General features: G+C 43.4%; 2 protein-coding genes across 5 annotated transcripts in view; both read left to right on the top strand.

Annotated features, from left to right (window-relative positions):
• Positions 1-38,642: 38,642 nt before the first annotated feature.
• On the top strand, positions 38,643-68,644 carry NAP1L1 (nucleosome assembly protein 1 like 1). 4 transcript variants are annotated; one of them, XM_035544358.2, is made up of 15 exons: positions 38,643-38,848; positions 50,927-50,959; positions 51,657-51,745; positions 56,169-56,271; positions 59,460-59,601; positions 60,056-60,136; positions 60,386-60,511; positions 60,995-61,066; positions 61,701-61,840; positions 63,608-63,753; positions 63,837-63,856; positions 64,536-64,658; positions 65,702-65,734; positions 66,081-66,131; positions 67,908-68,644. In XM_035544358.2, exons 2-15 carry the CDS (start codon positions 50,943-50,945, stop codon positions 67,944-67,946), a joined length of 1,182 nt encoding a protein of 393 aa, XP_035400251.1. In that variant the 5' UTR covers positions 38,643-38,848; positions 50,927-50,942; the 3' UTR covers positions 67,947-68,644. The 4 variants fall into 4 exon arrangements, with proteins under 4 accessions (XP_035400251.1, XP_035400248.1, XP_035400252.1 ...); XM_035544355.2 differs by having other exon boundaries at positions 38,674-38,848; positions 60,383-60,511; XM_035544359.2 differs by having other exon boundaries at positions 38,682-38,848; positions 60,383-60,511; positions 67,911-68,644.
• Positions 68,645-70,477: 1,833 nt separating this feature from the next.
• The window catches only part of PHLDA1 (pleckstrin homology like domain family A member 1), an 8,479-nt gene continuing 7,551 nt past the window's right edge, over positions 70,478-71,405 (top strand). The window contains exon 1 of the mRNA XM_035544346.2: positions 70,478-70,496. Coding sequence (XP_035400239.2) covers positions 70,478-70,496 — 19 coding nt within the window. The remainder of the gene's footprint in view (positions 70,497-71,405) is intronic.

Here is a 71,405-nt window from a genome sequence, read left to right as displayed (position 1 = left end):
TTGTACTTGGAATTGCCCCAGCCCAGCTCCAGGACCTTGCACTTGGCCTTGTTGAACCTCATGAGGTTCGCACAGCCCCACCTCTCAGCCTGCCCAGGTCCCTCTGGATGGCATCCCTTCTCTTCTGCGTGTCGACTGCACCACACAGCTTGGTGCCATCAGCAAACTTGCTGGGGGTGCACTCGATCCCACAGTCCATGTCACCAACAAAGAAGATGTTAAATAACCCAATACAATCCCTAAGTAACACCACTCAATTTTACTCAATATCTTTCAAGCCTGGCTAGGTTTCACGTGTTGATTTTTCCTCTCAACCTGTCAGATGCTGAAACCCACAGAGGACTGCAGCCTAGGATTTTGCAGATTCATCCTACCTGAGTTTTTCCCCGCTCTCACGGAAGCTGATGGAAGAGACAAAGGTGCCAGTCTGGCCATTCGTCATCCCTGCTACTGCTGTGTAAGAGAACGTGGTGAGGACTTTCCCTGATCCAAAGGGAGTGCAGGGCTGCAGAGTCAGGCCACCCCGAGCAGATGGGAAGCACTCTCCTTGCAAGGCACCATTTTTTAAAATAAATTCACCTCTTGTCACATGTTCAGTGCCTCTGTACATGATAGATGCCTTTGGTGCAGCCTGAAATGTCTCTTTAAAAGGTGTGGGATCTATCAGCAGCGTGTCAGTTTAATAGGGTTAAAAATAAAAGGACTAAAAATGGGATTTTTTTGAACAGCTGTGGCAGCACGTACAACTCATAATCAGGTTCTTGCCAGTGCTGCCCGTGCTCACATTGCTCTTTCATTGGCAGTGACCATGCAGCAAGCAGCGTGCCCACGTTGACTATTAGCTGGTCCTCTGAGGCAATGTATCATCAATGGCATCAGAGACTTTTCTAAAATTGGTTCAGACTATTAAAGGAAGGGCAGAGACAGGGAGAAGAATGGAAAAGTGACAAGCCAGTGACATGTTCATTCAGCAACTCTTTCTCTACGAATTGTCTGTACAAAAAAGAAAAAGAAAAAAAAAAAGCGTGTTAAGTGAATTTAAAAGGGACTACTGAGAAAAAGAAAAAAAAAAAAGCCGTGTTCATAGTGAAACCATTAATAATGAATCACCCATGGAGATGAACATCCAGCAACTAACTTTCAGGGGAATTAATACCACCCATTGTTACTGGGCTACCTCCAGTCCCAGCCATAACAGGGGTGTGTTCAGCTGATAACCCAGCCACAAGGAGTCTGCAATCCAAGCAGGAAAATCGGGTGGGGATGGAGACATCCACGTCACTATTTGCTCGATCTGTGCTCACTGGCTCCAATGCTGGCAAGATGCTCTGCTCCCCCCATGCCTCCGTCCCAGCATTTACATATCAACATGCAAGCTGAGTTGCCAAATGAGAATCAATAAATATTAACATGAGTGGAATATTTCTAGCCCTTAAGGGTCTGGTCCTGCAGTTTTCATTTACATGAAGGCAGCAGGATTAGTTATGTGTCTGAGGGCTGCGAGAACAGCTCCGTGAGTGCTGTGTTCCCCTTTTGCTGCTGCACACGCAGAAAAACAGGCACTTTGCAATTTCTGCTAAGATCAGCACTGCAAAGACCGTAAATAAATTATCTGAAAGATGGGTCAGTCTGACCAATCTGCTTTGGACAAGGGCTGCAGGAGAATGCAAGGGATAACTGGGAGGATCGTATGAGTATGAAGCAGAAAGGGTAAAGGAAAGAAAGGCTGTGAGGAACTGGCATGGAAAATCTGTGCTGCGCAGGCGAGCGAGCCCATGTGTGTGAGACAGGGAGGCACTGGCACACGCACTCCTGTTCCTTTTTGTCACATCATTTATTATCACTAAGTGCTCTTCAGCATCTGCATCTTAGGTTTGGGGAATCACCTCACAACACCTCCAGCCCATTTAAGTAATGCTTGCTTCCATTGGGAAGGCGTCAAGGAACTGGGCTGTGTGGATGCTGTGCCTCCTGCAGCGACCTGATGGGGACTGTCAGGGCAGGGGGAAGGACTTTGCCCTCAGTTGTCCCCTCACAGCACCATCCGGCTCCAGAAACGTCCCAGAGGTACATCCCTGATGCTGATGCTGCAGGATGGTGTCCCCCAGGAGCCACCTGCCTTGTGGCCCTCACTGGCAAAGTCCTGGCCTTGCTGACACCCCCTGCAATGCTGCTGCAGGGGTGGCAGCTCCTCACCCACCAACACCACCTTCTTCTTCCCTGCTTCTGAGACTACCTCGTACCTGGTCACGGTCAGCCAGCTCTCCTTGTGTGCTCACCCAGCCATGAAGCCCGCTGGTGCAGGCCTGCTCCCAGGATATTCCTCTCATCAGGCACTTGCTCCTCATTTCTCATTACTCTCTGTGCATAGAATGAAAACACCAGCAAAATTAGCTTCCTCAGCATAACATAGCAGACTTGCAGGTTAGGACCAAGATCCCATTGACCCAGAGGCCAGGACCCCCCAGCCACATCTCACACGCCCAGATCACGCAGGAGTGCACAAACTGTGATACCAGAACTCGCCACAGGTCTCATATCTCTTCAGCAGTGGCCCATTTCTGAAGCAAAACCCCCCTTACTAATACACCTGGGATAGAGGTGTATAACATAAGGACAAATTTCTTCTTGATCCCAGCTGACAATTACATTATGGAGATAAAAACACATCAGGCTTCTATAATTATACGACTATGAAGGAACTCAGGAAAACATAGCGGATATTTTATAGACTTGGAAAATGCATTCCTTGGTTGAAATGCTCATTAATAAAGCTTATAGTTTGGTATTAATCACAGGAAATTGGCTAATCTCTGTGCAAGTTTTTATTTAATTACTGAGCATTATGTTTCACAATTTATGTTCTTGGGTGGCTTTTCTGCCCTCGGTGGATCTGAATCACTGTCAACGGCAGGGAAGGAAAACAAGAAAATGGAAGAGTATCTGTGGTGGAGCTCTCCTGCTTCAAAAATGCGAAAAGGTGTAAAACACACTGGGAAAATTGGCAAAGCAGCTTTCACAGAGTGAAGTGGTCTCCACCAGGAGGGAGCTTCCATCCCACAAGCTAATGGAGATGTGTGGACACGAAGCGTGAACAAAAGCCACCCATTTCTGTGAGATATCTCCCCCTGACAGGGAAGGGCTTTGTATTCGACCTCACGTCCTGTCAGTGCAGTCATGAGCTTGCATCTAGGACCTCCTAGCGTACAGGCTAAACCCTGCAATGGGAAATGGGATGGAGTCGACAGGAGTGGATGAATCCCTGCCATTCTCCTGCCAGTCCCAGATTTTCCCCAGAGTGGCTGGCTGTGGGACATAGCTCCCAATGTCTGCACCATGCCATCCTGGAGCAGCCTCCTGCAGCCAGTTAACTGGGGATCTCCCTTCTTGGGTATCGTGCCTGCAAACTCTGCCCTCGGAGTCGGAAGGCAAGCTGAAAAAGCAGCGGCAGCAGATAACTTCTGCAAACTACAGAGCTGGCAAATATGTCGAAAGCATTTTGCTATTGAACTCTCGCTTGAAATCACTGATCCAAATGGGACTTAACTTGTTCCTTATTAAGGGCTAAGGGCAAACTTAATATTTAGGTCTTCATTCACACAAGTTGGATGGACATTATGAGTAACAGCTGTATGCAGCACTCTCCTGCATCATGCATTATTAAAACCCCACAACTGCAGGAACAAAAATGGATGGGGCTCACTCACAGTTCCTATTCCAGCTCCAGGGCAGGAGGAGTGACATCTGCAGCTCCACATCTCAGCACCTCAACATCTCTGCATCTCTGCATCTGCACATCTCCACACCTCCATGCCTCTTCATCTCCTCATCTCAGCATCTCCAAATCTCCGTGTCTCTGCACCTCAGCAGCTCTACCCCAGCCTAAGCTCCCAGTGCCCTGCCCTGGTCCCTTCTGCTCACCTGTCTCCAGAGGTGCCAGCTGAGCCAGAGCTTGCACCCTTGGTGGCACAAACCCACGCTGCCCCTTCTGCCCAAGCCCTCTCAGAAAGGCCCTGCACAGCCATGTGCCCAAACACGATGTGGGAAGGACACGCTGAGCCACGTCCAGCCCTGGGTAAAGCCCATGCAGGTCTCCTTGCTATGGACAAAAGCAGTTCCAATAGGACAGGGTTTGTTCCCCTATCACAGGATTGCAGAATGACTGAGGTTGGAAGGGACCTCTGGAGTTCACCTCGTCCAACCCCCTTGCAGGACCACCAGGACCAAGTCCAGGCAGCTTTTGCAGGTCTCCAAAGAGGGAGACTCCCTTGTATCTCTGCCTCCTGATCCTCTCTTTTCAGAGGAGAAAGAAATCTCCCTTTCTTTTCCTAATCAGCTTCATTACTGACATGCATCAAAGAGAAGAGGCAGTCCTTGCTCTCCCTGCCTTTCTCATCTGGAGCCAGGCTGAGAGAAGCTAACACGGAGCCAGGAGCTCCCCAGCCACAGGTGGTGTTTTTCCTTTCTCAGAGTCCTTCAAGGCAGAAGATAAGGCTGTGGAGCTGCTGGTTGAAGCAGCAGCTCACCAGAAAGCACTTCTCCTTGCGGCCACTGCTCAGGCCTGTAGAGCACAAGCACCCAGAGCACCCCAGAGCAGCATTGCAGGGCAATGCACCGTGGCCAGTTGCAGAGAGCCACCATCCCACAGAGGAGAGCGGGGCACCGCTCCTGCTTGCAGGCTTTGTCCCTGCAATCGGCAAGGAGCTGGGGCTGGAAAACCAGTGCTGCTGAAGGAGTGTACACCATTGGTGTTGGCATGCTTGCAACAAGGCAGGTGGCCAGGAGCATGCCTTGTCAGAAGGTGCGGGTGCAGAACACGGCCATGCCGGGCCTGTCACAGCCTGGCCAAAGCACCCTGCGTTGAGCAGCCATGAAGGAAAACATGCAGCTGGTGCAGCTTTTGTGTGACGTGTGTTTTCGAAGAACGCTAATGTTTGTTGACGTGGAGCTGTTCATGTTCCTGAGGTCAGGACATGCTGGGGTTACGCTGAGCACACAGCAAGACATTTTGCCAGGCAGAAATGGGCCACGGCGTCACTTCGGCAGGATGCCCACCGTGGTGGGGCAGGCAAGGGCAGCTGAGGAGGGGAATTGCTCTGCTCCCCTGGGGTGCCCTCGTGTGCTCTCCATGGGGATGGTGCCCCTGCTGTCCCCTGCCCCCAGCAGGCAGGCTTGGCAGCTCGTGCTGCAAACCAGCGGGCACCCAGGCCCGTGTCAGAGCCCAGACCCAGCCGACCAGGCAGGGCTGAAGGCCACCCTCTGCAGGGAGCAGCTGCTCATGCATGTTTTCCTCGCTCCTGCACAGCAGCTGCAGTTAGCTGCCCACGTGGAGCTCACGAAGAACCCCAAATATGCACAAACAACGTACCGAGTCATTATGAGCAAACCACCCCTGAGACATCAGGGCCGCCCCAAGCCTCAGCTCTGGTGGGGTCACCTTCAGGACCACTTTACCCAGGACGTGGACACCTCGTTGTTCCTCACCATCCTGCTCCTCCACCACCTTCCCCACAGACATCTCCTCCCCTTGCCCTCTTCTCCACCTTCTGCAGCCCCTCGCAGCTGTGCCTGCCTGCCGGTACCAGCAGCATCAGGAACTCCATGCAGGAGGGCCACAGAAGGCCAGAACATCCTGTGTCTCTGCCCAGCCACCAGACAAAAAGGCCTCTTCCACCTCCCTAAGCTATTCTGCACGCACTGTGAGCCTTAGCAACTTATCAGTAACATAGTTCATCTAGGGCCAGTGTAAAATGCATCTGGTTCTTTTCTTAGACTTCTCAATTCCTTATGAAAACTGAAGGAATTAAATTAAAATAAATTGAAAGGCACAGATTCAGTCTTTGTAACATATTTTCCTGTAGTTCCTTTGAACGGACAACCAGATACCTTCAAAAAAGTCCCATCTAGCATTGACAGCGTTCCCATACACCCATAGTAGGGGCTGGGAATGTGGCACCTCAGTCACTCAGAGCTAACCTTTGTGACAATGTTTTGCAGACTCATGTCCCATCATACAAAATTATATTCCTGGTATCACTGCAGCCCAACAGACCTTTCTCTATCAACGGGCCACCTCCTATGGTGCTCCTCTCTTCAAGATGCTGCTGGTGCTACCATTACTGCCCTCAAATGCACCATAGGTAGTATAAAAATTAAAGCATAAAAAGAGTTTCTTGGGAGAGGCCTTGGCTGAAGCCTGTAACTTTGTCTCCTATGGCAAAGCTGTCCACACACATGGATGTGCAGTGCTTTCTCCAGGCAATCCGGGAGCCCATGGATGCAAACAACCCAGGAGAAAGACCAGTGCTTATCATGAGCCATCCAAGATCGTTGTTCGTCTGGTAACTTTCCCTTCAGCAACACACTCTTGGGTGTTTCTCTTTTTCCCTAGCATTCCCCAGTGACTGCCACCCTCGTGGCACCAAAGCATGCACCTTTGTAGCCTGTGCTTCTGGAGGAGAGGGGTGTTGAGGACTGGGGACTTCATCCAGCCCTCAGCCCATGCAAGATGTCCTCAGGCTTCCTCAAATGCTTTTAGTCCCTTGGCATTGCCCGTGGAAGCTCCTTCAGCAGGAACAAAGGCATGGCTGGATGTCTTCTCTCCCCTCTTTTAACCCTCAGGTCACACATAGCACCTGCACGCCTGCTGGCTCTTTGGGGCGGGACGCATCTCACCTTGGGGTTACACAAAATGGTGGAGCAGACCCAGCAGCTTGTGGCTCCCAGGAGGGCTGGTCCTTCTGAAGGAGGCTGTCCTGAGGTCCAGTTCTGCTGACCCCATGCTAACATCTCCTTTGGGGGTCAGATGAATCATGCCCTAGAAATACCTGCGGTGCATGAGATAATTTCCACCCCTCGTTCCTGCACATTCCTGTGTCATCAGAGTAAGGCAAAATGGGTTTTACCTACTTCTGCTGCCCCTGGCTTTCCTTTCTGTACTCATACCACTAATCCTGGCACTTGTCATCCCTCTGTGTGACCTCGTTATTAAAAATGCCTTTTGCTTTTAGGTTGGTACTTCATTTCTCGGGGACACCTCTGGGGCTTATGCCAGTGTGCCCGCAGCTAGGTTGCTCGGTTAGGGTCACTGCCTCTGCACTCAACGTGTCCCTTTGGGGCTCTCTTCAGCGCTGTGGATCCTGTACCACCCCACAGCCCTGTGTGCAAGTTGTCCTCCAGATGCACAGCCTGGACCAGGAGGCTGTTTTTATTTGGCAAATTCCACATTTGTTAAGGTGCCTGCGGGAAACCCCTCGTGCTGTGCCTTGTGCTGCAGGTCACCGGGTGTTTGCCATCACTCCATTGAAAAAAAAAATATCATGAGATAATATCTGGAAGGGCACTGGAGGCAGAAATTGCTCTTGTTGGCTAGAGGAGCTTATTTTGCCATCAGCCAGGTTCTCCTGTGTTAGAGAGATGTGGAGCTAAAAATAAACCCACGGCCCATTAACCTTCGAGTGCCTCACAGCAATTGCCTGGGGAAAAAGGCGGGAGAACTGGGTAGAGCCTGAAACAATAATTAACAGTGAATAGATGCTGGAAGAAAAACACGGATGACGTGGGAATTACAGAAAAAGACTTTTCCCAGAGGGGCTCTGCTCTTCCCCCTCCGGGGCTCACGTGCATCTCCACATCACACACTTGCAGCGGGACCAGTTTCTTCATAGCAGGAGATTCTGGGGGGATGAGCCCTTCTCTGCCATTTGTATTTGCGTGGATAGCGGCCTGTGTTTTGGCTGGCACCTGGGTTTCTGTGCCCCTAGCCTGACAACACACCTGGAACGTAAGGAAACCGGCTGCTTCCCCTGCAGTGGGAATGGGGGAAAATGTCTTCTCTGCCCTGCACACATTTTTTTTGCCCAGTTGCATTCCTTGGGAAGACACAAAGGGCTGTGCATCTTGTGGCTGGGGCAACCCGTGGTGTCCTGGGCTGGACTCAGCTACCGGCCACCTCCTCGTGCACCAGGTTTGGTGCCCTCCCGGCCCTTGTTGGCCCCACAAGGTGCCAGGGTCCCTCCACCCACCCATGCCCAGGCTCCGGGGGAGAAGCCGGGACAAGGGCCACGCTCGGCCGCACAAGGTGCGCAGCTTGCGCTCGTCTCACCCCGTTGCACAACACGGAGGAGGCTGAGAGGCAGTCCTTAGTCCTTCAGCCCACCGTGCCACCTACAAACCGGCAGGCTAGCCCTGCCTCATGATCTCAGCCCCAAACACTGAGTCACGTTTGCGAAGCTCCTGCCCGGGAGGAGCCGCGGCGGTGCGCTGCTGTCATCCGCACCGCGGGGACGGAGGCTGTGCTTGGTGGCCGTCACGCAGCCCGAGTCTCAAATGTGCTGAGCAGAAAGTGGATTTTCTAATTAAAAAATAGCTCTCTGTAAATGGAGAATGATTTACTTTTTTTTTTTCTTCCTAAATCGAAATTTTAATTACATCTGTGTAACTCCAGGCAATTTTCAAGCAACTGGGGAGTTCTTGTTCACTGTTTCTTGGAGCATTCAGGACTCAGCATCTCTCTCTTTTAAATGCGTCTGGCTTCTAGTGAAAAATAATTCATGGCTACAATCATTTGATTAAATGGTGCTCCAGAGGATTTACCTGCAGCACTACTGAAAGAGGTGCCTTGTAAGATCAAATTTCCTACAAATCCCATGGCGGTTTCCACATTCTTCTAACAACCGGAGTGCCAGTACTACAGTAAAGCAAACAGAAAAGTCTGTGCTTGTTTCTGTCAGCATTTTAAAAGCGCAGCTAATTTTTCCGATTTCTCTCTCGGAAGAGAGGAGCACCCCCTGGAACACTGCAGCCCTCCCAGGGTGACGCCAGCTTTGCTCTTTGCCCATGCCACCGAGGGGGCGTTTTTCAACCCCGACAGAAAGACAGCGACCTTCTATTCTCCGTAGCTCGGTGGCTCTTCCCAGAAAAACAAACCCGGTGTGCCCTCTCGGCATTTCCCCTGCAGCACGCCCAGGTGACACGGAGGCCATCAGGAGGCAGCCAGGCCGGCCGCCCCCCCAGTGCCCCTCAGCTTTGCCTTGACCCAGCAGGGCACAACCTCCTCCTTGTATGCTGCAGCACAGAGCTTTCATGTCTCAAATGAAATCGTTGAGGATGATTCTTGGTTTGGGTTTACCTTGGGTTTGCCTGCTTTCCTTTGCCTTTATTTCACTATGAGTATTTATTTTTACCGACCTGAAGCTCTAAGAGCACCAAACAAGCCACATACCCAGACTGAAATGCAGGAATCCTTGCCTCTGCTTGCAAAAAGGTTCCTATTTCCATTCATGTTGCTGGAAGTAGTTAGTTGCTAAGAATTAAAAGACATGAGATGAGTTTTGAGATTCACTCTTCAGGGCATAACACCCCTTCATTTAACAGCAGCATGGAAGAAGCTTTACCCGGAGGAAGCTGCCCAGCAGTAGCAGCATCCAGGTTTCCTGTACTTCCCTGGAAGCAGCTGGGCTAGGCAGAGAACACTGCTCTCAAGGGTACGCCAATCCCAGCCCGTATTGCTCAACCTCTGTTCCTTGCTAATATCTGGCGTTTTATACTCTGCCTTCTGTGTTTTTCCCTTTTTACGTCAAAGCAGGCGTGTAAGGTAGGTGCTGCACTCTGCCAGGGCTTTCACTCTTGCTCTTTTCCGTCCATAGAATCACAGAATCACCTAGGTTGGAAGAGACCTCCAAGATCACCGAGTCCAACCTCTGACCTAACACTAACAAGTCCTCCACTAAACCATATCGCTAAGCTCTACATCTAAACGTCTCTTAAAGACCTCCAGGGATGGTGACTCAACCACTTCCCTGGGCAGCCCATTCCAGTGCCTAACAACCCTTTCAGTAAACAAGTTCTTCCTAATATCCAGCCTAAAATATCCAACCCATGTTTCACCCCAAATCTCAAGCCATTAAGAAGATCCTTCCAGTCAGGTTAGCTCTGTGCCACAGCAAGCAGCAGCCGCCTGGCAGTAACACTGAGGCAGATCCTGGGAAAACCCAACCTCAGCCTGGCTTCCACTAAGCACACGGCTGGGATTTCAGGATGGGGGAAGGCAGGGGCACTGCTTGCCAGTGGGAACGCTGCTGCAGGCGAGTTGGTGAGCCCGATTGCTGCCATCTCACAGAAATCACCACCGGCACACGGTAAAACACCACCCACAGCAGTGCCACTGCAGCTGCGTCAGAGCAGGGCAGCGCGGGAAGCAGTGTGAGGGCTCTGCCGGCTTCAGCACCACATGACATTAATTATTTACGTCTTTCTGGGGCTTCTGCAGGTAATCTTAGAAATACTTCTGCAGTGAATATTTGTTAAATTATGCATGGTGTTTACTTTCATTCTTCTGCAGCTCTGACGTCTTTCATGAATATGAAAAGCAGGGATCCAGACAGCAGCCTTTCTTCTGATGGCAAAAGTTTTGCAGAGCGATCGGCCTGATTGCACAAACCTCTGCTCATGCTGGAACAGCTGTTTACTTCAGCAGGACTTCTTCAGCGACTGGGGTTTGCCCACACAAATAGGGAACTGCCTGCTCTGATGGGAGGTAAGGGAAACCAGGCACTGTAGCAGACGACAGGGTGACCCCAGCACGAGAAGCACGAGGTCTGTGCTGCCCCACAGGTACTGTGCACACCTGAACCACCACCTACATCAAGCAACCATCCAACTAAATTAGTGGTGAAACCTTAAAGTGATGGCAAGGCTCAGGGGGAAACAGGGCTGGGTGTCAAAGATGGTGAGGCTGATGAAGAGACCGTGATGCTTCAGCACTGCTTTGCTAGTTTAGGGACAAAGCTGGCATTTCAGCCCTGGCAAATGAAGGGGCATGGTCACGGCCAGAAATGAGAAATTTGCCACACACACTCTCTTCTCCTGTTTTCCAAAAAAAAATAAAAAATAAATAAAGTGGGTTTCTCTTGATAGTACAGGCACATCTTTGGTCCCTGGCCCTGGTCCTCAATAGACAGGCTGGTTGTTCCCAATTTTGCTTGTTCTGGGGAATTTGCCTGGAGGTGAAAACCTGCTTTCCAATGCCCCAACAGGCAACGTCGCGTCAGGACTGCTCCTTCCATCAAAATCGGACCTTTAATCCTTTACAAGAGATGGATGGAACAGCAACTGAATTTGCTGTAGCCAGCATAAATCCAAGACTAGCATTAGAAAAATCTGACTTTCCCTCAGTTGTTGCCATACTGGCATGAAGGCTGTGTCAGTCAAAATGAGATGCAAAATCTGAGACTGGGATTCTCACAAAGTCAGCACCAGCTTGCTTAATTTGGTCAAAGATAGAAATCCCTTAATTATTATATCATTTCTGAAAATTCTCAGTTTTCTAAAAATAAGCGTACGACTGACCCCAAAATTAAAAGTACTGTTGCTTCCAGCAAGAGTACTTAAATGAGTACAGCTGATACTTGCAGTTTATAGATTAAAACACTGCAGATTCACCCTCCAAGCCCATTAAGGGACACTGAACAAAATATAAAGTAAATAATACCTCCCAAAAAGTAAATACAATTTTTTAAATACTTCTGTACATTAAATGCTGACAGTTATGCATGCAGAGGAATGTGCTTGCCTAGCAAAACTTCTCTGCAGCCAGCGGGGCTGCATTTGCAGGGCTGAGCCGCGGGCTGCAGGGTGGGAGTCTCCTGAGCAGGTGTCGGTGTCTGGCGATGGAGTGAAATGGGCTCTTCCAGGGCACACTACGGCTCATCCCAAAGCAGCTGTCTGAAATAGATGAGGCAGCCTGCAGCTCCCAAAATACCTGCTCCTTTTCAGCTGCAGGACGGGCTGTGATGTAGGTTTTGGGCGGATGTCCCTGCAGGCAGGAGGTGGCTCGTCAGCCCAGTGCCTTGCTGCAGCCGCAGCCGTGCCAGGACCACCACCCTGGAGGCAGTGCTCAGTCTCGGTGTATTGATAGCCTGCAGTGTTTATGATGTTAATAATTCAGAGCTTCAAGCTATTATAGTACCTTGAGATAGCCATTGTCCCCTCAAACCGTAGTTTAAAAGTATTCTTGTCCTTAAATGGCCGCTAGCAAGGCAAATTATGCCTTGTCACACTGAAAGGATCATATTATGAATCATTCTTTCTAAAAACTAAATCCATATAAAAGAACTCAGGATTATGTAGCAGGATTATTCTGGTAAAATTCGATGTTTTGTTGTACATATTAATGCATCAAGCAGGTATTTTCCTAAAGAAATCTTCTTGTGTTACAGTACTACAGAAAGGTACTGGAACCTGGATTACCAATACCGTGCTGACCACCTTAATATGTTGAGATCATCATTTACCATTCAGACACCATAGCAACACCGAATGCAAATATATTTACTAATATTCTTATAAACGGAGATAAAGGCTTTGCACATTCCAGCTGTGAATGTGCTGGGAGAAGAAACAGGGACTCCATCTGCTATTGTGTTTGTTCAGTTGGCTGAATAAACCAAGTGACAATTTAAAGGAATATTTCATTAAAGAAAAGGGCTTTTGTTTTTTGAAAAAAAAAAACCACCAAGTTATTGGTCAGCTTCTTGTGCTCCCTTTAGAGCTGCTGCTGGGCAGGATAATTGTATCGATCTCTGCCTTTTCGCTGTAGTTGCTTTGTCCAAGTGTATTAATTGCCAACATCAACCACACGTTGCAGGATCCCCGTCTGGTCCCTGCGGTGTCTCACCTGCCCTGCCAGCTCTGGCTGTCCCCTGGCCACCGCACACCCATCGGCTGCAGCTCCGCGAGGAGAGGTATGCTCACAGCTCTCCTGTTTGCTGTTTTATGGCCTCCTGCCCACGGTGCTGGGCTAAAGGCATTGCCACGACAAGATACCTTATAAAACCTTATGACCCTCCGGAGTGAGGGGAAGGGAGTGAAGTTTGGCTCCGCCGGGGAGGTGGCAGGAGGCTGCACTTGCAGTGTTTCCCAGTGGCCTCTGTCAGGAGCTGGGGGTTTCTTGTGCTAGGGAAACATTAGAGGAATCCGGAAGGGAAGTTAGCTGCTGGCAAGGAAAAATTGGCACAAGGAAACGAGACTCAGCAAGGAAAAGAAGAAATGTGTGCTACCGGGGCCCATTCCTCTTCTCCTTCCCAACAGCCTTGTGCCAGGTTAACCCTCATCGTCTCCAATGAGTCATGTACAAGGGTGTAAAGGAGCTCGCAAGTAGGTTCTTGCTTCTGTCTGTTCCAAGCCAAGTATTTGCATTACAAAGCAAACACTCTGTTCTGTGATTTGAGCTCTAGCTGAGTGCTTCCTAAAAGCAATTTAAGAACCAAATTCACGAAGCATCCAACGGGCACTGGCGGTACCCAGGAGGCAATGATGTTCAAACATGTAAAGGCAAGATAGCTGCTTCTTTGTTCAACTGCAGGGATGGAATTATAAGTTCAGGAAATCTGTCTTGGCAAAAAAATCAAGAATTAATCCTAACACATCCCCTCCCAACATCAGGAAAAAACTGATTTGTCTTGCAGGCACCAGGAAGGTAATGAAGCATGAAGCTGTCACCCATCGGACCTTTCTTGTTTCTCATTCTCTTCTGTGAGTATACAAGCCTGATTAGGGGGAAGGAAAATTATTGCTTGCAGATTTCCCCTATCCTTTGGAAAGCTGCATCCGGCTGCTCCCCGATTCCATGGGCACTGTTTCCTAAGCAGTGCTAACGGGTGTGTTTCAGAAGCTGCGAGGCAGGAGAGATCCGCAGCCAACATATTTGTGACGCCGCAGAGAGGGCATCTGGAAAGACTGACACAGCTTCAGATGCCAATGACTACCACAGTCTTTTCTTGGCAGGAAGGATGGACAAATGACCTAATAGGTCTTTTTCATCTGGAATATCTATGAACCTGAAAATGGTGCTGAATTGATTTCCTAAAATAGCAACTTCATCACCAGGCTGCCTTTCTTAAACCGGTGCTTCAAACCCCGAGCATTTCCATGCTAACTCAACTCCTTTATTTGTTCCCTGAACTCTTTTGGAATTGCCAGCATTTGAAAAAAAAAAGACCCTGAAGGTGAATGATGACAGAGCTGGAGGTCTGGGGCCCACTGATCAATTTCTGTCTAAGATGATTAAAATATTATCTCGGCTACACGCTGTATATTGCTGTCCTATATTGCTGTTCCTATTATGAGTATAATAACTGACTGACGGATGCCAAAGCAAATTGCTGCAGGCTTTGATCCACATGAAGAAGGCCCTTGTTTACCCATATATAACCAGGGGCTGAGATTTCACTGCTTTCTGAGAAACAGCCTCCTGCACCCCTTCAGCTCTCGGCACAAGGGCTCCTCCTCTCCAAGTGCTCAGGGATGGGATGTGGCACCTTCCTTCCCTCTGTGTTCTCTAGGGCAATATCACCGCATCCTCACGGTACAGAGATGAAATTCGTGTTGTTTCTTGTATTCCACCACACGTGGCCTCAGGTCTGGGAGCTCCTGGCTGGATGAGGCTGGGCTGGTGGCCAGGCCGGGCGGCCTACGGCCCGATGGCGGGCGGGAGCCTGGTGTGTTCTGCACCACGCTCTGCTGCCTCTTGTCTCACCTTGCTCCGCTGGTAACGTGGCGTTTCCCACCTCCTACCAATGTGACACGGGCAGGTCTTTGTGAAGAAGGGCGAGCGGCAGTGAGAAGCAAGGCCTGACAGAGCGACACAACCTCGAAGGACCTCTTCGGCACAGGACCTTTCCGAAAATAGTGCTAAGGCTGCGGTGGGGAAGACCAAACTCTCCATCTTGGTCGCCCATAGCTGTCTCTTGACTCAGAGCCCCGTGGAAGCAGAAGTATGCGCCGTCCTCGGGTTTCAGCTCCCACCCACAGCCTCGCACGCCAGACCCAGCTGCCTTTGGGAACTGTGAGCAGCTGTAGGCAGCGGGGCTTCGTGCTCACAGCACCCAACAAGAAGGCTGCTTCTTTCTCCTGGACTTGAAGCACTGCATGATGTGACCGATGTGTTAGGATGGGCCCACGTGTTCTTTGCGTGGCTCGGCCCAGTTTTTGCTCCAGGGTGGAAAGAGTATACCCTGGCATGGCAGGGAACCAAGGGATCAGGTCGGAGAGCCTGCTCAGCAGCAAGCACAGCTGGGGAGACTGCAGAAGAAGCAAAGCAGCCGCGTTGCCAGAGCAAGGTTTAGATAATTTTATTTGCTTAAGCACTTTTCAGCATTGATGAGGAAATCACACATGCTTCATCTATGGAGAAAAGGCAGTTTATCAAACTATGTTTTTATGCAAACTAATCAATAAATGGTGTTTGGATAGTAACGTTTCTAAATTTCAAAACTGGTAGCATCCCTGCAGTCTGATGTTAGCAGAGCCATTTAAGTGATTTGCAGCCTTGTACTAAGCCCAAAACCCATCTGTTATCCTGTCTGTAATTTAGTCTTGCTCTGAAGATGAAACATCTTTTCAAAATTCATCACGGTTAGTGAAATGGAAATAGCTACATTTCTATTCGGGCTCTTTTAATATTTTTCTTTGGCTTTTTCCCCCATTCTGAGAGCATAATAACCACTAGGAAAAGCTATTTCAACAAACATCCCTTGATTCTCCAGTTTTCAGTTAGGACAGACCTCTGCTGTTCCTTTCCCTTCACCCTGTTGTGATCAGATGAAGCGTATGATTTTAGTATGGTTTTCTAAAAATTTGGGGTTTCTCTTCAGCACTTCTAGCCTTACCCTGGGGGCAGACAATATGGGAATGAATTCTACTGAAAAGTTATTTTTAACTGAGAAAAATAAAATAAAACAACACTGCTTATTCAAGAACCAAAATGACCTTCTATCTGCAGCGGAGAGCAGGTTCCTCCTTTTGCTCTTACTCCTGGGAACATTACAAAATAATAATAGGATGGGGCCTATCGATAGGCCCACATATCTTACCAGCCTGGGTGAAGCTCTGTGTATCCAGCAGGGCTTTGCAGCTAAAAGTGGGCACCGATTTTGCTGGATTGGGGCAGGAAAACATGCCTCCCCTCCTCCTACCTACTTTTCTTTACCTGCTGCTTTCTGGCGGAGCTCTGCAAACCGCCAAGTGCTTGCTTCACCCTCCCAGCAAGCCCTCTCTCCACCACCCGCCGCCTGGTCTCACACCGACCCCTCGCCTCTGCCTACCTCCTCAAGCAGCTGCCTCCTGCGAGTCCCAGCTCTGCATTTCTTTCTCTCCAGTGCAGCCTTGGAGTCTTGATGCCAAGTTTTCGTCAAGGTTGTACAAGCAGTCTGGAGTACAACTGGAAACAGAACTTGATTGTGCTGTCCTCAAGGTCCTGCTTTTATTATTAGACTTTGCTAACTGTTTGGCTACAGTGCTTGAAATGTGAACGCAACGCTAGCTCTGCCTCAGCCGAGACAGTACACAGGCCAAATGGAAATCTACTGATCAAAGCGCCTAGCTACGTCCCCTTGGCTAGGATTTCACCTAGGTGTCTTTTTGAAATACACCTTTTGGTACAGGATCCTTGCCTCGCACACCCTGGGGGAGGTCAGCCCTTGGGTAAGGTCACGGGCACCTTCCATCCCACCAGTTTTGTCGTGTTTCTCAATTTGTATTTGGACAATGCGCAGGAGTATGAAGATAACCTTTTGTCTTCAGCCAGTATCCTTGACCATTGACCCACTGGATTTTAGCGTGGACACCATACACAGGGCAACCCCACACCCAACTAATATCTACATGCAAGTTCACGCATTAAAGAGTGCAGATTTTGTGAAGGATGCCTTTCACAATCTGCCGTCGTGTGTTACAGAAGCGCTCCGTGCGGCCTTTGGCCTGGTGTGGCGGGCGCTGTGCTCCCTGGGCCGGGGCAAGCTGCCCGGGCTTTGCTATGGCCCGCTCAGCTCCATAGCTGTGAAAAGCTTAGAAAGATCTAGGTCAGATTCAAATGCAGAGCACTTTAGCAGACAAAGCACTGTGTGTTGTTTTTTTTTTTTTTCAGGACGTGCTTGTAAAAATGAGACTGAATATGCAGCCAGGAAAAGGCCCAGCCCTGCCCTGAGCACAGCCCCAAGGCCTGGGAAGGGGCAGAGCTCCCACCTGCCCCGCAGTCTGTCCCCCTGGGGCACAGGAGCCCTGGTCCACCCAAAGGCAGCAGGACAGGGGGGACGCAGAGCCCCACGTGCTTTTCCCAGCGCTGCCAATAGCTCGCCTGGTAACCCTGCACCTGCTACCGAACCTCCCTGAGTTTCTTTCCAGTTGGAAGAAATGAGGCTGGTGTTAAAAACCTCCTCACCAGGTCCTTTGCCCACTGCTGGTACTGGACAGTCGCAGATCTGCATTAGCCACGTGCTTGTCTCGAATGTATTGTCTGAACACCTTGTTCCTATGTTTCCTCCCCACTCATGGCCTGCCCTCCTACGTTTCCTCTCCACTCATGGCCTGCCCTCCTAGGCCCTATTTCCTTTCTCTCCAGGATAATCACAAGCACCTGCCACCCACAGTCAGCAGCTTTTGCAGATTATGCAGCTACTGAAAGAGTGTTGGCCTATTTTATTTTATCAATATGAAGATAGAGGCGGCGTTTACTATCTGAGCTGCTGCAATGCCTTCTGAGACATCTGTAGGATGACCTGGCATATCTCGTGTTTTTGTACTCTGCAGAGACAAAAAGGGAAGAGCAAATTCTGGGAAGAAAGGGCACAACATGAACTAAAAGTTAGTTTGCTTGCTATAAACGGTCCAAGTCTTAACCATGTATTAACACAAAGAAAGAAATAACGAGCTTGAGGTGTTTTGCACAATGAAGCTGCATTAGAACCGGGCTCTTTAAAATAGCCCAGATAAAAAGGGGCTGAGACAGTGGTGCATGAGGCTGGTGGTCTGTGGAGGAAATGCTCAAGTGAGGATATATGGATTGGGACCCTGATTTTTCAGCTTGGTTCCGGCTTTTGGAAATACAGACAAGTAACTTAACACCTGGCTGACTCATCTATGCACGGAATGAGTCAAAGCTAAAACACCTATTTATCCAGAAGGACATTTTCTCTTCCCCTGCTCCTCCAGGGGACACGTGGTTAATTCTGTTGGGAACACTTGCAGGTCTGGGTGGGCTCAGACTCATCCCCCTGTGAGCTGAGGGCTGCAGCACTGCATTCAGTGCTGTACCCCAAGTCTAAGAAATGTAAGTTTGCCTGCCAGAAGGCTATGATAGCAGGTAAAGGAGAATTTCAGAATTTTCAGAATTTCAGAATTCAGGTCCATGGGTAAAACGTTCCACATAAAAACATTTTCATAAAAAGGCTTTTAGTTCATAAGTTGTATTCCTTTCTGAGCAGCCCAGATTATTACACTTTGCCTTTCCTATTCGCTTGCTTGCCAGGTTATGTTAGCTGTTAAAAGACCTTGCCTCTAAGGCTTTTTGTGCCCACTTTGCTGCTGCCCAAAACAGAAGTACTCTTGCTTGTTCCTGAAATGTCAAAATGTATTTTTCTCCCATGGGACAGAAGCAATTTCTGAAAAACAGTCATTTAAATTCTTAGCAAAAATGAGCATTGTCATCATACCAACCAACCAGACTGGGATCTTTTATTCCTACTTTTATCTTCATTCTTGCATATTGCATATTTTTATGTAGCATCCACAGGCACAGCCTCAAAATATCAAAATGAAAGTCTAATTTGTAATTAAAGATGGTATTGTGATCATTGCTTTCTCTTAATAGCAGTGTACATTCAATTTTCCTGGAAATTCATTAGTAGTAGAGGAATCTTTTAGCTCATTTTCCTAAAGGATTGTTCCTAACAGTTCATGTTCTAGCCTTCTGTCCAGCCAACCTTCAAAGTCTGTCCAACTTTTAAAAGTTAATCTTACTGGATAGCTGTTAAAAAATCAAATGATCTCTATAAATTCAAATATAACCTCTCTGGAAACAAAAGACAAACAAAACCTCTCTGGAAACAAAAGACTTCTGTTCCTTTTCCCCAAAATAAGAAATCCCCCAAACCTAGCAATCTCTTCTTCAGTGAAACAGAGCAGTGAACAAAATTTCACCAGAAAAACCTTTGCAGAATATCAGACAATAATTTGATGAGCTGATGAGCCATGGTGTTTGGCATCTTGTCTGTTTTCAATTCGTTTGCACTCACTGCCGCAGATTTATATCAGAAACCTGCTCTTGGAACAAGCACTGGAGACACATCGCATGGCAACACCCTGCCAGCTGTGTTATTGTGTTTCACACCATAAACTGCAGAAGTGTAGCAGAACACGGCACCTCTTTAGCGCAGCGAGGATTCCATACGCAGTATGCTATGTAAAAAAGAAACAAACAAACCCCCCAAAGATGGACAATTTCTAAAACAGAGCTGGCTCTTTCTTTTCAGAAATGTTGGAACAGTGTCAAATATCCCAGCCCCACATGTGCAGGCTGATATTCCCGTGTCCCTCGGTGTCTGTTCCTTCACAAGTTGCACAGTGAGCGGTGCATTTTTTTTCATTCTCACCTGCAGATGTCTCAGACTTTATTCTTGTACAAGCGCAGGACAAGAAACGACTGCATTGGTTTAGGCAGTTTTGCCCTTTTGAAATGCAACCTGCTGAAAGGAAAACAAAATTCCGTCTTTTCCATGGCTGTTCTGTAATGACATGGGGTGTCAGCACCTCAGACTTCTGGGCAGAGCAGCGGGGCTCGGTGAGCTCCTGCCGGCCAAGCTGGCAGGAAGCAGTCTAGCCACTGCAACATGGCACTTGGCTCCGATTCATCCGTCCTGCTGAGAAGCACACGCTATATGTTCATGCTTATTATATGCTAAGACATGACAAAAATGAGCAGCTCTGGATGCCTTCTCACTTTGGAAACTCACTGTCGCATCTCAGGCGGCAAAATTCAGGCTCGGGGTGGAGCTTCAGGGTGGATTATAACTTTCCTGCCCTCCTCCCCTTCATGCCTCTTTGGTACTGCTGGGCAGAGGTTTCGCAAGAGGAAGCAGCCCTCACTTAATCCAAGATGCGCTGCGGAAATGTCTGACACGTACAGTGCCCTCTCACCAGTGAACTTTCCCACCAGGTTCCCACGCAGCAGTGGCTCAAAATGCAGCAGCCTTCAGATAAACGGGGACTCTGAGCTTCCAAGGCTGCCAGTCTGGCACTTTTTCTGAGCTCTAAATTCTCCTGAGAATGTAAATGGGGGTGGTGAGGAGGAGAGCTAAATGTAAAACTGGTATCTCTGCTTCCCATCAAAATGCTAAAATTAAACCCTTTTTAGTAAGAATTTCATTCAAGAGTAATTTCAAATATGAGAGACAAGTGCGTTGTTACTAACGGAATTTATCTTTTTTTTTTTTTTTTTTAAATTGGGAGGGAAAATAAAATGGCAAAGAAATTCTAGGATAATATAAATCTCTTTAATTCAAATATAGCATTCCAAATATGCATTTTTTTCGTTCAATCCTCCCCCCCCCCCTTTTTTTTTTACTGTGAGATGTGATTGGGATGCTTCCAGCCAAAGCTTTGGCAAGTTATAAATAAACAGATCAAGGTATTGCAAACATTTTCTCTCTTCTTCAAGACTGTGTGTAGAAAAAAAGTAATCAAAAAGGGAACAGGAACAGAATGATCTCTACAGTTGCTGCAAGGGCTGCCTGCTCCAAGTTGGAGTTGCTGGATTTGTATGTAACACCTGACCTTGGTCATTGAATGAATTAAATGAAGAGAAAAAAAAGAAAAAAAAAAAAAAGCAGGATACAGTTTGCTCGCTTATAATAATTAATAATTTATAGCAACAGCATGCAGTGTGTGATAGTACACTAGGTCAAGAAGAGGCATGTGATGCATGCACATGGTTAAAAGAGATGGGCTCTTACCTGGGAGTTGTCCTGCTGCAGGTGCTTCCACTGGGTCTGGCTCTTGCCTGGATAGGGACAGCAGAACCAAGTGGTTCATCTTCTACTACCTGTCAGAGAGGATTTTTCCCAATTAATAAGTGGGATCAGACGTAGTAAGGCCTACCGAATCTGAGAAACCTCAGCCATTGTAGTCTTGATGAAGGAAAGGTGGAAGAAGGGAAATTTGATCGTTCCCACTACAGAGAAGGAACAAAAGCCCAGAAGGATGCAGAGCATGCAGAATTAAATCTCGACCAGTTGAGTCCTGGCCCACTGCTGAAATATGCACTCAGTCTTCCTCTCTGCAAAAGCTCTGACTGTTTCTCTCAGCTTTAAGACCCCAGGACTAAAATCTGCCAATGCCTTTGTGGTGTGCCTGTGTGTGAACACACATGTGCCACTGAGCAGGAACAAGAGGATAGGAGAAAAAGAGAGCGGGAGACAGAGAAGGAATTTAAAATAAAATATTAATACATGTCATTGTCACCAAAAGTACAGAGTTACAATATCAGCTCTATGCATTCCCTTTTTCCCTGTGATACAGCAGTCTGAAGGAGGATCTCTGAACAAGTAGTTGAGCACCGAGCTCAAGGAGCTTGGTTTCCTATGGACACACTGTAACTGCAGGCACTCACGGAAGATTGTCTCAGAACAGGGTCGTTCACAGGCTCTCTCCCACCTGGGATGTTACCCTACCTGAGCAGAGAGGTGGCTCTTTCTGCGGTCTTGCTCATGCGCCCTGGTGTCTGGCTTACAAAGCTGGCAGGAACTGCGTTATTTTATGTTCTACACTTCACTCTTGATTTAGCTGAAATTCACCAGTGGCTTACAGCAGAGAGTGGGAGGAATGGAGCAGGCAAGAGACAGACTGGTAGGCAGGCAGACGAAAAGTATGAGCTCATCATTATGATTTCCTTCAGAAAAGAAACCAAGTGTGTCTGGATTGTTTCCCTAACATTTGAGATCCTGCAAATGAAGATTTAAAATAATTCACATGAATATCATATCTGAGGAATGGCATAGCGTATTTTCACACAGCCCATTTCTGCTCTCCTGTCACCTGAAAATAATGGTGCCTAAAAGGCACCAAGCAGGAAAAACCTTAACCCAACAAGGCGTATGACTGCAAAACATCCATTCTACCTCCACACTGTTTCTGTGAAAAGTACAATGTGATATGAAACTCACATGAATCTGGGAAATTCACACTTTTCCTTCCTTCCTTCCTCCCTGCTTTGACTTCTCTCTGACTAATCCATTAGAAACTATGAGGGTGAAAGGAATTAAAGGCAAAAATCTTTACTGCTTAGAGTTATTTGTTGCTTCTCAGAGAACTAATGCAACTCATCTTGCTGAAGTTTCCCCCTATAGGAATGGATCACTTTTGCAAACCACTTGCACTGCGGATCCCACACTGGAAGTGCTTTCCCAGGTGGATATGCAGCTGTAAGAAAGGAACACAAACAAAGCCTGGAAGTCCGGGAAATTTCCTTCTACTTAGTTTTCAGAAAGCGTATAGTTGTGGCCAGCTATGCAGTAGAACTGTATTCAATTCCATTACCAGGGAATAAAAGAGAATTGAAGACACATGAGTGAATAGCAAAGGCAGTGTCCTGGGAGAGTTCAAAGGAAGGACCTGCGCAGTGTGATGATATCCTGACTTTAAGGACCAAGCACGCATTGTGTTTCAGTTACTCCAGGTTTTTTTCTTACATTGTTCTATTGCAAATCCTTATTGTTTTTTGTTTTAGTTCAATTATGTTTGTAGGACGATTCTGACTCCTTTATCCTTTCCATGAAAGGATGCTCCTTTGAGCAGAAGCAGGTACCATGTTTTCTTCCTACCACCCCTGTTCCTGTCAGTGGCTATTTAATTCAAATCTGAATTATTTAGGGAATTTAGGAACTTTGCTTTCTAAACACAGCTTAAACCAAATTAAATTAAAAATGCATTCTGAACAGTATCTAAATTCAAAGTGAGGGCTACTCATCTTTCCCTGCTCCCCAAAAAAGCAAAAACCAAGTTCTGTCTTTGCCTTGAGCTCCATCTTCTTGCTGTCTCCCTGATGTGCCTGGGAGGGGATTTACTCCATACCGACACTCCAACTTCCCTGTGGCTTTGGGCTGAGGGAGTTTGCAGGCCATGAATGCCCTCTCCCAAAGAGCCGGGTTGCCTGGGGCAGGAGGTTTTGGGGATGAGAGCATTCCCCTGAGGATGCTGAGCTAGGAATGCAGACAAAACATCTCCAGCCGAGGATCCCTCCTGCCCCAGGAGGAGTAAACACATTGAGCGGCTCACCCCTCAGAGAGTACCTGCTGCAGCAAAGCCCAACAGCTCGAGGGACCTCATATACTAGGTGGTTCTCTACTAACAACATCGGGCCTAGTTTATTTTGGCTCATCAGAAGGTTAACAAGTTTTTGTTGTTGCTGTTGTTTTAATGCCAGCTGTAACCTCTAAGAAGACCAATTTTACTCTACTAAACACAGGATCTGTTCTTCTGCTTATCACCACAATGTTGGGACTAGCTGTAATTCAGCTTGATGGCCCTCCAAAGCTATAAGCCATGGGGTAGTTTTAGAGGGGTTATAAGTTCATGGGGAGGTTTATTTAACAGAAGGAAAGGGAATGTCATCGTCCTCCCCTTTATTTGCAATATCTGTGGAAATTACTAATCCTGAGAGTTTTGCGGCAGGTGTAAAAAGCAAATTGGAGGCGATGGGGGCGTGGAGGGCGGTAATAATTCTCACATTTATTTGATCAGCTCTAGTTCTGTTTCATTCAGATAACATCTGCCTCCAAGTCACTGCACAAATATAAATTCTCCCCTAATCTTTGAATAGAGAATGTGACACATCTTCCCCAACAATTGGAATGGATAACTGTTGGACAGACTTCGGTCCTTTAGAGACATCTCCAGGTTTTTACAGGTCTCTTGTCCTACCTCCTCATACTGTTGGTAGTGCTATTATTGTTACTAAGGAAGAAGAAACAACAACAAAAATAGCAATAATAATAATAATAGTAGTAGTAGTAATAATTAATAATGATGATGACAATACCCGACATCTTGCAGTATCTGGAAAACTAAATTTCAATTTTCTCTTTTTATTTTCACTCATTTTCTTTCCTGGCTTTTCTTCTATTTTTCCCTCATTCAATTCCCATTCACCTTCTTTTCCTAGCACCTTCATGTCTCATTTCACTTCTAACTCAAACACTGGCCATTTAGTTGTGTTGTTGACTGTTGCTTCTCACACAAGAAAGAACAAAGTTTTTGTTCCTCTGGAACCTACAAAAGACCGCTGCTGATCTTTTTTAGGTCCCGTTGCAGAAAAACATGAAATGTCTTATCCCATAAATTTTTAACTTCTTACAAAGATGGGATCTATTTTCTTTGTGAGAGAAATGTAGGCAAAATTGGTCTTGAAGTTGGGTTGGCCTAAAATGCACTCTCTGCTAGGTGTTCCTTAGTCTCCTCTCTTTCACTTCATCGGAATTACCAGGAAGAGGACCTGTTTATCCTCAGGGCAAACCCTCCACGTGAATGTTAGCTATAGCAAGGATGTTAAATCCAAAAAGACAGTCTCAACAGAAATAATGAAGAATGAAGAGTTAAAAAAAAAGAAAGAAAGAAAGAAAGAAAAAGAAAGGGAAAAGACGAAGGAAGAGAAGGAAGAAAGAAAAGATTCGGGGGATTTCATATTTTCTAATGAACTGCTGTTTCACTGGAAAATTCCTGACCAGCTATAACATATGGAAAGACAAGGTCATCCTGACCCAGTATTGTCATCTCCTGTTCTTTGGAGGATTAATATGGATCAGTAATAACTGCAGCAACCAGAACAATTAATAATTGAAAAGGTGCTAATGAGTGCATTGATGAAGTCAGAAGAGAATTTCTTACCCATAGTATTTTTGTCTCTTTTTGATCCTTTTCACACCATGTGTTGAGCAAAAAAATAAAATAAAATAAAAAAGTTTTTCTGCTTGTAAGGCCTCATTAAGGCCCGACCATCCTTTAATTAATGGAATTATGTTTGATGATACTGTGACTGCAGGCACCTGTCTGGCCATTAAAATCCTGCCTGAATTTCCCCAGTCTTCCTGCAACCTGTACTTCTCCTTTGAAGTTCCACAAAGTTCACTGCCCTTAGGGACCTGAGACCATCTGTATTCTGAGCATTACTTTATTCATGAGCTATGCAAGTCATCAGAGAGAGGTGACCACACTTTCACCGTTCACACATTCAGGCTGAGCACTACTACCTGGTCAGGGCCTTTGCAATGCTTGCATGGCACCAGTGAAATCATAAGCAGGCAAAAAATCCTACTCTCTAGGTTCATTTGCTGACTTCATTTTTCATGTAAAGTCAGTCTGAGCTGAAATCGAGACAGTCCTTGCTAGATGCTCAGGCCAATGCTCTGTGGCCTTTCTCTGCTGAAGGCTCTGGGCTAGAGGCTGTCTTAATGAAATGACTGTGCTTAATAGGGGACCTCCTACTTCTCAAATTCATTCTCCAAGAGGACAGAAAAAGCTGCACCGAGACTGTCTGCTGTTGTTTAAGTGCACAATAAGGAATGATAGGGCAAAGGAAGACCAAGACCAAGAAAGTAGTTTCATTTCCCCAGCTGCCTCATCCTTTCCCTTCAGAAAACCCTTATAACATTATTATTTCTACCCAAAATATCTTTAGGGTTTTACTGGAGATACCTTAAAATAGAGTTTGTCCTCTTGTGTGCTTCTCACCACTGTACGTTTAATTTATGGGATCTGCAAAATGCCACGTATTTTTAATGGAACATGTTTTTCGTGGATATTCTGAATATAAAGGGTAGATTAAATGCAAGCTCCAGAGCTCTGAAAAGTGCTCTAAAAGCATGTCATTCTCGTTAAGTTAAGAAAGGGATCCACAGCCTGCAAACCTAAAATTACCATGGCCATTACTAGCTACTTGTCTAGCTGAGGAACTCCTGAAGCACACCAGGCTCCTGTGGAAAGTAGGAGGAGGCAGAAGCAGGAGCACTGCCAGGCTGCAGTTAACGGGGCTTCAAGCAGGAATTTTTATTTCCAACAGGAAGGAAACAATTTGTTAAAATAAGGTATAATACAGGGTTATATATGATGCCTCCTGGTAGACAGAAACGTTGGAGCAGAGCAGCAATTGTGATCTCCTACACATGAAGGCAAAAGCACCAAGACAGCCAATGTGGGAGAGAACAGGGAAGGGCTGTAAGCATGAGGCTGATGGCATGCCATTACTTAGTGAGGAGCAGGGCATTTCTGCTCCAAGTGACCCACTTAATGGTTGTATACTCCCAGCAAACATGACTAATGCAGATGAAGCAGATAAAATACACATGGTCATATTAAGGAAGAAAAAACCCTTCAATTATACTGTTCCATGGCACTAATCCCATTAAACAGAGGCTGCATACGGAAGTGCCACTGATGGAGAAACTGCATACTAACCAGATGAAAAATCAAAGCAGGGAACAATTCCAGGTGTCACTGAAAGATGACGAGCTGTTCGGTTTGGATCTATGCAGAAGTGGATCTAAGGACAAAGGCAAAGATGTGTAACGCTATCCTTTGCTGATGCATGCTCTGCCTCCTGATTGCCCTAAGCCTCTGACAAAGAAAATACAAAGTTCCCTTTAAAAATGATTGCTGTCCCATGCCATGTGTGTACTCATGTCAAAGAGGTCAAAAGTGGGAAAGTGTTACCCTGAGTTCCCAAACTCCTGGGAGCTGGGAGGATTTTTAATCCTCATACAAAGGCTATGAGGGACTTTCAATGCCTGCTGTATTCACAGATTCCCTGGAGTTTATAGACACCCATCCCATCCCTTCAGCCAACCTTGACAGTACTCCACCTAGCCTAAAGCAACAAGTTAACAACATTTTACAGTCCAGGAGCCAGCTCCATTTTTTAATTTTAAATTTATTTTATTTTGCTGAGTAATGTACACAGAAGATCAGGCCCACAGTCATATATCATTGCCTGCACTTCACAAATTTTTCCAGAACACTCTGAAGGAAAAAAAAAAAAAAGATACACAGCGATAAGTAAGCTACTGGGAGTAAAGAACATAGATAATGCAAGTTGTAAGTTAGCTGCAGCCATCGAGCCAAAATTCAGGAGGCCACACACATTTTTATTTCCTTAGAAGCTGTTTCCCAACTTAGTTAAGTCTGAGTCTAAGTAGCCTCCAGTATTTCAACACTTGTGGCATTGTTTAATGACTTTTGGAAGCTTCTGAAGGACTGGGGCTTTCCTCTGGAAGAATTTCTTTTAAATATTATGTGCCCTGCATGCTGCCAAGAATGCATGCTGTGAGGGGGTGGTTGTGTTACCTGACCGTGTTAGCCCATAGCAGCTTTCTCGGTGGCCTGAAACCCTCAGGAGAATATTGTTAATATCCTATGAAGAAGTAAGCACTTCTGTGGGGAGGGGCCTGGCCTCCCCTACAAAATATGACACAGCCAGAAATTAAAAAAAAAAAAAAAAAAAAAAAAAAAAAGGGACTAGAAAAGAGATTAAAATAGAAAATAGTCATTGTTTTCACGGTTTATAAAACCATACAACTTTGCTCAGTGAGCCCGCCAGTCCCTGAAGATGCACTTCATTGCACCTGCCCTCCCCGCCTAGCAGATGTTTTGTGTTCATCTGTAGGACTAAAAATGCATGTAGCAGTAATGAGGCAGTCTGACCTTGACTAACAAATAATGATCACAGTTATTGATTACAGGAACTGAAGGCTAAACCCGTGTTTGCAGCTCGGTGCGGAGCCTGGAAGGAGCTGCAGTGCAGAACCAGGCCGGCCGCCTGGGAGGGGGACTTGAGGAGGCTCTGGGCCACACAGCCGGTGACACAGCAGGCCAGAGGGCAAGGCAAGACCAAAACCAGGGGCCCAGGCCAAAGTCTGGAGGGCCAACAGTCAAAATCGCCCATTTTGATCCCAATCAGGGTGCCGGCAGGGCTGTGGCCAGGCCGGTTATTTGGGAGCAGGAACATGGGCAAAAGGAACTGATCAACACGGCCGGTGCGCTCAGCAGCTAATGAGATCCTGGGAGACTGAAAAGCATCCAGGTGGCTGGCTACCGCCTGCCTGCCTCCTGGGATTCGGGAGGAATGGCTGTAGCTTTGGATATTTTGGGAGTACGAAATAGCAGACTCAGTTTAACGAAGCACGATTCCTCCAGTTCACTGAATGTCAGGAACATACATTTGCAAAGCAGTACTACAGCAACTAATGTTTTACCACTCAGAGTGAACTAGGGCTTTGAGCATTTATAAATATTTGGAGCAGTACTTCCCTGTGAATTTACAACCTATTTACTAATGATTTAATTATTGTAGCACCATAACTCTCATACAAATAATTCCACTTTGATGCTGTAAACTGTTCTGTAATGTGTAAGGTCGTTAAAATACTGCAATATCGATGGCTAAATATCTAATAGGAAACAAGGTAAAAAAAAAAGGTAGTTGGGTAGCATGATAAAATGTAGTAGTTTATAGCATTAAATGCTTGTGTTATTATTTGATAGAATCCAATATATTGATGTACGAAATGCCACTACTTGGATAGTTACAGATAAATTACCAACAATAGGCTAGCCTAGAAGTAAGACTGGTTATGTAGAGAAATCACAAGAGATCCAGAATACAATTTATTTCATAAGTAGATTAATAGATTGGAAACTAACAAAGGTTCTCTAGAATTCTGGAATTTATTAAGGACTTGTCATAAAATTCATTTATATAATCCTGCATTTATAGAGGGCATCTCACTGTTATAGAACAAATTTCATTATGCCTGTCCTTTCCTAAATTGAAGGTAGGAAACATTTTAACTACATCTGTATTGCCAATACTTATAAATTATTTATGTAGAAATTGTATTATTTTTCATTGTGCATTAGCAGTGAATTCATGACTGGCTGATCTGCTATTACAAACTAATCAGAGAATTGGAACTTGGGCCTTTGACACAAAGGGAAAGTTTCTTTCAGAATCTCTTTGGGGATTTGCAGACAGCCACTTTTCACCACTTATTCTGAGTTCCTTGATATTTTACCCACTATTAAATATTCCTCTGGAGCTGGAAAAAAAAAAAAAAAAAGCCATTCCAAAGTGATTTATTTTCAGGAAGTTTAAGTAACACATGCATATTTAGATTAACAAATCTGTGTTCTGTCTTTCCTCTCTGCATAGCACTGTTGGATCAGATACCTATTCACTAGTATGGCATCGTGTTTGGATGAATCCTCCATGCTTTGCTGCGGCTACATAACCAGGTATTCTTAGCTCACTGCAGATTTGCTTACCCCAGGGACACATACTCACTGTAGCAGCTATAGGCTACACCTAGACCTTTCAGGAATCTTGGCCATCCTTCTTGCCTTTCAGACATTTGCAATAATACTAGGGTTTGAGGCTTTCTAGAACAGCAAATTCATGAGAAAAGGTATCATGAGGACAAGGAAGGACCGTTCTACTTCCAGAGTGGCAATAATGCAAAGGAAAGGAGCAACACATCTGATCAGACTTGCATGTCTGCCCATGCCTGGAGTTTTGCAGCTACTGTCATGTCCCAGCAAGTGATTCCAAAGCATCTGAGGGAGAAGGGACGCCGGGGGCCACTGACGGTATCCAGGAGGGCAGCCAGGTGACCCTGGGAGGAGATGTCACCCTTATAGTTCCAAACCCAAGCTGAACAACCACTTGCCATGTATACTGTCTGCGTTTCAGACCCAGACAGCACTGTGGAAAACATGAAGGAAAGACGGCACTCAAAAATAACAAGTGAAATACAAATGCTAGGTGATTTGAAATAACTCTGTTCCAGGTGCTCTGTGGCATCACTTTCCAGGCACAAGCTGTGGCAACTGCAAGCTGTGGCAACTGCAAGCTGCCCCAGCCTGTTTCTGCTGTTTGGCTTCCTTTTCCTCACTTTAGGAGTTCAAAACAGTGCTAGAGAATTTAGGTAGAATCAGTAAATGTACACATTTACACTTGAGCCAGCCTTCTGTGTATTGTCAGTAGACACAAAGAGGCATTTCTTGGGCATGAGCCATCCCACCTTCAAACAGAGAATTAAAATGGGTCAGGCGAACTGCATTGTACCAGAGCTTATCTTTGTCCACTATTAGGACAAGCCCAGGAAGCTGAGACACTGAAGCTGAGAATGTCTGAAGTTAGGTGGAATTAATTCCACCCCTTATTTTTAAAGGCTTTGGTTACTTCGGGTAGCAAATCCCATACCTTTCATCAAACTTTCTCTCCTCTGCTATGCTATCCCATGCAACTGCCCCACTTCTGCCCTGCATCTTTCTCCAGCTAACGGAGCAATACTGGAGGTGTTAAGAATGGCAGATCTGATTACGGTAGTGGAAGACAGAGAAAGATGAAAAGCAAAATCAGCAACATAAGGCAACAAAACAAAATCACACACGCACACAAAAGAATATCCCTAACTCCAAAGTAGTTTCATCAATACCCTCAGCTTTTTAATACTGTGATATTTCATAAGAAAATTGCCAAAATTAGGCTACGGATTTGATATGAAATCCATAGAGGTTATAAGACTAAATGATGTAGAAGCAATCTGTTCTCCTGCAGAACATTAAAATGCCATATTTATAACCAGAACCCGGCATGCCTTTATAAAAAACAACAACAAAATACACACACATGCACACACACACACACACAAAGACCACTAATAAACAGCAGAGAACACAGCCAACTTTCAGTTCCCCAAATATGAAGGCTTTTTTTCCCCATGCAAATCTGCCATGCAAATCACGGAGAACAATTTTGATCTGCCTTCTACATGAACTTTTGGGAATTAACGTGTGAGCACTGTGTATGTTATACATGTTGTGCTACTGTTTCAGGAGTTTTAAATTAGTGGTAATTTTTTCATTGTGCGAAAATTAGCCGAGATATTTTTCATAACTTTTTAATCTTGCCTCCCCGAACATCAAATGTCAACAAAGCTTTTATGTAAATGTCACGGAATAGTTGAATCAGGAAGAGACTTCTGGAGAGGTTCCTCAAAGCTGGAACAGCTAGAAAAGGTTGCTGAGGGCTGTGTCCAATTGGGGTTTAAATATCTCCAGAGACGGAGACTCCACGATCCCTCTGGGCAACCTTTTCCAGGTTGTGATCACCCTCAGAGTGAAGAAGCTTTTTGTATGTTTAAATGGAATTTCCCATATTTCAATTGGTGCCCATTGCCCCTTTTCTGCTCACTGGGTACTATCAAGAAGAGTCTGGTCTGTCTTCTTTACTGTCTCCATTGGGTGTTCATGGCTTTTGCTGTGGTCTCAGGCACCTGCAATTCCTGAAGGCAAATCTTACCTGCGAAAACTGAAGCAAAGAAGATATTGAGTACCTTGGACATTTCTTTGTCATAGGTTCCTAACCCTGTTCACTACTGGTCTCACATTTTCCTTCACCTTCCTTTTTCTGATGAGAGACCTGTAGAAGCACGTTCTGGTGGCCCTTCATGTCCTTTGACAGATTTAACGGTGGGCTCTGGCTTTTCTAGTGCCATCCCTGCATGCTCAGACAGTGTCGCTACGTTCCTCACAGGTACCCCGTCCCTGGTCCCACCTCTTGTTTTACTTCCTTTTTATTGCAGTTTTTTGTCCAGAGCTCCTTGTCTATCCATGCAGACCTCTTGCCACCTTTGCTTGACCTTCTGCAAATCAGGAAGAATGGTTCTTGAGCTTGAAGAAGCTGATCCTTGAAACTCAGTGAACTCTCCCTAACCCTATTCTCTCCAGGTCCATCTCCTATAGGATTCCTCCATGCAGGTCTCTGAGCAGGCCCAAGTCTGCAGCCCTGCAGTCCAGCGTTGTGATCTTGATTTTGCATTCCTCCATCCTCTCAGGACCCTGAACTCCACCATCTCACAGTCACTACAGTGAAGGCTGCCCTCAGCCTTCACACCCCTGAACAGTTCTTCCTTGTTTATAAGTATGAGGTCAAGCAGAGAGCTTCTCATCATCAGCCCTTTGATCATCTATGTCAGGGAGTAATGACTGATGCACTCTATAAATCTCCTGGATTGTTTGTGCCCTGATGTGTTGTCTCTCTAGTAGATATCGTGGTGGTTGAAGTCCCCCTTGAGGACCGGGGACTGCAAATGTGAGGTTTCTTCCTCATCTCATGAAGGTGCCTCATTTACTTCTCCCTCAGGTGGTCTATAGCCAAGACCCATGACACTGCCCCTGTTGGCCTGCCCTGAAGTCCTACCCCACGAACTTCCACCTGGCTCATCAGCTCTCCTTAGGCCGAGCTCCATGCGTTCCCAGTGCTCTCACATGAAGTCCCTCTCCTTCCCCGCCTTGAAGGATACCTGGTCTGTCCTTCCCAATGAGCCTGGATCCACCCATGGCACTCCAGTTGTATGAGCTATCTCACCACGTCTCTGTGATCCCAGCAAGACCACAGCAATGGCAAACGGACCTCTAATTCCTCCTGTTTCCTTGCTATGCTGTGTGTGTTAGCATACCGGCTGTTGAGAGGCACCCAGCTGTGCTGATTTCCCAGGTAAAACTTCCCCCATAAAGATGTCCTCTTGGCGCTTCCCTATTTGCCACGTGTACGCCCTTCAGTGCTGTACTGCTGATTTCCAGATCTCTTGTCCACCTTGGCCCTTTGCTTGCCCACCTGGTCCACCACATCCTCACTCAGCTGTGGGTTGTCATTTCTCTCCTGCATCATTTCTAGTTTCAGGCTGTCTTTGCCAGGTTGGCCAGCCTGTTGGCAAGGATGCTCTTCCCTGCTTAATCAGGTAGGATTCTCTTCCAGCAGCCTTCGACCCTTAAAAAGGACCCACGGTCAAAAAATCAAGTCCCTGCCATTAACGCCATCTGCACAAACAGTTGTTAATCCACAGGATCCATCCACTCCTTGTCAAGCCCTTGCCCCTGACCAGAAGAATCAAGAAAAAAAGACACTTGGGCACCAGAGTAATGTAGTCATGCTTGATAACCTCCAGGTCTCCCCAGCAGCATCGCTGGTACACACACCTGGAAGAGCAGCAGGGAGCAGTGGTTTGAGGGCTGAACAAGCTGTTTCAGCCTCTCCACAGCATCCCAGGTCTGGGACCCAGCAAGCAGCAAGCGTCCCCAGACAGCAGGTCAGGTCAGTGGATAGGGGTCTTCCTGCCCAAGAGTTGCAGCAACATTAATATCCAGCATGGATGAATTGTCTCTGGGAGTTGTGGGATCGCACAGAGATAATGTCAGATACTGCAGTATTGACCCATACTCAAAGATCTTCAGCTGAATGCTCTTCCCTTCCCTCTTCCTCCCTCTCAGCTCCAGCTCCAGGTCAAAGCTACAGAGGAGGCAGTGCAAGAGTGAAGACAGAAGATGTTCATTACAAAAAAATATTTAAATTTCCACCTGTTCTTACGCGTTTATTTAAACATCGTGGAGATAGTTCATATCTCTATTTTGATATTCTTCAGACAGCTTTAGCTATGTGAGTGATCAGCCTTTGAATGCCAGCCACCTGAAGTGTCGTGTTTCAAATTATAATTTTGAGACACTAAGTTATATAAGGCCTTGAGTTTTTTGCTGGCTGAAGTTGGGTAGCTGCAATACTTTTAACCTGTATTCTGCGCTGTCTTGTGATGTCAAGTCCTCAGGCAAAAATGTTGTCTGTGTTGTTGAAAAAACAGTTTTGGAAAAATATAATGCAAAAAGAAAGTGGTCTGTTTTTGTGTCTGTGCTTACATCTTCTCACCATCTTCTGAGAAATCAAGTTGCAAGGAAGGAAGGAACTCGGTCTCATGCGCCACATCATACTCCGACTAGGGCTACTGAGAACCTTTTTTAAAGGGCAAGGTCAGAGATTAAGCTGGTAATCGCCAGTTCATTAAGAATGAAATTACTCATCCAAAAGGGTTAGTCTTGGCAAAGGTTTCAACTGCTTTAAAAAAGAGTGTGGGACAAAAAGTCCTAAAATTGTCAGGGTTTCATTTTGGCTTTTTAAAATTAAAAAACAAAACAAAACAAACAGAAACAAACAAAAAATCAACAAAATAAAAGACAAGATTTTGGATTTAGCTTGATTTTTAATTGAAAAATCAGAATGAATGCTAGTAAAGACATACTGAAGCGGTAAAAAGTCAAAATAAAACAAGCAAAGATGATCTAAATGGAATGTTTGGATTTGCTCCATCTGCGGGGAGGGAGGGATTACAGCCCATGGAATGGGATATTGCCTTCTCCTCTCTGTTTGGGATGCTATTTTCTTCATATGGATCAGAACTGTTCCTGGCACAGGAAAACCATCTCCTGCCAAGTTCTGGGACTGAATATATATCTTGTCCTGGCCGCAGGTGCTACCCTGGGCATTTTCAACAGTAACAGTGTTCTGGCAGTGGCTAGTACACCCTGCTCCAGTGAAAAGAAAAAACAAATCAAAACAACAACAACAAAATAGAAAACCCCAACAAACAGAAAAACCCAACAAAATGAACTCCAAACCAGGAAAACTGCAAAGGCCAAAGAACTCCCATTAAGGCAGTGAGCTTGCTCCTATCACGTATAAAGTAACTATGAGAAAGTTGTGCAGCCTTTAGACAATACATGACTTACATTTCTACAAGACCACAGCAAAACATTGACTATATCTATCAGATTTCATGGCATTTTATCATGTGAAGTAACCAATGACGCTAGAAACAGTGACCCCTCTGTATATGGTTTTACTGTTGTGTTAAAGTTAGATATGTTAAGGCCAACCACAGGTACTGCAAGAGCTACAGCTTATTCTACTTAATGTCTTCTTTTTCTTATGACCTAACTACTTTATATGCATTATAAAAAGATTTGTTCTAATGTAATAATTTAATAATGTATCAGTTTCCACATACAACCTATTGAAAGATCCCATTCTACAGTAATATTTCAGTTAGCACTCTTGTGGTTTTTTTTTCTGATAATTTTTTTCACAGGAAGCACTATATGTATATGTATAAAGGGCAGTAAGTTCCAGCCCCCAGCAATGGCCCTAAAAAACTGCCCCGTGCACTGTACTTGACATTTTAACTTCTGTGCTACCTGTGGGGTACTTGTACATCCATTTCTTCATTGATTTCAATACATCTCTACCCTTTCCTTTTTTACCTAGTTTATCAGTCCACACTCTATCCCTATTTTCTTCACCTCTCTCTAGGGCTTCTTTGCTGTTACTTTTGGTTTACACCTTCTGTATCTATGAGCAATCCCTATAATGTAAGACAAGAGTCACGATTTAATCCCTGGAGAGTTAAAAATATTGAGAAATGAAAGGTGCTGAAGGTTTATTATGTCAAAAAGTGTATAATCACATTTCTGCATTTGATTTTTTCCAAACCATGTCATTTCTCTTTGTCTTTTATTACAGTATCTCAAAGGTTACCTACACTCTATTTCTTTAGTTTGCTGTTACCCCTGCCTGAAAATATGTCCCCTAAGGGAAAATTTGCTCTCATTTCACAAAAGCAGAAGCAAGTGCACAACAGAAATCTGTGAGAGGTGTTCATTCAGCTCTACACAGGGATTTGTATGATCTGCCACGTGATAGTTCAGCAGAACTTTCTATGCTGTCTGTGGCACTGTTTATAAACCACAGCTTGCTTTCTGGGATGATGTACTTTCCTTTAGAAAGCAAGTAGTTCCTCAGAAAGTAAACATTACCCAGAAGAAATAACAACAGCTTCGTATCATATCCTTCATTGGCTAGCCATATAATTTGGAATTGTCATTCTGTAAGAGTTGAAACAATTGCTTCTTGCAATCCAGTATTTTAAAAGGAATATTCAGGATTCACTGTTTTCATTGTGTACCAGTAAATCTAGTACTTCCGCACAGAATTTCATTGCAGTTTGAAACGGTACTGAGGAAAAGGCATCTCTTTGTGGCACTTGGGGAACCTTGGGCTTTTTGTTCTGTAAATAGTTCAGAGAGGGTGTTCTCATTTTCAGTGGCTGATGATAACTTCCATGGTGATTGTAACTAAGCCAACTACCGCAGACAGAAGCAGAAGAGGAGCACTTGTATCATCCCTTGTTGTAACTCAGTGCTCACACAGGGAGCACTGCCAACAGATTTCAGGGGAGGGTAACCTTGGGCAGTGAGTACTCTGTAAAACTGTTGGGGTGAGCTGACCTGAAATCAGCCATGACCAGAAGCGAACAGCTATGGTCAGAAGGTCATGGCCTTTCCTGTGGCACAGGTCTGCAGTGCTGAGCAGGACCCGAGTCCTGTTAAACTGAGCCTTTGGTACGTGCCCAGTACTCTGAAGGGGTGTTCAAGCAGGTATTCAAGTAGACAGATCCATGTCCATACTACAGATCTTTGCATATTTCTGTTAGTATACAAGGGACTGAAAGCAGGTTAAATGCTAAATGGACCCCCTGTCACAAAGTTCTTGATCAGAACTAAGCAGACCAAGCTCCACGACCTACACATTTTCCTTAGCTAAAGCAATGTAGCTTTAGTTTATCTGTAGCCTGAATGCAGCGCAAGCACAAGGATGCGCACTGTGCTTAGGAGAACTGGGCCTGGATGCGAGTGCCAAACCCATTTGTTGCAACAGGCTGTTACAGAAATACTGACAGCCTTCTACAACAGCTTCAGGCCCCTCCAGGTACAAACCCATGCCAATGCTCGATCCCTGAGTGTCCTCATGGTCTCTGCCTGGAGATGGCCGCTGCTCGGAGCCTCTCCCTACAGCAAACATGCAAGGCAGTAATGCCAGCTGCAGGGGGAAAGACTCAAAAGTGAGCACAACTGATAAGGTCTGTGTACTCAAGGGAGAGATCTGATTCCCTGATATTTAACAGCTCCATGAGTAGGATACTCAACTAACATCTCGGGGAGACAGTTCAAACTCTTCTTCTTCTGATTTGGACCTGTGATTTGACCTCAAATCACTGTCCCCAGGAGGCTTGCCCTAGCTGCTGTGCTATAGGGCAGTTTTCCCAGTGTCTCTTACCAAAGCTCTTCCAGTTTGGAAAAAACTTTGTGCATTCAATAACTGCAGCTGCGTGTTTCATACAGACATGTTTTAAAGGTTGAAAAAAGTTTCAAGATGTAATATTTTGAAAAATAATACAAGTTTGTGAGGAAAATCTGCACCTAAAATCTAATCTAATGCATTCTCAAATGCAAAATCTAATGCATTCTCAGGTGATTTGATTCCCATTAACACCCCAAAAATATCTGTTTGGCTTCCAGTCCAGTACTGAGACAATACTCAGCTGTGAGTTTTGGATGAAAAGGAGTTTCCCTCCAGCCTAGAGGTAAGTTTGAATCACTTTTGAGAGATTAGATCTGTCCCCACTCCTTGGTGCCTGCTGTTGTCTAGTTTAATACTTCTGGCTTCTGCACATCTTATTTCTTATGTGCATCGGTCCTCTGAAGGGGCAGCTGGGTCTCACCTCAGCATGTCTCAAGGTGGCAGGCTGCAGAAAGACGAGGCCAGCCTTCTTCTTGTGAATCTAACCCTTCCTGTGTCACTTGTTTACAGGTGGCTGCCACTCCTTCTGATTGCACAAAGGGAACATCTGCATGAAATGTAATCAGTGTTGCAATAAATACTGAACAATTGTTCACTTTTATGAAATGCCTTCTGTGTATTTCTTTATGTTACCAAACATAGGACACACCAGGAAAAAAAAAAAAAAAAAAGGAACAAAAAATTATCAACTAGTATATTCTTAAAATCTGAGGGCTATGAGGGGCTACAGGTAGTTATATGTTAGAATAATCACATTACATCATTACATTTCTCCCTAATTGTCACACAGACTGTGCTGTGCAACCTTTTGCTTGGATCCTTTTTTTAATTTTTTTTTTCAGCTTCTAGCTATTGTAAATTGCATGTTGTAAGAACTCCCACCTCCCCAAACTCAACATGCTGGGGAATAGAGTATCCCTAACTTCTCTGCGTAAGTCCTCTTGGTCTTGCAGATGGGATTTTTATGTATTTATTTATTTATTTTACCACAGAGACATCTGCTTTTGGGGACTGAGATTTCACTGGAATGTACTTAAAAAAAACACTAATGTGACACTGTACAGTGAGGAATAGGACCCATTATCTTTTGCTCGTTTTGTGGCTTGCATTGTGGATATTAGGCAGATCCATCACTCTTTCTGTTGCCATCTCCATTATTTAGAAAGCTATGTTTGCACTGCAGACTAGACAAATAGATGTGAGAATTAAGTAAAATGTAGAGAATAAACGTTAGAGTATCTGGTGATATACGTTTAGCAAACAGCTCTTATGCCATCACACTGTGTGTCTGGCCATCCTATTTGCCCGTAATAACGTTGGAAATCATTGGCTCATTCCAGCCAAGAGGAGGTGAAAGTCTCAAAGACAATGTTAAAGGTCTTTTCCAACCTAAATGACTCTGTGATTCTGTGAAGTTTCCATAAGTTTAGTGCAGATCGTGGATGTTTTCTGCAAGCACGTCAGGAGATGCTGTTACTACACACATGGGGGAGAAACCCCAGAGGGGGGTCAGTCGGGTGAAGGGGCACCGCAGGAAAACAGGCTCGGGAGGTCTCTGGGAGGCAAGCTACGACCAGGGGGCTGGGGCTCCTGCTGCCTCTGCCCGACCACAGCGGGGAGGCCGGACCCGACGCCCGCAGCTCGGCCCTCTCAGCCCGGTCAGCGCTTTGCGGGGCGGCCACGTTGGGGCCCCCCCTCAGCGCGGGGCGGGCGCCAACCGCCAGCACCAACGCCTGGCGGGGAGGGGCGGGGGCGGGGGGAGGGGAAGGAGGGGGAGGGCGCGCGCGCGCGTTGCCAGGAGACGGCGGCGCGCGGCGGGAGGGGGAGGTGCCGCTGCCCGTTACGTGGTGACGTGCGGTGTATATGAGCGCGAGCGGCGGGAGCGCGGGCCCTTTCCCCGCCAGCCGCCTCCGCGCGCCGCCGCCTCGCCGCCGCCGCTGCCGCCGCTCCTGCCGCTGCTGCCGCTCCCCGCCCGCACGGCACGGCCCGGCCCGGCCCGCGCAGGTACCGGGCGGGGGGGAGGGCACCATGAGGACGAGGAGGAGAGGAGGAAGAGGAGGAAAGCAGGAAGCGGGGGGGGGCCGCGCATGGCGGCGGGGGCCGCCGCCCGGCCTGGCGCTGCGGGCCTGCCTCCGCGCCGCGGTGTCCGCCGCCGCCGGGGGGCCGGGGCCGCGCCAGAGCCGGGAGCCGCCTCAGGCAGCGCGCCGCCGGCCCGCCCGGCCCCGGCACGGGGCGCTCGGAGCCGCCCCGCTCCCTCCCCGGGGCTCCGCGGCCCCGTCAGGCGGCGCGTGGGGAACGCGGCGGGCTAACGCCGCTCGGCCCCGGCGTGGGGCGGTGCTGCCCCCATGCCTAGCTTGTTAGTAGCTTGTTAGTAGCTTGTTAGTAGCTTGTTAGTAGCTTGTTAGTAGCTTGTTAGTAGCTTGTTAGTAGCTTGTTAGTAGCTTGTTAGTAGCTTGTTAGTAGCTTGTTAGTAGCTTGTTAGTAGCTTGTTAGTAGCTTGTTAGTAGCTTGTTAGTAGCTTGTTAGTAGCTTGTTAGTAGCTTGTTAGTAGCTTGTTAGTAGCTTGTTAGTAGCTTGTTAGTAGCTTGTTAGTAGCTTGTTAGTAGCTTGTTAGTAGCTTGTTAGTAGCTTGTTAGTAGCTTGTTAGTAGCTTGTTAGTAGCTTGTTAGTAGCTTGTTAGTAGCTTGTTAGTAGCTTGTTAGTAGCTTGTTAGTAGCTTGTTAGTAGCTTGTTAGTAGCTTGTTAGTAGCTTGTTAGTAGCTTGTGTCTTAAAGGATGAGAAGAATACTGTGATTGATTCTGAACGAGGTGGATAGCTGTTAGCTGATAGTCCCTTGTAAGTCTTCTAACTCTCCTGGTTTTTAGGGCAAAATAAAATTTGAGGTTTATATGCTTTGAAATATGGGTGATGTAGGTACCTCTGTACCAGACAAAGGTTTAGGCTACTGGGCCTTTAGGTACCTGGAACATCCAGTACAAGCGCTTAGAGCAGGCTGCTGACACTGGAATTTCTGTTTGCGTGGTCTGCGTACTGCTGTGCAAGAGGTCCATGCTAGCCATGTCCCTTCCTGCATTTTGTGACAGGTCTTGTATATTATGTGTTCTGGTTTCTGGTGATTTGTTTATTTGTGCATTTGCAGAACGAGGGTCTTATCCACAGGCGGTAGATCTGGTGCCTTTTAGAGCCCCTGTTCCTCTCCTAACATTTATAGGACAGTGAAGTGCTGCGTCTATGCAGTCAGCTCAGCATTAAAGGAAGTGCCCAAAGCGATGGATTTGCTGTAGTGGTGCGTGTCTAACCTGTGCCTCACTCAGAAAGTGCTCCTGGGAGCAGGTGGGAGCTGTTATGGTGATCACCTTACCAAGCAACCTGAAATGGATGCTGTGCTTTTTCTCAGCTTCTTGCACACGTGCTGTACTAGTTATGCACAAGTGAAACCGAAAGCAAGGCGTTGTAGGTGTGTATGTTATGAAGCCTTTAAAGACTTTTTACAGCGCTGAGACCGGAATCTTCCAGGCTGACACCATTTTCCTTAATGGCATGACAGAACTGCAGATCTTCAGCTAAACTTTGGCTTACCCTACTGTCAGTTGTGTTGGTGTAAATCTGTTCAACCGCTTAGCTCCCAAAAGTTGAAGCAGTTGTAACAAGGAGAACTTAATTCAGTGTGGCAAGGATTGTATCCCTTCAGGGGAGTGAAATGGCTTGAGGATTTGAATTTCAGTAGTGAAAAATCTCAGGGGAAGCGAGGCAAGCATCTATTTGAATTCGTGATGAAAACACTTGGTGAAAGCCCATTTGTTCCAGTAGGCCAACAGGTATAATAACCGTGTGTATTGCATTTGTTTGTTTCTGCTAGTATGGCTGTAACCCCATTCATCTTGACTCTTCTGACACAGCTGCAACCATTGTGCATCTCAGACTGACTGTCAGAGGTCTGGTTCTTCTTTCTTCGGGAAATTTGGACAGATTGCAGAAAATGGAGATGTAGTGCTTTTTAAACACAAGTTTGTTTACCTGCGTTTCTATATACACTCCTTGGAACTTCAACCTTGTCTTTTCTTTCCTTCCATGAATTATCACTTTTGTATTTGCCTGGTACCAGCAGGCACTTGTAGAGAAGATACTACTTTGCAGACAGAAACAAGGCTCCTTGGTGCCAGTTGCGTTTTACTACAACTGTGGGGTCTCCTGAGAGCTGCTGGCTGGGTGGCTGCCTTCCACCCAACTTCCCATTAGGAAACTGGTTAGTAAATAACAGGGCAGGGCAGTCCTGGACAGGTGGTGTTTAATCTGAGGATTGGTTGTGTGATGATTAGCCTAATGTTTATGGGTCAGTTTTCATTGGTAAATTACTTTGAGTGCAAAAGTGGTTATAATAAAGTTAATTTAATCTGTCTGATCCTCGCTCTGCTCAGAGGTTAGTGCAGTTCCTCATCACCTAACTTTGTTAAAGTGGAGAGTAGTTCTTGTGTCTTGTGGACTTGTCTAGAAAGCCAGATGTGCTGGGAAGGTGTCAACAACAGTTGTTTGGGGGATTCGTTTGACCTTCTGAAAAATCAAGCTATTGTAAAAACAATGCGTAATTATTTTTAAGAACTTCCTACACTCAACAAAACTAATGCAAAGGGAAAATTTAATTATCAGTATGGCTTCATGAATTTAGCGAAAGATTGCAGATGTTGCAGGCTAAAACTTTAGCTCCATTCAACTGAAAAAAATACCCTCAAACCTTTGCTAACTTGCATTTGAAAAGTTATATGTAGTTTTATTTCTGTTCATTTTTATTCACGTTAACATATGAATAGTTTGAGCAACTTAAAGCAATTTCTTCTACCTAAAGCTTAAACTTTTAAAATAATTTTCATATTGGCTATTTGTAATCTGTGCCTTAACTGCTGTCAGAGGCTAGGATGGTGATCTTGCCTAGAGGAAAAGATGAAGAACTGTTTAGATCATAGTATTGGGGAAATACAGGATGCATTTAGGGGGCTTAATGTACCTATACACAGAAATAACTTAGAATGGTGATGTTCCAGGTTAACTTGCAGTGACAAATAGGCAGTTGCACATCTGCTGTTTAGCCTGGTCTTTGACTCTCAGATGAAATATGGCCAGCTTTCCTTAGTAGCTTTTCATGATCAAAATGTAAACCAAACTTTCTAGATACGAAAACTTCAATTTGTAGCTGTAGCTACGAAGCATTCAGCTGCTGACCTAACATCTTTCACTTAAACAGTCAGATGCTAGCATTAGTCTCATTTTTAAGTGCTGGAAGTTTGTACCGAGCAGGTACTGGAAGTCTGGCGCGGAGCTAAGACCCAGGCAGGAATCACAAAGACTTGTTGTTGTTTCTGACTACCTGTGGTAAGATCAGTGCAGCCCACTGCTTTGTTCTTGATGTTGGTAAATACCAAAAGTTCCAAAGTAGAGGCAGTTCTCCCACATTTCTTGTGGGACGACTCGTCCTTGAGGGAAAGTTTCCTTTGCCAGCTCCAGTTTGAAAAGCTGGTTTAAGCATTGAGAGGTTAGGTTTTGGGGTGGGGGTGGAGGGAAAAACAAACCACCCCCCTGCCTGTGATACTGTTTACATCCCAAACAGCTTTCAGTCTGTGCTTTTGAACTTCCTGATGCCTTCACTCACTTGTGCCACTTCGCATCGTTGGCTTCTGAAGTTCTGCTCATCTCAGGTTGTGTTCAGGTGCTGGTGGAGCTGGGCCCTGAGCTCATCTGCTTCATCTCTGCCACAGAGTTCTGCAGGGAATGCCAGCTGTTTACTGGGGATACACTGCTGAAAGCCTGTCCTTGCCATGCCTTGCTTTGGGGGTTCAGTCACCATGCATCTGCTTTTCATGTTGAATAGAAGTCTTCAGTGGGCTCAATGCAGTGACACGTCTTTACAGAGCAATTTCTCAGCATTTTGGATTCTAAAGTCATTTGATTTGCTTCTTCTAATGTGTGTTACTTTAGATATCTGTACTATTTACTTTGCCTAGGTCGTATCATCTTTTTTTAGGCAGACCAAACTGGTGAGATCTGCACGGCTTGCCCTCTTAACTCTGGTATCACCTTCTTTGCTGTTAGGAATTTATCAGGTGCTTCTGCTGGTGCCAAAAGCACAACTGAGTGAAAGTCGGAAGAAAAAGGTATTTTTGTAAGTAAGCCTCAAATTCCTTGGCTTTCTACAGGTGCACTGTCTGTTTACAGACACTTGTTAAATTCTGCATCTGTAGCTGTTTGGCAAGTGCCTCGCTGCAGCCATAACCACCTGCATACTTCTGTTGGGTCCCACTGCCAGCTGCCACATCTCACCCCCAGGAGCCACTAAACTGTATCCAAGGTAGATCGTTGTCTTCAGTGAATGCTACCTTGTTGAAAGCCGGACACCTGAGAGTTTGCAGTGCAGCAAGAGCTTAATTTCCATAGAAAAATGTAGAACTGAAGCTAACAAGGTGCTAAATATACTTCTTGAATTTCAGTGGCTTCTCAGGGAGCAGATGAGTTTCCTATACTGCATTCATCAGATGTTCCAGCAAAAAACAACCATCAGAAACTGTAAATAAACAAATTCACTGTTTTTTCAACTTTTCAGATAAGGCTGTAAAAATGTTTTCTAAATGACATTGGATAAAAACCTTAATGCTGTGGTGGGTGAGTGTTGCAGATAGTGTAACTGCCGAGGTGGTTGGGTTTGATTCTGTGGCAGTCTCAGCAGTCAACTGCCTCTTCAGCTGATGTTTTGGTGTGCACAGCTTGATATTGCTCAAGGTTAAAATGCAGCCTGATACCTGAAGTGCTTTGTTAAAACACTGGTTTTGTGTTACTCCTTCAGCATGGTCAGCAAACCAATTTGTTGTATGTTATGTGCATCATAAACTGTACAGAGGAATACTTTTCGGAGGTTGTAAACATCTTTCTGTATATGAAGATTCTGATTTCGGCCCTGCAGGATGGGTGTTCCTTTCCCCTTATCAGCGATGGAAAGGAGAAACTGCAACAAGCCCTGCTGGTCAGTTTGTTTAAAAACCCAACATCCTCGGTAAGGTTTTTCAGATATGAATTTAAACTTCTGGATTACTTTTCTAATGAGGAAAGATTGTCCCAAATAGAAATTGGTATGTCTTCTGCTACAGAATCTTGGCATCCAGAACAAAGGCCATGCTGTGTGCTAATTACCCTATTTTTAGAACACGATCAGATCAGTAGCAGAGCCAAACATGCAGATATAATTCAGTCCTGAATTTAAATTGCAATTCTATAGTCCGTTTCCTTCTCCTTATGGTGACTCCTTTCTGCAAAGGTAAACAGGTGGTACCTAAAATTAAAAATAAAAACAAACAGTACAAAAATAGAGGATTTCACTACTTGTCAACTGACTCTTCATTTCCTGCTTTAAAGATTAGTCAAGGTGAAAGCTCTAAAAAGCGTTTCCACACAAATGAAAGCAAGCCCTGCAATTACCAGTAACGAGTTAAATTAGTTGTGTTATCGCTGCTTTATTTTGAAGTTTTCTTTCCCATCGTGTGAAGTTTCCATGCAACCTTAGAGTACCTCCAAGGTGGAAAACTTGTGCTTGCATGCTGTAACAGGTATCGTGCAGAGGCTTGCAGCACGAGCGAAATAGCTGCATGACACAGGGCTGCAGTGGTGCTCCTACCTGAGCAGTTAGCAGGAGCAACGATGACAACTTGAAGGGGAGAGAGCCGACAGATTCAGCGAACTGTTGTATTGCTTGGTTCAGCAGTAACACGATCTGGAGTTTTATTCCCCAGTACTGAGTTCCCAATCTTGCTGTGTTATCAGAAGGCAAGATGTAGGGTTTGTTTTCAGGTAACTCCGGACTTGCCTAACCCCATTCCAGGGCTATTCTGAGAGGTATCCTCCCCTGTGGTGTCCTCCTTCTCTTGACCCTGCTGTTACTCATGCAGCCGCACATCTAACCCTGCACAGAAGAAATACCTGGCACTTCTTTTAACCTTGCACTTATTCAAACGTTGCAGATGAAAGGGGTACACATAGCTGAGGAAGAACCAGCTTTTCCAGCAGTATTTGCCAGTTACATTGGCTTTAGCTGGCTGGGAAGCTGTATGGTCAGCAGAGGAACTTGTTTCTTCCATCTGCTAAGACATGCATCTCCCTTGCGGTGGCTTGAATGCTTCTATCTGAGCCAACTTAGCAGTGACACGTTCTTAAAAGTTCTCAGTGTGTTTTGAGAAACACAGCTGCTCATTTGAGCTGCTTATCCTATAAATCTCTGCCTGGTCCAGAAGATCTTACTCAAGCCTCTGCTAAAAAATTCCCGTATATCCCCGTGCCGGTTACTGTTTCTGGCTGTTGACTGCGCGAGTCTGTTGGATGTAGTGCAAGAGCTGGTGGTTGCACGGTGAATTGCAGCAGAACAGCTGGGTTTGGTTTGAGTTACCAAGCAAGGGTCCAGTGGCACCTTCTTGTTTCTGTACTGAGGGGAGCTAGGTTCCTCACCTGCACCGACGCTGTCAGGCCTTGACAGCCTTTACCCTTACACTGCTGCTTTCTTGTGTGCTAGCTCCTGCTCTTGTTTTTCTAAGCTTGCATTTGGACAGACGGTCTTAATTAGCTACTCCAGATTTGAGGCATTTTATTTGTTAGTTTTTGCTCTCCTACATTAACAATCAGACATCTTTTGTTAACGGGAGGACTTCGAGGCACTGACAAAAGCAAGTAGTCCCTGGAGAGCTCAGTGGCTAATAATGTCTTTCATCAAATAGAAACGATGCCTTGGTGTTCTAGCGTAGGACTGCCCATCTCATTTAGTTGAGACTGATTTGTTTTTTGACCTTCAGCTTTCCTAGGATGACATCTTTCCATATTATGAATATAATCTGTTTGTAACATTTATATCCCATGTTAATGGGATGCACAACAGCCTCTTCATGATCACTTTCCATGCTAATAGCATGTTTCATGAATGTGATTGCAGAAGGAAAAAGAAAATACTTGTTTTTTTGCTAGATTCCCTTATGAAACAGCACTTGTTTTAAACCCGATACATTATTCAATTGCTCCTTTTTGAAGAGAAGCTAAATGCTCTCCCAGCTGCTGCTAAACCATGTGATCCCTTCCTGTGTAACAGTTTTCCCATGTGGTAGTTGGTACCGTTTAACACTTGTGAAATGATTGATGTGTTTTCTTACATCTTGGTACCAAAAATCCTGCTCTGTAACCGTGCCATGTAGTGCGTGCCTTTAAACTGCTCAGCCAGCTCCGACATCGCTGGAAATGAAACAGCACCGAGCATCGCAGCTCTTTGAAGTTACAGACCTCTCTTGGTGGTTTAAGCAAACTACCTACAACAATTATTACAAACATCTGCAGTCCAGGAGCCTGGTGGTGGATCTCTGTGCTACTTCCTTCATTTTTTTGGGCGGGGGGTGATTGGTGCTGCTTTATGTAAAGCAGTGTTGCAAATTGTCCCCCTGGAACGCCGGGCAGGAGCACGGCTCTGAGGGAGCTGCCAGTGAATGTATTCCTCTCGCGTTTCCCAGTCTTCAGCGAGTCCAACTTGGCTGGTATGATGTAATTTGTCTGGCACCTTTGGTTTCTGCATGCATTGCAAATAGCAGTTGACAGGACTTAATCCTGATTTTTTTAAATGCAACTAGCTGTTCTTCAGCTGGGCTTCTTCTCGTTGCTGACATCTGACTTAGGCTGCTCAGTTTATTTTCTGTTGCAGGTTCCTAATTGCACATAGGGCTTGCTAGTTTTAGCCATTTTCTGTTAATGTCTTACTTTCAGTTGCCCAAGGCTTGCCAGCAATGGAAGGAGGCTGAGATTGCTGTTCTGTGGGAGAGCTGACTGACTTGCCGTACGCTGAGTTACTGGCTATTGAGGGAATTAGCTTGGGTAGAAGGTAGATTGCTTTTAAAGACCCGAGGCTTGGCTTCAGTATTCTCAAAAGGCTTGTTTGTGTCCCTCGAATGACTTGAAAAATTTCTCCTACTTGCTATAGCAAGCTAATTGTGTGAATAATTCCTCCAGAGGGAAAGTGCTTCCTGGAAGGGGCAGGATGGGCACCCACAGAGGTGCTGAGCAGCTGAGATCGCGGGCGGACTGCCAGGCCAAGGCCATCAGGTTGGAGGCACTGGGGCTGGGGAAGGCCTTGCCTTGGCAGCTGGCTGCAAGGTCACCTCGCTGTGACCTGTCCTCCTGGGGCCGGGCGGGTGGCAGGGTAAGGTGGGAGCAGCACGCTCCCCCGGGGTGCTTGGGCTGACCTTCCGCAAGGGAAGGCTGCTCGCCAAGGGCATGTGGCTGGGGCTGCTGGGCACAGCGACAGGCTTCGGTGTGGGCACGGGGGGCTGGGAAGGGGCAAGGACTGAACGGGTACAGCTTGTGTCTAAAAACTGGGCTCCACCTCGGTGTAACTGCTTTGTGAAGGAATAGCTCGTAATTTTCAGGGGTTACTGACGGACAACTTGTGGACAAGCGCATGGCAGTGTTGTTATTAGCTTCTGCGTGTGTAGGGCTGCTCTTCTTAAATGACACTTCACTTCTAACCTTCTTTTTTAAGCATGATGACAAAGAACGCATTTTTGATACTGTTTTGGTAAGATTGAAATTTTTGAGGGAGATCTGATAATTTTTTGTAATTCTGCAGTACACTCTCAAAACTGTGACTAAGCTCGTGATTTTTTTCTTTTCAAGTCTCCTAACCTTTCAGTTATGAGAGAGAACGTGTTCCTTGTATGGCAGCAGGCTTGTGATCAAGCTTAAGCTATCTGTGAAAAGTTTAAAACACTTTACCCTTTAGAAAGCTCATACTGTAGCTTGTGTTCGTGTTCTTTTGCTTCCTTTTTGTAGCATTAACTTCCTATGTGCTGTCTTTAAAGCTGTGCAGAGATAAGATAAGCACTTATTTTCCTTCGTGTATTTTTACGGTAAGCAGCAAAACATCTCATTGTAAGCGAAGCCTTGGGGCACCTCTGCATTTGACCATAATTCAGTGCTCCTGGCTGTAGCTGCTCAAACAAAAGGGAAATAAAAATTTTGAGTGAGGAGGTTGTTTGCCTGCTGGGTTGGAGCAGTGGAGGCCACACTGCTACTGCTTGTAACCCTTCCCTTGCATCTCCCAGGGAAGATGCTTCAAGCAGCGATACCCATGAATGCCTCTTTCCTCTTGTGTCAAGGTACAGCTGCTGATCACAATCCTAAATGAGAGGAGTGGGGAAGGAGAGCTGTGGTGTTCTTCTGGAAAGCTGAGTGGAAGGAGTGCTATATGTAAAGATCCGGTTTTGGGGAGATAATGTATTTTAGTGTTGCTGTTGTATCTGAAGCTCACAAGGCTGGGACCTTGTAGTAAGCATTGTGCAAGACCGTCTCCTCTTAGGGAAGGTGTTTCCTCGATACTTGTCTGCCTCTGCAGTTTTTTCACCAGTAGAATTGTGTTTGTAGAGAAGCTTATGGTTATTTAAGTAAATGACAAGCTAAATGTGATGCAACTGTATATCCACGCTGGTGTGGGTTGCACAGATTAGTCTGCCTGCCAATGTAGTGCTGCTGGCATGGTGCCTCGCAGCCTCGTCACACAAGAGCTGCTTTCTAGAGCTGGCAGATGACAGTGCCATGACAAACAGTAGTGTCTCCGCAGTTTGGGGAAGAAACCTCCCAACTGCAAATGTTCTGATACGGAGTAGTGTAAAAAACCAGAGGGGAGATTAAATGCTGAGGTATGACAAAAGCTGATGCTAGGAGAACAGAAGAACAGGGTGAAGCAGATAGGAACACGCTGAAGGGAGGTTCTGAACTTGCCAGCTAATTGATATGGTCTACTTGAATTCTCTGAGAAAATGTTGAAGAAAGTTGTTCAAAGGCTTGGAGTGAGCTGGGCCCCTCTTGGAGAAGGTACAGTCCTCATGTAGATTGCTTAAAAGCTAGGGGGCAGAGAGCAGGCATAGCTGCCCCTTGCAGAGATGGGAGTTCCCCAGGCAAGGCTGTGTGCTGCAGTGGATGCTTTCAGCATGGTCACACATGGCCTTGGAAGAGGGGTGAATAGTGAAAGGATGAAGGTGGTTGATGAGGGGCAGTTATTCAGAACTGTAAAGACAAGGACCCGCTGAGAAATTCAAGAATGTGGAAACTGCTGGTGAAACTTCATCTGCTGCTCTCTTGATCGGCGTAGAAAAACTTGGCTTAATATCTGCAGGCTGACTGTTGTAACTAAAACCTAGGATTTCAGTGCTTTGATGCTTGAATAATATCAGCTCGTCTGCATTGCTTCAGGGGAAGACAAATCTATTTCATAAACTAGTCCTTATTATGGGCTTGTTAAATATCCGTGCTTCTAAAGCCAGTGTGTTTGTTCTGAATGTAGCTGAAAGCTACAAGAGTTTCTGGGGGAATTCTTGCTGTGTGATTGCTTTTAAATAGCTATCTGCTAATGGCCACTGTTGGGGATGAGATGGATACTTGTTAAAAAGTGTTTCAGCCCGACTTGGTCATAGCTAATCTCATGGCATCATTTAAAAAAAAGCTCAGTTGAACTTAGAAGTCAGTCTGTTTCAGCTAACCTGTACCTAGAGTGCTTCAACTGCTGTCTCACCCAGCCTGCTGGCTTGGGGAGAAACCTGGGTTGTGGTCTCTGGTGCACCTTTGAAAGAGCTGTCTCCAGATAGAAAATGAAGTGCCATTTTACAGGGAGAATGGAGATGGGGAAATGTTGGTCTCTGCACGGAGCAATAATAGTTAATGTGATTGTGTCTGTCCCACCTGTATGAAAATGGGCAGAAGGCAAGGTGAGCTGTGCACCTGGAGTGTGTTTGCCAAGAGGGGCTGCTAGCCTCCTTACAAAGGTCCTGCATGAAGGTGTGTATTTTGCATGGATAAAGCCTTCTGCAAACCAGAAACAGTGCTAATTGTGGTATTGCTCAAGAAATATGGAGACTTGTAAATGAGTTGTAACTGTTACATGTTCTTAGTTTCTGTAGGTCTTCAATCTCTGCTGTCATTCTTTTGAGAATGGTTTGTGAAGGAGACTGGAACTGGTATAGGGGCAGCTTGCATCCATGTGTGAACCTGAAGTTACACAACAGGCAAACACCAGCTGAAACTTAAAGAACTTGCAATGAGTCAGAAATGTTCCTGGAACTCATCAGTTTCTTAATGAATTGTTGGATGATCTTTGGTTTGTGGTAGTGCTGCTGTTTGTTAGCAAATACTGCATTTTTCTGAAATAGATGGACAAATAGCTGGTTCTCCAGTTTTTCCACGTATGAGGGAATTGAATCTGGTTACATGCAACCAGAACATATTACCAGAAACATTTTTGTAATCTAGATTTCTAAGTATTGTTTTGCTGGTGGAAAGCGTTGCTCATCTTGTAATACATTTGAGAACATACGTGCTTCGTGGCATGCAAGATGTGCAATAGTCTCAACACGTAGTGTTTGTAGTCTTGAGCATGCTTATGGTGATACTGAGGTGCTTAAAATTCAGATTGTTCAGGACATGGAAGTTAGCTCTGTTAAATAGCTTGGTACAGTGTTGTCAAATTAATTATATGTGGCAATTCTCTGGGTATTTTGAGGAACTGCTTGGATTGGTTTTGTAAAGTTAGGACTAAACATGAATCCACAAAAAGGCATGTGTAGTATTAAAGAATCTGATTCAGCAGTAAGATCGTCTGCAGTTATGCGCTGAAAGTGAGTAGACTTTAGCAAAAGGGTTTTTAGCACCCTTGTTACTTCACTTTCTCTCAGGTTACTTTTCATAATTTTGTTACTTTTAATTAGATAGGATTAGCTACCAATTTTTGATATTAACACAATCCTATGATACAAAATGCAATATGTATTTTTTGCTGGTATTTAAATGTATGTTAGTAGATTCATTGGCTCTAAACCAGAATGACATTTTCCAGTATTTCTGTATGCTTTGGAGTGAAAGGTCAAAACATTTGCATGGGGGATATGCCACTTTAGACTACAATACGTATTTATCCTATTCCTAAAAGCTGGCATGGTTTGTTCCCTTTCAGTGTTATGGCACTTGCCTGTAGACCTTGTAAATGAAATCTAATGCTGTTTTTTGCATTTTGTATTTTCCTCTAGGGTTTGAAATCTGAGCATGGCAGACATCGACAAGTAAGTAAAATCTGTAGGTTACTGGGGCTGTAACTGCCCTGTTATGTACTTCAGATGGCTGTTCCCTCCAGATATGAGGGACAGTGTCTGTCTACTACAATGTGATCTTGACCTTGTGGCAAGATGAGTTTTACAGCATTTGCATGCGGGAGGAGAGCCTGAGTTGCTCATGCCAAATTGGTTTGGGATCTTAACTGGATAAGACAGGGGTGAGGTACCAGTTAACTTAACCATGTTAGCTGGAATTCTGGAGGGAAAAATGCTAGTACTACTCATTACCATTATTTCACTGAATGTAGCTTTCTCTGTACTTTGCTTGTAATTTTGTGGGATTTGAAGTACTGTTTGGGTGAATCTAATCTCAGTTCTCAAGGCCTATACATCATAACAAAGAGGATGCATAGGGCAGACGGAGGCTTGTACTTGTTGATATCAATAGGAGCTGAAGGAATCCTTCTGTAAAGGAATTTTATCTTCAAAACTCTGAAAAGGTGCTAGTTCTATAAACTGTTCCGAGTCTGAAAGTAACACAGTCTATGAAGACAAATTTGACTTTGGCTATTAAAACTTTCAAATTTTCATAGATTAAAAACTAGTGCATCAGTTTGCTTGTACCAATGTGATCTCTGACTCTTTGAGCTCACTTATAATTTAAAAAAGTTTAACTTATTATGCTATTATTAAATATTCCTAATAGCAAAGAACAGTCTGAACTTGATCAACAAGATATGGAAGATGTTGAAGAAGTAGAAGAGGAGGAAGCTGGTGAAGATGCCAACAGCAAAGGTAATGTTGAAAACAAGTCTTTTAAAGTAGCTGCATATGTGCTTTTTTGTTAATGTTAAAAGGATTTTTCTTTTTAAAAGGAAGTGGAAAAGCTTAATGGCTTATACACTGCCCTGTTTAAATTCTGAAGCAAGGACTTTTTTCCCTGGTTGTGACTTTTATTAATTGTACACTGTCATTCATTTTAGTCATGGTCAGTACCAGTGCAAGTAGCCCTGGCCACCTGTAGGGTTGTATAATTGGAAAAGAGAAGGTTATTGTGGATGTTAACAAATTATTTCAAAACTAATAGCTGATAAAGTCTTTTTCTAAAAAAAAAAAGTTACATATATTTATTTTGATCTTTCTCTCAACAACAACAAAAGGCCCGGACATGGTTTCATCTCTGTGCTGAGCAGTGCTACTCATATGTTATAGTTAAAAATTGGGGGTACGGATAGCATCTGAGAGCAATTAGCCAAAAGAGAATAGCTTGTGTGAGAGATAATCCGTAATATAATAGCTTGGATTGCTGATATTGCCACATTCCATGATTTTCTGAACAAAGTAGTAACGCTAATGAAAAATTAGAAAAGTTTCCTCAAGGTGGTGTTAGAGGCTTTGTTATATCTATTGAAAGTGTTTCCAAAACTGGATTGCAAAATTTTGGATAATGTAGGTCAGCTGAAGATGCTTACAATAATTAAATGTTAAATAATCAGGTGTCCCAAAAGAACCTAGAGATGAGTAACAGTATTAGTATTTAATCCCAGCAACTATACATGAGGATCTGAGAGGGGAAATTACACTATATGTGCATCTTGGAGGGAAACCGAATATTGTAAGCAAAGAACATTTCAGTACTAGGGAACTTTTCTGTCTTCTGAAATGAAGACTGCCAAGCAGTTCTTTTGCTGGCTTTCTAGTATCTTTTTCCATGCACATTTTTTCCACATTTCGGTCATTTTTTTTACCTGGATATGCTCATTTTTAAATATATTGAAGACGGTTCAGTTAATGCTTAGGTAAAGCACTCTTGCTTTTGGGGAAAAAACTAATTGAAAAACAAAAGGTTCATGTATCCAAGGACTTGCAAAACAGAATGTCACTGGCTTTCAGTTTGAGGGAATGTTGACGCTGGCATGCCATATGTATGGTGTGTGTACAGGTTTGGTATTTGAAAGAATATCTGGAAACACTCAAATAGCACAGTTAGATACCTTTTTAGGTTAAAGAAAGAGTAATGGATAGTAAGGTCAGAGCAAACCAAGATAGCCTAACAAGATGGCATTGACTAATGTGATACTGTGCTTCTAAGAAGCAACTACATCTTCTGCTGAAATATATCTTTATGGAGATACTACAGTCTATATGGAGAACAGGCCTCTCTTTTCGGTGTCACTTGAGATACAATTTTTCGATATGTAATTTCATTGGTAGGACACAAAAGTAGAAGAGGATATTCATGTGGTTACTCTAGTGAAGGGCATAGAAATGGTGAACTGAATATCACTTAAAAAAACCAACTCGATATATCAGGAAGGATTGAAAAGCTCCATGTTAATTTGAAGGTGCCAGTTAAAAGAATGCTATATGAAGATATTTTCTATGCCTTATGATATACTACTTGTTTGCATACCTGTAAATGTTGAAGATGGGGGAAGAAGGCAGAACAGCTTGATTAAAAATTGTAAACCTGTGTGGATGAGCAAGGAGCTCATCGATAAGATCAAAAGGAAGAGGAAGGCCTATGAAATGTGGAAAAAGGGCCTGTCCTCTTGGGAGGAGTATAGAAGTGTTGTCAGGGCCTGCAGGGATGCGATGAGGAAGGCTAAAGCCCACCTAGAGATGAGGCTTGCAAAAGAGGTAAAAGATAATAAGAAGGGTTTTTAAGTATGTAAACAGTAAAAGGAAAACTATGGATAATGTGGGCCCCTTGTTGAATGAGAGGGGTGTCCTGGTAATGGGAGATGCTGAGAAGGTGGAGATACTGAATGCTTCCTTTGCTTCAGTCTTTGCTTCAAGGACTCCCCCCTGGGACTCCTCGACCCTGGTGGGAGGACAAAGGGTCTGGGAAATGGAGGGCTCCCCCCTGGTTGACGAGAGAGTGGTTCAGGAGTGTCTGAGTGGGTTCAATGCACACAAATCCATGGGTCCCGATGGGATGCATCCACATGTGCTAAGGGAGTTGGCAGAGGTGATCGCTGAACCGCTGTCTATCATCTTTGAAAGGTCCTGGAGAACAGGAGAGGTTCCTGAAGACTGGAGGATAGCCAATGTCACTCTGGTCTTCAAGAAGGGCAAGAAGATGGATCTGGGAAATTACAGGCCAGTCAGTCTCACCTCTGTCCCTGGAAAGGTGTTGGAACAGTTTGTTCTGGATGCCATCTCCAAGCAATTGGAAGAGAAGAATGTTATGAGGAGTAGTCAGCATGGATTCACCAAGGGGAAGTCGTGCTCGACCAACCTCGTTGCCTTCTATGATGGCATCACCAGCTGGGTAGATGGGGGGAGAGCAGTGGATGTCATCTGCTTTGACTTTAGCAAGGCTTTCGATACTGTCTCCCATGACATCCTGATAGCAAAGCTGAGAAAGTGTGGGATAGAGGAGTGGACAGTAAGGTGGGTTGAGAACTGGCTGCCTGGCTGAGCTCAGAGGGTGGTGGTTGGCGGCGCAGAGTCCAGCTGGAGCCCTGTGACTAGCGGTGTTCCCCAGGGGCCGGTGCTGGGTCCGGTGTTGTTCAACATCTTCATCGATGACCTTGATGAGGGAAAAGTGTCTACCCTCAGCAAGTATGCTGATGACACAAAGCTGGGAGGAGTGGCTGACATGCCAGGAGGCTGTGCTGCCATTCAGTGAGACCTGGACAGGCTGGAGAGATGGGCAGGAAGAAACCAAATGAGGTTTAATAAGAGCAAGTGTAGAGTCCTGCACCTGGGAAGGAACAACCTGATGTATCAGTAGAGGCTGGGGGACGACCTGCTGGAGAGGAGCTCTGAGGAGAGGGACCTGGGGGTCCTGGTGGATGACAGGTTGACCATGAGCTGGCAGTGTGCCCTCGTGGCCAAGAGGGCCAATGGGATCCTGGCATGCATTAAAAGGAGTGTGGCCAGCAGGTCAAGGGAGGGGATCCTCCCCCTCTACTCTGCCCTGGTCAGGCCTCACCTGGAGTACTGTGTCCAGTTCTGGGCTCCCTGGTACAAAAAAGACAGGGATCTCCTGGAAAGAGTCCAGCGGAGGGCCACAAAGATGATACGGGGCCTGGAGCATCTTCCCTATGAAGAAAGGCTGAGAGACCTGGGCCTGTTCAGCCTGGAGAAAAGACAGAGGGGATCTCATCAATGTGTGTAAATACTTGAGGTGTAGGAGACAGAGGGATTTGGCCAAATCCCTCTTTTCAGTGGTTTGTGGGGACAGGACAAGGGGTAATGGCCACAAGGTGGAGCACAGGAAGTTCCGCACCAACATGCGAAAGAACTTCTTCACTGTGAGGGTGATGGAGCACTGGAACAGGCTGCCCAGGGAGGTTGTGGGGTCTCCTTCTCTGGAGATATTCAAGGCCCATCTGGATGCCTACCTGGGCAGCCTGCTCTAAGGAACCTGCTTTGGCAGGGGGGTTGGACCCAATGATCTTTCGAGGTCCCTTCCAATCCCTTCAATTCTGTGTGATTCTGTGATAATAAATTCTTATTAAAATGAACTTATTTCTGCAGGTTGTTTAGGCACAGACTTTGAGCTGAAGTAAAAGGGTCGCTGTTGATACCGGTAATAAGAACACTTAAGATAGCAATTTGTGTTTTCTAAAAAGTACTTTTACCATATAATTTGAAACAGATTTCCCATTTGGGCAAAATGATTTCTAAAGAGGTTACTAATAGAAATCAAGTACTTAGCACTGATATTCTGTAATCAATAACATGTCAGACTGAGTTGATTGGATTAATACACTATTCCTTTAAAAAATGTTCTAATGAATAATTTATTTTGCAAGAAAAAATATGTAAGCAGGGATCTGTAAAACAGTTCCAAATCCAAGTCTGAAGAAGTCTTGTTTCTTGTTTCATCTAAAATGGAATGGAAATCCCAACTCCATTTTTGACTTCTTAAATTAACGGCACGAATTCTACTACCTTGCATTTACCTAATGAGTTTGAGGTAGAAGCAATCAAGTAGAAGCAAAACTGATGCTTTTAGGAGTGTTATATAAATCCTGACCTTTTAGCAGAAGCTCAGTTTGCTGAACAGTGGCAATTTTAATCCAGGTTTTTGATCAGGATAGGATGGATTTGATCCATGCTTCTCAAATGGAGATGTTTGGAATACTTTTCTGCTTGTATTTCTTCTCTCAAGTGTATATAACAAACTTATTGCTTTTTTTATAGTAATCCAAGATGAATCCAGAAGATGTACTTTGCATTTACAGTTTTTTCTTTTTTAATTTAGCTCGGCAGTTGACTGTGCAGATGATGCAAAATCCTCAGATTCTTGCAGCTCTTCAGGAAAGGCTTGATGGTCTGGTAGGAACATCTACAGGATATATAGAAAGGTAAAATATTTGTTCTAATTCAGTATGACAGAGTGGTATAAATGGTGCTCTTGCTTTCTGAACACTGTAGGATTAATAATCATAAACCGTTGTTCTGCCTAGATAGCAGGAAACTAATATAGTCAGTCTGTAGTGCATTTCAGATTTGAAGCCTTTTAATTTGAGCCTTTTTGAAGAAAAAAAAGTATCAGCCACCAAATATTTTTAACAGTCCCCTGCAGTTGTGAAATGGCACACTTACAGGTATTTTCCTGCTCTTTGGAATGTCTTTTGTAGGTTTGCCTTAATCTGAAACATGGGCAAATATATGGTCATCTTATGGTTACAGTGTAACCAGAAAGCTAATAAAATTAGGGATGTAGTATCAATACTTGATGTGGACTTGTTATAACCAACCTTGAAACAATCTCTCTTGCTTGCTAAAATTTTCTTTACTCATGCCTTAACAGATAGATCTTTTCAGTTTTTTATAATGTGTGTGAACTTTTCACCATATTCATGTGAGTTGTAAAGCACAACTATCTTACTGTGATAGCCTCCTGCAGAGCTATTGATGTTAACTGGGATGGCTACTGAATAACAGGCTTTGCTGCTGCTACTCCTACTCCACCACATTCCTCTGTTGGAAATAGTAACATAGAACAGAAGCACACTTAACTAACAGCAATACCCTAATAAATGCAGGCCCCAGAAGAGCATGGAGTCAAAGGGGACACACAGGTCCTTTCTGGATGCTCTACACTACAGGCTTTCTATATCCAATTATTTTTCTTGTTTTTTTTCAACAGATGCTAGTTAACTTCTACTCTTTCAGGTCCTTGATCTTATGACTTGTGCTCACTTCTTAGGTTGATGTATTTTACATGGCGTTCTTCTAGTCAGCTGTTCTCTAAGATACTGTACCACTTCATCTATTCCAAGTACAGTAGGGCATTCTCTTAAAGCATTTTAGCTTTGCCGTTGTACCAAATGCTTAGTTATTTACAGTATAAAAATAGCCGTAAAATGTGTGCAACTTTACTCTGCACTTTCTCGACATATGCATGCTGATTTAACCGTGCTTTACAGGTGCATCTTAAATGTCTTCGTAAATATTTTTAAAGTTTGTTTATATATGGAGTCTAGACACTGAGGAGGCACAAAAGTCAGCAGGAATCTGGGATCCTAAAAGCCTGTTACGTGGGCTGTAAAGGAACTAAGTGCATAAGCTGGTGGGAAAACTAAACGTGTTCCAGGAAAACATCTATCTGCTCAGGCTTAGAATCTGCTAATTTTTAGCAGTTGTCTAATAACTACTTCACCTGTGCCTGGCTACAATAATTTTAAAGAAACTTACTTCTCTAGAGCAGGTTTTCCCTCTCCTGCTATTTAGACATTGCATTTTTGTGTGATTGTAACATTTGCTAGTTGCTTGTGTTCATAGAATCATCGAATGGCTTGGGTTGGAAGGGACCTCAGATCATCTAGTTCCAACTGTCTGCCATAGGCAGGGACACCACATGCTAGATCAGGTTGTTCAGGGCCTCAAAGCAACAAGTTTTACTTGCCATTATTGTACTTGTGTAGTCTGGTTCAGATTTCTTGGTCTGCTTCTCCATTTTCTGTTTTTGTATTAGCTGTCTCTTTCATGAATCTAGTTTTTCTAGAATTTATGGACGTTATAAACGTAGTGGATGTACAAATTGTAAAACTTGGTCTAGTTGGCATGGACTGTATCAAAATACAGCTTTCTGGTGCGTGCAAAAGATTCTAGACTCTCTAATAAAGGAATTAAAATATTTGTTCCGATGTACTGGAATTGGTATGTTGCATGTTATAGCACTACCTTTTAGAAATTTTGCTATTTTAATATGAAATTTTGAAGACCAGTACTTAGTCTAAATATATGCATGTGGCATTAGGTGGGTGATTACTGCATGACTTATCTATAGTTAATTATTTTCTTCCTTAACACTTTTTTCCTGAACTGAGCTTGCTACTAAGTTGCTTTTACATCATTCTGGTGTTCTTGAAGTGAAAGATGCAATAAATGGCGAAGCTGACCACATTCTAGAAAAATGTGATAGTAACAAAGTTATCAACCCTTTTTGAACATGTATGATTAAGTTTTTTTTGTGGTAGTGTGTGTAGCAGGATGTACTTTTGCTCAAGTCAGGAGGTTAAGGGAAATCTTGATTTATTGGTTATCTGCATGTTGTCTTAGTAAACAGAAATAGGATATTCATGTTGAGCATAGTCATTAGGAAGATGCATTTCACATTTTAAAGTGAACAAGGTTCTCTTAGAACATATGCATATCCTACCTAATTAGAGGCCAGATAGCATTAGTAATTAATATGAACTTTCACTGTTTAGCTCAGTTAACATATTCTGGTTACTTACTCTAACCTGACTCTGGTACTAACAATTAAAAAGCAGCTGTTAACTACAGTGTTCTAAATAACATGACCAACTGCTTAACTACAGAAAATTAATGTGGTAACTTTCTGTAGCCATATTCTGGGGGCTGTCAGCAATCTACCCCATGAATGTCACTAATAGCCTTCACATAGGTAAATTTGTCCTAACAGTATCTTAGTGTAATTTACTACAAGTGAAACTACTGTTAAGAGTTGTAGCTGACAACTCTTTACAATGAAGACTACATTAATTGCTTTCCTGTTACATGTGTATAATATAGTGGCTCACTTAGAAAAACAGTTCTGGCTTATTTTGGGAGTGAAGGGGTATATGAAGACAGTAGTCCTAGCTTCTTTCCCAGATGAAACAAAAATATAAATGTTGAAGATTGACTTCCTTAGTGAAGTAATAACTCAACTGTCTTGGACTTTCATAAAACCAAACAAATTAGTGGTTCTTAATTATGCTCAATCTTAGAAATTTGCTGTGCTGCTCAACGATAATGTAAAGCTTAACGTGAAGTTTTATACAAGTCTATCTCATGATTCCCCCAGGTATTTGAAATTCTTTGGTTCTCTTTCAGGCTAAGCCTGTTTTTAAGAGATTGTGATAACAGTTTGTCTGCATGGTACAATGGGTCATAGGTTTGATCTGTTCAGCTTTTTAAGGTTTAAAATAGTGTGAAATCTGTTTTGATGCAAGTTGGTTATTAAGGGGGCTGCTTAAGGAGGGGTCAACATGTGCTTAGAATGCAGTGTTCGTAACAGCTCTGTCACTGAATTTTTCAGCTTGCCTAAGGTTGTTAAAAGACGTGTGAATGCTCTCAAGAATCTTCAAGTTCAGTGTGCACAGATAGAAGCAAAGTTCTACGAGGAAGTTCACGAGCTGGAAAGAAAATATGCTGCTCTCTATCAGCCCTTATTTGACAAGGTATTTTAATGCTAATCTGATTTGTACTTAAAAGCTTTAGCTAAAACACAAGGGAACATAAACTGAAAGCTTATCCATGTTCTGAATTACTTTGGTCTTATATGTGCCCATTCATTTGAGCTGACACTATTTTACCATTCATGTGAACATCACTAAGGTTAAGGGGGAGAAAGGCTCAGTCTGTTCCATGATTAACAGAATTACTTTGGTATATTAGGTCTCATCCTGTTAATGTAACAGATGTTAGGTGATGTAGTAGCCTTTCTGGAATTCTTGTGCTTATTTTAGTGAAATTTATTTGAAAAGCTGGTAACTGATGAGCCTTTCTAGGGCCAGGAAAAGTTTTGATAAGTAGTTAATACGTTGTATGAAATTAGGATGAGCAATTTATTAGTTAGGATATTGATGACTGCAATAGCTAGAACACGAAAATATTCTTGGTCAAATTTTTCAGCGGAGTGAAATCATCAATGCAATCTATGAACCTACAGAGGAAGAATGTGAATGGAAAGCAGATGTTGAAGAAGAAATTTCAGTGAGTATTATAATCAGTTCTCATCAATATCTCAAGCTTTAGCATGAAACAAGTTTCAATACAATAAAAAGTTTTCTTTTAAAAAAACTTCAAAATGATTGCTTTTAATAATAATTCATAATTGATTGCTTAAAGCAGGCACATGAAACTTAATCTGTGCTGTTAGCTGTACTGCATAACACAGTTAACAAGCCTGGTGGGTTATGCTTTTAAAATTTAGAAAACTGACACTTTTATTCTATCAAGGAGGAAATGAAAGAGAAAGCCAAGCTTGAAGAAGAAAAAAAAGATGAAGAAAAAGAAGACCCTAAAGGAATTCCTGAATTTTGGCTGACGGTATTCAAGAACGTGGACTTGCTCAGTGATATGGTTCAGGTAGGTGGTAGCCCTGGTTGCCTTGAGGTTGCTTAAGTACATAATCTAAGTGTGCTCTTTAAGGAAGGAGTAGGAACAGTACAATACTTTACATGTCTGAGAGTGAAAATGAAGTGAATACTTGGATGTCATCTCTGGGACTTTGACTCAAAGCAGAGAGCATTCTGAAATACCTTCTTGCTGTGTTCTTATTTGTTGAACTTGTAATTTTACCTTACTAATGCACTTCCTAAATATATAGGAATGTGTGCGTGAAACATGTTGCTAAAAGCTGTATTTTATTTTCATGGGATTCAGGCTGTGTAATGCAGCAGAAATTCTGTGCTGCTGCTGTTGCCACCTGCTGGTCATGTACGTGGAAAATGTTTCCCAGTTGTAAGGAGGTTCTTGCCAAGGATCACTCACTCTAAATACAGCTTTTTATCTCTGCATCTGTACAATTTCATCTTATGAAAGTTGAATAATTGGTTTTTTTGTTTGCAGGAGCATGATGAACCTATCCTGAAACACTTAAAAGATATAAAAGTGAAATTTTCAGAAGTTGGACAGCCTATGGTTAGTTTAACCTACTGAACAAGATTGTTATATTAAACCTCATGTGTATATCAATAACATGGCCTGTGATAAGAAATTGTCTTATGGCAGTCTTGAGAAATGTACAACTTCTTGTCCTAAGAAAAACAGTACAAGGTTGAGTGCTAGCTGTGAAGTAATATATAAATTCATATTTAACTTACCCTTCAGATTCAGATGAGTTAATAACTTGGCCTTAGTGTTTGACTAAGTTTAACTTTTTAAATTTCAATGTTTTCAGGTGCTTTTTGTATAACTATTGTATATAACTTCCTTGTCAGAGAGCAAATAGCTTGCTAAGCTTTAATATTTTAAATTTATAAGCTGTCTCTGTAACATGGCACCAGGAAATCTGTACATCAGGAGATCGTGTGTCATTGCTGCAAGCAGTGTAATAAGTAAAAAGCACAAGATCAATGGATTAAATGAAAACGTTTGGATATTTCTTGCACAACTTGGGCAGCAAATTCTAGAATAAGTTGTGTGTACCACTTCAATATTAGTAGAGATGGATATGTTCTGTTGCATGCATGTTTTTTGTTTGGTTGTTAAGTATTTAGAAGGTAAAGGTATATGTTGCTAAATTACTAATGTTGTCTCTGCAATTCTTTTTAAGAGCTTCACATTAGAATTTCACTTTGAACCAAATGACTATTTCACAAATGAAGTGTTGACAAAGACATATAGAATGAGGTCAGAGCCAGATGATTCTGATCCCTTCTCCTTTGATGGACCAGAAATCATGGGATGTACCGGGTAAGTGCTACTAAACAGCTTTAAGGTAATAAACAGTCTCTTACTTCAACTGTAGACTTTTATAGATCTTAGGAAGGTGCTGGAAAAAATCTTGTTACCTAATAACTTGTAGGCTAGGCTCAAGTTGAGGTTTTTAGTGTATTTAAGTAAATTAACTTCTTTTAAAAAGTCCCATTTTATAAATTCAAATTAGTCTGAAACACCTAAGAGGTTATTCTTTGCATGTTCATCTAGTGTTATTTTCAGAATTTTTAACAAGTTATGTACTATAAATGATAGATATGTAATAGTTTTATATATATTATATATACATATAAATAAAAAATAGCTTTATCTATAAATGTTCTGCAATCACTGAAGCTGAAATGGAAACTAGATAGTATAATATACCAGTAGACCTTGATAGCTTTACTTTTATTTTTATTCAAAACTTCTTTGGTCACTTTTTTGGAAACCTTATTTCTGATGTGCAGTTTTGGGAAGGCAAATCTAGTTTTATATTCTGTATTAGAATTGTCCAGTTTGTTTTATAACAGTTGAACGTTTGCCTCTGTGCACCTTTCAATTAATCTATTTACCAATAGAGAGCAGTCATCTCTAACTCTGCTTTCCTCAGGATTTTTAAAATGTCCCATTCCGTTCTCAGTGATCTCTTCCAAATTAGCTATAGTTTCTTAAATTATTTAATCTCTTTTCTGTGTACATTCACTGTGAACAGAAAGAGGAGATGTAACCTGAGTCATACATAATCGCCCTTACAGGTACATCAGGGGCTTATGTATGTATCATGACTGTTTAGCTGCTTTTTTGTTAATGCCTCCTTAATGTTCTGACTGCCCACCTGAGCACTCTTACTCTTCTGAGCAGTAACAATGAGAGCCTATTGCTGTATAGTCAGGTTTGGTTTTAGCCATGCACTGCTGTGCACTTTATTAATACTGACTTTCATTGCACTTCATTTCAGTCATTTAATGTAGTATGTTGCTGCAAATGTCCTGAAAAGTTTAGTCTAACTGCTTGAGTGTATTTGATCAAATTATTTTGTTCCCCAATTAAGATTGTTACTGAAAAGCATAAGTCCTGGCAGAGGTCCCTGTAACATGACACTGCTTTTATGAAAATGATTTATTCCTAATTCTTGTTTTGTATTATAACTAAGACAGCTTATTCTTATTGCAAAACAACTTACCTCTTTCCTTTGAGTCTTTAAGGGATCTAATCAAGACATTTCTGCAAATATAGGCAGCCTTATTTATGTCACTTCTTCATTTACATGTCCCCACCGTACTTTGCAAGAGTCACTGAAGCCTATGGGTATGATTTTGGTCTGTAAGCAGCAAGAGTCATAAGGAAAAAAAACTACATATGTGCTTGATGCATTATTTTAATGATTTATTGATTTTATAATTGTGTGGTAACTCTTAACATATTACTAGTCTTAAATTATTAAGACCAAATATGACACTATAATTTTTTTGGTCACACTAACAATGGTGACATTATTTTTTGATAGGAAACTAGATAGAACTTTGTAGCAGATGAGACTTAATATTGCAGAGATTGAATGGTGAAGGAGAAAGTTCTGGATGAAAAACTTCAATCCTAAAAAGTATTTTTTTCTTAGTAAGTATAGTATAAAACAAAAAGACAGCACTGATTAAATGTTACCTGAATTTTATATTTACTGTATCCCTTACAGTTGTGATGACCTCAGTAGGTATTAGTAATAAGTGGAATTTTTCTAAGCTGCAGCTCTTTTCTTTCCAGCTGCCAAATAGACTGGAAAAAAGGAAAAAATGTTACTTTGAAAACCATTAAGAAGAAGCAGAAGCACAAGGGTCGTGGAACAGTTAGAACAGTGACAAAAACTGTTTCAAATGATTCCTTCTTCAACTTCTTTAGTCCCCCTGAAGGTAAACAGAATATTAGTTTATTTACATTAATTTTAAATGTCATATATACTTCACTCACTTGTTTTTCCTTTTCTCTTTTACAGTTCCTGAAAGTGGAGACCTGGTAAGTTGTTTTATCAAAAGGATTTTGGGGTGGGGGAACCACCAGTAGAAGAATACCTGCCTTTTTATACAATGTGCTTGTTCATATTGTTTAGGAATTTGTTAAATAGGTTTAGCTTTAAGTGATTCTGTATTTAACCTGGGAATATTTGTGATAAATAGTTTGCGTAAATTTTCCTTACTAAAATGGTATTTGTTGACTTGGATGGGGTAGAGTTTAGTTTAGTTCACTTCAGCAGCTTATTATTAGAACAGAGTGTTTTTAGGTGTGCAAGTGCTTTACAATGGGTTGATTGATAGGAACCATGGAGATACTTAATTAGGCTCACCTGGTTAGTGGTTAGTTCTTAATGCAAACTGAAAATCTGTGGGAGGTATTAAACTACTTTTATACCTTAGATGTAAGGTGGGATGTGGGTGAAGAATAAAATTTTAACTCCAGAACTTTGTATAATTAAGCTTACTAAAGAAGCAAACCGTTAACTGCATGATGTGAGTAGAATGTCTGAAGTGTAATACTTGATCTCACAACCTCAATTTCTATAAAGCAAATGATGAACCATGAAGTCAGTGCATGGGATTTGTGTAAATCTGGCCACATCAAAATCTCTGCAACTTGTGTTTTTGTATCAACAGTAGTTATTGACTTACGGTTTGGAAAATGACATTGTTTTATGCAGGATGATGATGCTGAGGCAATCCTTGCTGCAGACTTTGAAATAGGTCATTTCTTACGTGAACGTATAGTCCCCCGATCAGTATTGTACTTCACAGGAGAAGCTATTGAAGATGATGATGATGATGTAAGTAATGGTGTTTGAAAGCACTAAAAGCTTCCAAATAATGTTGCTTAAAGACTGGGTAACTTTTGACTCTTATAATTAATATTAGCATATTTATAATGGAGGTATCAACATTAGTTTCAGATACACTTCCTAGGATGTTAAATAAGGAGCAGCGGGAAGGTAATTAATTTTAGAAGTAGTGACTTTAGAGTTTTATAACAAAAGCAGTAATAGAAGCTGCACACTTGGAGGATATGAGTAGAAGTTTGTGTTCATATGCATAACAGCAAGAGGGGTGTGCATAATACTTCCACTGAAATACAGTGAGCTTCTGGAGAACTAATTAGTCTGTTTATATAGCTTGTCAGAATGCTCTTTATAGTTATAGTGATACTTAGCTACCCAGTTTCTTGAGATTCAGGTCTGATCCTTTCAGGAGGGCACTCTTTAGAAAAATGTAGATATATGCATTCAAAGCTTGCTATTTTTTTTAAAGCAAGCTCTGCAAAAGCTTTGCTTCGATGTATTTAAAGGAGCTAAGGTTGAAAATCAACGTACAGAAAACAAGAACTGTATATAGATAAAATATTTTCTTCCCCCTGCCTCCCCACAAACAAGCATAGTTTGACAAGCTTGATGAATTTATTGAGCTGAGTTGGGTGAGACAGGTCCAGCATTGAGCTGGATTTTCAGAATGTCGAAGGGTAACCTTTAGTCCAGAGCAGTGGATGGGGGTTGGATGGAAGAGGGAAGTGGTGGTATGGACTGCCTTATGCTTTGACATGCCCTGCTGGACAGAGGTGTTACCGCAGTCTGACAATCTCTTCCAGCATAACACATAAGGAATATAAAGCCGGAAGCTTTCTCTGCCAGAACGTAGTTTAAGAGATTATTCATGCTGATTCATAAAGCTTTTTTAAATCTGTCAGCTATAGGATGCTCTCTTAAAGCACAATACAGTGTGGATGGTCTCTGGTACCTACTTAAGTTATCCTGAACGAATTGCTGTCTGAAATGACTGCATTTATGACACTGTCAAAACCATTTCTTTTCTTTCCTAGTATGATGAAGAAGGTGAAGAGGCAGATGATGAGGTGGGTTGACAGATTCCCTTGATTTAAATAGTGTCTGTTGTTTGTCTGGAATAAGTTCCTTTAGTTTTTGAATGCTTTGGACACTCAGTTTAAGTTACGCTTATGAATGTAAGGTACAACAGCTTGTCTTTATAGATCCAGACTGGGGGGGAAAGCAACCCTAAGATATCTTACAAATCAAGTTGAAACAGTAAAAGATGATGCACTTTGTAGAGGGTAAACTAATACCATATGCATAATTTGAAGTGGTAGTTAATTCATTTCAGAATAGAATTTAATGTTCTTGAAAATGGTTTGGGAAACTAATGTAGATAAGCTAGCAAAATGTAAACAACTTTTCTTTCAGGAGGGGGAAGAAGAAGCAGATGAAGAAAACGATCCTGATTATGACCCAAAAGTAAGAAATTACAAGGAATATTTGAAGTATACGTATGCATTCACATCCCTAATATTTAATGCAGGCTAAATCTTGAGTTTTAATTTAAGCATTTAGTAGTTCTTATGGTGATTTTTTTTTGGCTGAGACTGTTTTAGTCCCAGTTCTGACAGTAATATTGACGTGGCAACTGTTTTTGAAGTTCTTTCACTAAGGAATGTTTTGTAAAAGTAATGCTTGGCTTTGAGCACTGAAATTAGTCAAGTTTGGTTTTCTGTGAACTTATCTTGCAGCAAGTTGTTGTTTTAGTTCAGTGATGAAAATGTTGGACGGTAGTCGTAAGGACATGCAGAGAGCTGTTCAAGTAATCAGTGTTCAGGTTTGGGGAACTTGTTACAAGCTGATTCTTGTACTGTGCTGAGTGAATCTATCACACTTTTTTCAGGGGGAGGTGATAGCAAACCTGTTATTTCTTGAGGTAGCGGAAGTCAAAGTTCAGGAATGCATTTACAGTCAAGCACTAAGATGTGGACAGCCAACAAACTGGCAGCTTTGTTTTAAATTTCAGTCAGGGCAAATGGCTATTGGGCTTGGTTAGCTGAAAGTGATTGCAAGGCACTAAATTGTCTGGTTTTTTTTTACTGGCTGAGCAAAAGGCATCCTGGAAACACCTGATGGTGAAAGGTGAAAGCTGCAGTCAAAAATGAAGCTGTGTTAACTCAAAATGTCTGCTGTGACATGTCCCTATTATTTCAAATGAGGCAGTATATTTTTCAGTAGGAATGGTTTGAACTGCAATCAAAATACTATAATTATAACATTGTCGTTGAAAAGATGTGGGGTATAGAACTACTAATCAAAATGTACAACCTATTGAGGATGTTTCATCTGCAATAGTGTATTTAAATTGCTTCCAGTTCAAGAAAGTTTTGGAATCAAAATGAAACAGATGCAAATTAGGCCTCTTGTGTCTACCACTTGAGATTGTTTTTTGCTAGGCTAAACAGCTAAGGGCAAGATTGTATGTTCTGTTTCAGAGAACTGCCAAAGGCTTAGAGAGGCAGATGGCAGTGGTTCTACAGTGAAATAACAAATAGTTGTAAGCTAATCACAGGCTGAAAGTTAGCACTGTGGTTGTAGAATAGCAATCCCAGACAAAGCAATGTAGTAAAACTTGCAATGGAACTCGTAACCACCCAGAGCCTTTTCCATAAATGCCCATATTATACTGTGAGGTATAGTTGATTGCCTGCTTCAGTATAGAAGTGCTCTTAATTTGCACTTGGGATTTTTCTAGCAACTGGAATTTATTTCAGAAGAAGTTTCCAGAGTGCTAAGAACATACCATGATTTGGTGTTTCAGTGTACCGCTATGCAATGGCTTCTAGAGAAAGGCTGTGCCTTTATTGACTATGGGAAGGCTTTTTGCTTCAAACTGTATAGAAGGTATGGGTGTGTCTGAAGCCTATGCTTCTGAGCCAGCCTGTTTGATACGATACACAACTGACCTCCTCCTTTTCCAGTTTTGGTGTCATTCAGAGTATCACACTGCACTTAATTCTGAACTGATTTTTGTTCTGCATCTGTCATATATATGTATGCATTAACAAAAGTGTTGTGAATGTTGCCACACCCAAAGATGATTATCTTTGGTTGGCAGTATTACTAACCTTGGGCAATTAGCTTAGGGGAAGAGATGCAAGAGCTTGAATACTGGAACTTGAAAGTGTGCTTAGCAATTCTAATAACTCCTTTAAAGTATTGATATCTGTAAACTGATACTTCCTTTTTTCTCAGCAGAAGGATCAAAACCCAGCAGAATGCAAGCAGCAGTGAAGCAGTGTGTATGTGGCCTTGAGGATTACCTGCACTGTAATAGCCTAAACACAACTATTAGTTACTTACAGCCTTATGTTTTGTATCTTGGTAGAATTAAGTAACCAATTTGTTAAAAAAAATAAATAAATAAAATCAAAAGCATAAGAACCAGTTTAAAATGTAGGTTCAATCTACCTAGCATTTTAACAGTATAATTTTCTGCCAATATGTAGAATGCAGTAAATCCCCTAAAGCATGAATGTTAATTCATTGCTACATAGTTTGGTTCTTGTGAAGTCTTTGTCATGTAGCTATTAGACTGCAGCTGTGAAGATTATCAGAACTGTTAACCGAGACCAATATTTGTTTAGAGAAAACTCTCTCCTGAAGAACCAACCAAAGTATTTTTCAGCCCAGTAGTCTGAACGGGTTTAAGTCTGCTTGCACTAGCTGTGCCTTCATTACTTTGTTATAGAAATGGCAGTGACTTGTACTAACTAGGAGATGATGATGCATTTTGAATTTGACTACTTGAGAAGATTAGTATGACTTGTTTAATTTCCAGCGAGACCACATTAAACATTCATAACTGTCAGCTTGTTTATGCTATGGGTTTTGTATTTTATGTGACATAGTGATCTACAAAAGAAACCTAGTCCTCATATTAAGGTTATTGTTTACCACTGGGGTGTGAATAAAACCTAGTATTTTCAGAAGCTAGTCTTGTTTTATTATGATGTGTGTATCTGCATGTGTAAACTGATAAGGTGTATCTTCCATGCTGTAGTTCACTTTTTGCTAGAAACAAAAACTGAGTCACTGAAAAGCAAGTTACATAGAATTTTAAAAGCAGTTTGGAAAGCTTTTGATTCACACTTTCCATTTGCAGTGCTATACTTGTGAATCTGAGCTACATGTTTCAGCAAGTGGTCAACACTGCCATTTTGAGAAGACGATATTTTAGAAGTGGGGCTAGATCTGATAAAGGACTTGGATATTGCCATGCCTGATTCTAAGGCATTGCGTTATTAGTGTGAAATCTGGACCAAAGAAAGGTGCATGAATTTCCAGTCTCTGTAGACAGAGCTACGTTGTCCTGAACAAAATTTGCTCTGTAATCTAAGACTGCTAGAACACGTAGCTGTATTCTACTTTGTACTTGCTATTAAGCATCTAAAGAGGAGGAACCAAAACCCAAGGAATTCTTCCTTCCTTTTGCCGAATGTTTTGTTCACTATGCTTGTCTGCATGCTGTGGTTCATGTGTTGTCTATATTGGATGTTCACTGTAAGTTGAAGCACGGGCTAGATCTTTCATACTAGTTTTGTCTGTAGCCTACCAGTGAAGGTGCTCTTGAGATGTTGGTTTGAATGCACTCAACTTGAGGAGACTGTGAACTGATGTCTTCCATTCAACTTTTCCCAGTCAGCAGGATGCTATTGTACTCTAGGTAAAGAACAAGACTGTAATTGTAGAAATTCTGATTTTCTAAATAAGTATGTAGGCAACTTTTGGGGGGGATGAGAAGGTCCTCACAGGACAATGAAGAAGTACCCAGCTAACCATGCGCCTGTTTCTGCAGTAGCTACTCTGTTCCCTGCCACTGATATACTGAGGTAGCTATGAAGGGTTAAAGCATCGAAAAAAAGCAGGACAAGCAGGAGTCAACAGCCATGTAAGGATGGGGTTGTGGATGAAGTTTCTCCAGTAAGTCTCTTGCTTAGAAGGTAGGTAAGACATAATGAAGCGTATTGCAAGTGCCCTTAATCCGCAAACGCCTGAGAGGAAGTAGGTTTAGTGTGCTCGAAAGTGATTTCTTCTTTGTGTTCCTTGAAGTTTTGAATACTGCAGGGCATAATTTCAGAATCCCTGCCAGGTGTCATCTTTATCCTTTCTAGATATCTATGGATTTGGGAAAAGGAGCCCTTGTTATCTAAAGCTGTATGTGAAACAGGACTGTCAAAGCTGTGTTCTTAAGTGTTTATTTAGGTTAACACACAGATCACAGCATAGAAAAATACAGTAATAAAAGGTTAGCATAACTATGGTACATGTCTTTAAGTAGATGTGGTTGTGGTCTTGTGGTAATGTTAATCCTGACAGAATATGCTTATCCTTTGAGATGCTGACCCTGCCAGGTGTTTGGGTATCACTTGGTTTCTGTGAATGTCTCCCAGGATTAAGTTGAAACCAAGCACTTATTGTTAAAACTTGAACTTTAGGGCATGCAGAGACCAAACTGATGGCGTGTTATGACCCCTGTCAGTAACTAACACAGGGCTTTGGGGTTCACATTTCTGGACATGAGAAGTATCTGAAGTCCTTACTTAGATCTAGCCCATTTTTGCTAACAGCGTCTGGCAACAGTATCCTGAACAGAGGAAGCAGTGTCACAAGTTGTCCAACAAATTTCTGAAGTCACTGTTCTTATGAAATGTAGCTTGTATTGAAGCTACTTTATCTTATACAATGTGATACTGTGTTTGAAAAGGAGAGCTGGTAGATGTTAAAGATAACTTGCAGCCTGCAAGATCCAGAGCCGTGAATCCATGTGGATGACAGATTTTGGTAAGCTGCTCTCTAGATTGGTTTGCTAGTACTAAATCAGCAGTTCTTGTGCTCTCCAGGCTGCAGCAAAAAGAAGGATACAATCATACAAATTGAGGTGCCAGTTCTTATGGCACTGGTTAAATACAAACTGTTTCAGTGCTCAGCATGGTTTTGTGATGAACAACTCTCTTGTTTAGCAATTCGTAAAGGCAGTATGTAGCAGGAACATTAAACTTTCACCACTGATTGGAGTACTGTGACTCATTCTTTTTGCTTCCTGTGGATTTATACCAGCTGTAGAGAAACTGTTCATTAGTATTTCAGGAGAGTAAGTTAGTTATGAACTTCAGGCTAGGAAAATGTGTCACAAGAAATCAGATTTCTTAGCTGTTGCAGTATTGTGCTACACTAAAGTTTAGGATTTGTGCAAGTGGGCTCTTCTGGTTTTGGTTGCTATATTGAAGTGAGAACTATTGGGGGAGAAATGAGGTTCGTGAGGAAAGGCAGGAGAATCAACTGAGACTTTGCATGAGGCAGAAGGATGCTCAGAGCTTGTGCTTGATGGATTGGGGTGCTGCTTGTTAATTCTACATTTCTGACAACTGTAGAGTAGATTGTTAGCACTAATGGGTTTTCCTGTATGGTATAGCTCTGTTAACATGATCTTAAACAGTATCCTGAAATGAAGTAGTAGACCAGATTTAAGTTTAGCATTCTTAAGGCTTGTTTTCTGGAGAGGGGTGATGTTCTAAATATCAACTTTTCTTACTGAGGTCTTCTACAACTAGCTTCACAGGCTTAGACTTCTTAGTTAGGTTCTTGAAACCAATGTTTCCCAACCTATATAGCAGGTAGTATAACTTTGACATGGTTTTTACTTGTTAAATGAAAAACACAGCAGAGTGTAGAAAACTGCAAGAGCTTACT

The sequence above is a fragment of the Cygnus atratus genome, chromosome 1 (genome assembly GCF_013377495.2).
Source record: "Cygnus atratus isolate AKBS03 ecotype Queensland, Australia chromosome 1, CAtr_DNAZoo_HiC_assembly, whole genome shotgun sequence".
NCBI classification, from domain to species: Eukaryota; Metazoa; Chordata; class Aves; order Anseriformes; family Anatidae; genus Cygnus; species Cygnus atratus.
The sequence above is the reverse complement of the archived record's forward strand: the minus strand, read 5'-3'. Positions and strand labels throughout refer to the sequence as shown.

Coding starts and splice junctions, on each gene's coding strand:
- NAP1L1 (XM_035544355.2), top strand. Junction 60,512..60,994: donor TGCTCAGTGATATGGTTCAG/GTAGGTGGTAGC, acceptor TTTTGTTTGCAG/GAGCATGATGAACCTATCCT. Junction 65,735..66,080: donor GTGAAGAGGCAGATGATGAG/GTGGGTTGACAG, acceptor CTTTTCTTTCAG/GAGGGGGAAGAAGAAGCAGA.